General features: G+C 45.3%; 3 protein-coding genes across 3 annotated transcripts; 2 read left to right on the plus strand and 1 right to left on the minus strand.

Annotated features, from left to right (window-relative positions):
- Positions 1 to 3353: 3353 nt before the first annotated feature.
- On the plus strand, positions 3354 to 7968 carry T265_09052 (hypothetical protein; the record flags this gene model as incomplete). The annotated part of the gene is made up of 3 exons (XM_009175021.1): positions 3354 to 3400; positions 4263 to 4374; positions 7849 to 7968. The coding sequence occupies 3 exons, from the start codon at positions 3354 to 3356 to the stop codon at positions 7966 to 7968; spliced, it is 279 nt and encodes a 92-aa protein (XP_009173285.1).
- A 10437-nt stretch (positions 7969 to 18405) lies between these two features.
- On the minus strand, positions 18406 to 60713 carry T265_09054 (hypothetical protein; the record flags this gene model as incomplete). Its single annotated transcript, XM_009175023.1, has 12 exons — positions 18406 to 19127; positions 20217 to 20366; positions 23968 to 24010; positions 28120 to 28187; positions 29532 to 29733; positions 31419 to 31609; positions 31634 to 31715; positions 33026 to 33118; positions 36898 to 37212; positions 39767 to 39909; positions 45889 to 46346; positions 60109 to 60713. The coding sequence occupies 12 exons, from the start codon at positions 60602 to 60604 to the stop codon at positions 18978 to 18980; spliced, it is 2391 nt and encodes a 796-aa protein (XP_009173287.1).
- On the plus strand, positions 35712 to 38188 carry T265_09053 (hypothetical protein; the record flags this gene model as incomplete). Its single annotated transcript, XM_009175022.1, has 4 exons — positions 35712 to 35777; positions 36295 to 36396; positions 37561 to 37678; positions 38079 to 38188. 4 exons carry the CDS (start codon positions 35712 to 35714, stop codon positions 38186 to 38188), a joined length of 396 nt encoding a protein of 131 aa, XP_009173286.1.
- Positions 60714 to 69501: the final 8788 nt, after the last annotated feature.

Consider the following 69501-nt stretch of genomic DNA (forward strand, 5'->3'; position numbering starts at 1 on the left):
TCTGAAGCGGGTGAAAAGCCAGTGCCCTAATTCACCGATCACATGTGGTACAGCTTGTGAGTAACCATCAGATTGAGGTGCAGTGATAGTCCTGTCAAAGCTTGCTTGAAACGAATGAACGCTACTAATGAAGCTGTTGGAAAAACTTCGACAGCCTTCTACCGGTTTCGACATTTTTCGAGCTGAGTTCGAGTGGAATTACATGCACACGTCCAAAGACTTACCGGTCCAGTTGAACTAATATAAAGCAAACAAAAACTGGGACCTTTAAGGTTAATTCACCGTTCAGGCTCCCCTTCAGTTGTCGGTATTTTCGTTAAAATGATACCAATGCACATCCTAGTTATTGGTCTGACGTCTAACAATCAAGCTAATCTAGTACAACGCCATTTCAACCTTAAGGTTTCCACAATCTTCCCTATATTATCGGCCTTCCACACTGTAAAACCCCCAGGTATCAATTTGCGTATGTTTGTCCGTACCGCTCAACGCTAGCAACTCAGATGCCTACGAAGCAACCGTGACTATTGGTTACATGTTAAGTCCTTCGAGTTTGGCCTGGTTTAAACGGAATAATTGGTTCCCTTATTTTTGAACCAGCGATGGATCTATTCTGTTAAACGTCGTAATGTGTAAGCGAAACAGAAGATTGCTCTGCGGTCCACTGGATTACTCAGAATTCGATTTAGTATTAGCAACGATTAACATTTCTTTTTTGGTCTTCCCTGATTATAGAATCCCAACGAAACAACGTTCCAACACCCCTTGAGAGTGACAGGCCTCAGAGCATCGTTTCAGGAAGGCTTTTAGTTACCCCATATACTCTGTCAATAGGGTACAACTAGTCACTTCTGTTGCTGCATTTGAGTACGTTATATTAGAACATTTTTCGGCAGAAACTGACCCTGCTTCTGCTCTCTATGATGGGTATGACACCACTAATAAGTTCAAAAAAGTTTGAGCAACCCGCTAACGCGTTTACCGTTCGTGGACCCCACGAGGTCCAAAGTTCCATCACTCTTATTTAATAAATGAACAGTGTTTCGGACGCGTTTCAGAAAAACAGTCATCATCAAATTGAGCTAGCGTTACCTGGGGAAAGTAGCCAAATCTCGGCCATATCTCTCCTTTCTAACATCCTGCAGCCAAAAGTTCTGCACCAAGACTGCTTCACGCCTCAGTTGGAACAATATTGAAGATAGTTCTGACACCAAATCAATTTGCAAATATGTTTCTTTGTACAAAAGCGATCTAGAACGACCTAATGAAAAAAACATATGTGCATTTTGTTAGGGTGTTTGCAATTTCGGTACACATTATGCTAGAACTGTAGATTTAGTCTCTTCTGGAATATAACAGAGAGATGGATTCGGATGTCGGATTAAAGGCTCGAACTTTGTTCGTATTTTTGAGAATGCTGATTGCACTGAGCACATAAACCTTATGAATGATGTATCCAGGCCATATTCATCAGTTTTTGTGGGAGTTGCGATATGATATTCTTATTTTCAGCGACTGAGGTTTGATCATCATCATCATCATCACAGAACCTATGAGTTGTACACACTTGAATGCGTTTCGGCTATTCGTTTTGTTCACATGCATAATCACCCTTTGGGTCGATTCGTTTGTCTGTATGCTTGCACGGACATGGGAGTTGAGTAACACTCTCTTAGGTATGAGTCACCAAACAGTATTATTTCATCATCAAATTTACATGACAACTTTTGGATTTATTGCACTAGGTGCGAGTCTTAGTCCTCACATTCATTAGTGAACAAATCTATCCGTTAGAATCACTACAAACTGTTCACATTTGCTATTAGATTACGACATGTTGGTGCGGTGATACTCAATTAGTATCCACACAACTTTCACAGCACACACTACATGATGTTGTGCTATTAACAAACTCAAGGTTTAGATAAGTTCAAAAGGTTACTGGAAACTCGGCAACTCGTGCCTGCCTGTTGAGCCCCAAGAAGGGCGAAACCGCTCGTTGGCTGTTGAAGAGCATTCATTAAGGCGTTACATCTAGGCAAAGACTAACGATACATTCACATATGTCCTACAATGTCACAAATGTCACTGTGCACCACTTATCGTTTTTAGATGGAGCTAACCTTCTTCATCATCCTCTAAAGGATTCATTACTTGCCGATGCAGTGTTGTATTGATACCTCGGATGCGTTAATTACTTGTAGATAAGGTGGCTGTCAATCTTGGTAGGGTCCACACAAAGCCTGCCTGTCCCCAAGAAGGGCGAAACCGCTCGTTGGCTGTTGAAGAGCATTCATTAAGGCGTTACATCTAGGCAAAGACTAACGATACATTCACATATGTCCTACAATGTCACAAATGTCACTGTGCACCACTTATCGTTTTTAGATGGAGCTAACCTTCTTCATCATCCTCTAAAGGATTCATTACTTGCCGATGCAGTGTTGTATTGATACCTCGGATGCGTTAATTACTTGTAGATAAGGTGGCTGTCAATCTTGGTAGGGTCCACACAAATTGGGCGAACACCACCAGTGTGCTTCAGAGATTGTTGGCATAAAGTCTAAGATCGGTGAAGAGATCAACGACTACCTCACTTAAAGCCAGGTCCACCGCTTACAATAACTTCAGAAATAAGCGAGAAAGTTCATGGAATTTCGAGCGATCACGACAAAAGCACACAAAAAACCTCTAGCTGCAAGTGAGACCACTTCATAGTTGTACCGTTGACTTTGTGAGAAAGTCAACTAGTGGTAATTGTTTTGCTGTGCGAGCAGGGTGATACTTTCACTTTGTTGCTGTTGTTGGACAGGGCATCTCGGAAAGTGAATTCAGGATGGTTGTAAAGACTGAAGTAACCGACCGGAGATTTTGGTGCATATTTTGCAGTCCTGCTGGATCACGCATGACGCCAGACTTGCTCCTCATGATCGGGTTGCAAGGGAACTCACAAACGTCTCCGTCGACTAGAATGCACCGCCTTCGAGGAATTAAGAGCATCTACTTCGATGTTCTTCATCAAACCTTACCTAATCGCTGTTCGAGAGCACCGACGAACTGTAGTAAACGTCAGCATAGTCTCGGATGGGAGCGTAGTGTCTGTGTGGAATGAGAAGAAGCAGAAGTATGGTGCTGATCAATATTCCCTCACCATAATCTCAGCTCTAAGTGCAATTCTTTGTGATGTCGACTTTTGGTCCACTAACCGACGATCATCTCTTATCGAGGGGTCTGCTTTCCCCAATCCACCAAGGTTGTTATTGGACTGGGACTTCCTAAGGTCGCAGTCAGTGACTTGTGTTTGCTTGCCATTGTGGGCTCTCTACGTACTTACGAAACTTTATGCGTGACGCATGGCGTTGAGTGTACATTTTTGCCATTTAATCTCACACCAGACCCAGTATGACGGACACTTTGTTGCCTGATGCGCGAGTCTTGACTGTGCTAGCGCACACTGCGCCTTGAAGAGCATCCACCATTGCTTGTCCTTTCTTTGGTTGTTGGTCCTTAGACGCGTGTTTCCATACCAAAGTTTTTACATACGTTGGGATTCATCTTATTTAACCGGAGCTGTTGGTGGCATGACTTCGAATGAGACGTTTCTCTCTTTTATCTCATATCCTCCTGTTACCCTTTCACATTCGTCGCTTGCATTCACATTTTATGTTTGTGATCATGCTCTTCAAAAGTAAATGATAACAGTACCAAAAATTATCATACCCAATGTCTTGTGTGATTTTCTATCACACAGCTGTAGGAATACAGGAAACAAGGTTTCCCACTCTAATGAAAATTTCCTGGGATATATCGCAACATAGGTGGAGTGGGTGCTCGACTGCGTGGTCGTTATTTTGGTCTGTACTGTGGTCTATCGCTATAAAAGATGCTAAAAAGATGAACGTTCTTACTCAATGTAGATTGCTGGCAGATCAGTCAATCTGCACACATACATACACGATGCATGCCAATAAGGAGACGCCATGAGCAGATTGGATGATTAGAAAATTGTACCAGCCGTTTGAGTTTTGTAGACATGCTCAAAGTGCGGCGCCAGAAACGCGTGTCTTCGCAGCCGGTCCAGACGTGGCAAGCGCATTGCGTTCGGATACAATAAACCCGAACCACCGACTCATCTGTCTTAAGGCGAACCGTTTTTAGAACCAAGCGTTATCCATCTGTCTTCAGAGATGATCCCCAGGGGCATTTAGTTTTGTGTTCTTACGGACAAACGAATAATCTTTAATCGTTCGTTTTTATTTCAGCTGGGCAACTGGTTGGTTGGCCCTTCGAATGCCATATGTGTATCACTTTCCGATCTCTATTCTATGTGTCAGCTCCGACGATACTAGACAAAACGCTAATTCAGCAGGCAAAGTAGTTCCTAGCGGGGTCTTCTAGTGAAACTACACTCGCCACATGACTAGGTTACGCAGATGAACGTAAGAATACGGGCATTTGGAATCCAATGGTTCTACATAAACAACATTTTCCGGGAAATTACGTAAACGGTCCTTCTGGAACTCAATACTTTCACTCTCAGCCAACGATTATTGCGATAAGAAATCTCGCGACCACAAATTGCTCTTGGCATTGTACTGACAGTGCATATACCACGAAAATTCCTTAGGCATCTTGGGTCATGTGATAGGCAGGTAGTAAAAGTTCATCGGAGTGGTAAATGTCACTTTTTAACATCATTAAGTAATATCCAACTGACAGCTTTGAACGAAGAAGAACGACGCAGTGGGAAGTTTTCAGTTTCCTATTTCGGGCCTGTATTTCATTGACATTTGAAAACATGGTGCACAGCAACTGTTTTGCGTAACTCGGCAGTCAAATGGACAAGGTCCAGCCGAAGTTGGCAGATTAACGCAACTGTATATTTTTGCATGCGGTTACGCGGAGACTCACGGAAGATTGAACGGTAGTAATTTAATTCACGTGACAGAGTGGTGTTGTTAGACACTTCATTATCCGTGATCGATATCCACAGACCACACTATGTGTTTCCTAATAACTATCTGATTAAATTTCAAACTCGAGGTTTGGTAATATTGAACTTTGATGTGAGGAACAATGATTCGCTGTGATAAACACACTGAGCACAGCCCCGAGCCACTCAAATTCGAGAAAGATCTTGCGTCAGGAATAAAAATACGGGTACGAATAACGTTAGAGGGAGAGTAAGAAATGAATGTACAAATAATAGTTGCAACCATGTTTCGGTAAATAACAAAAATAATGCGCTGACCGTCTCACAATCCAAGGGCAGTGAACATACTGGGCGAATCTAATCGATTTTCTTTGAACATCTCAGTTGCTTTTAACGTGATCATCGAGTTTTGAACGTGAATCGCTCCATTTACAGATGGGTTGGTTTGCTTTTCAGTTCTCTCATAGAGCTTGGGTCAGTAGACCAATCTTGTTACGGAGTGGGATGTGTCCCACGTGAAGGCCGGTCTCGTTTGGTGGAGAAAGCGTATTTCAGATGGACAACTATAAAAACATTTAGGATGCGTCCACAAGACTCAGTTATGTCTTTTATCAGATTGTTGGAGATATAACCCTACTGTTTCGACGTTTTATACAGCAAAATTGTCGTCAATGTGCCAAGTTCAGCGAAATGATCAATGACCATCTGATCAACTACTATCGTAGCCGTCATTCTTTCACCAGAGTATGAAAACAGTCTTCAAAGACAACACCCCTGCTGATAGGTTCCTAGACATCATCCATCGGTTAGGAGCGCAAGCTCTGAGCTGAGCCACTGAAAGCTTGTGTATTTGGTGAAAACTGGCTCAGATTGTTGAAGTGACTCTTATCAACTGACTAGCTCTCATTTATGCAGATAAGCGTGCTGACATGTATCGAAGTTGTCCAACACCAAAAAGTGCGATGAAAACTAATACAGAGCCAACCTGAAAGCTACTGTTGTCTTGTTTATCAAAAATTATGCGAGTAGAATATCCGTCCAACTGGATCGTTTAGAATGAACTTTCCATCATTGAATTTGGTAGCTTGCCATTGATTACCAAACAGAATATGATATTCGATCGATCCCATGTGTTGCATGCCTTTGTATGGACAAGAACTGTCGTTTTGAGAAATACTTACAGACCATGATTCCCGAATCGAACTGAGATAACTCGTTCATGTGAGTCCCTGCAACAGAGGATGTTTCGTTATTTTCGGCGGTGTAACCAGGTTATCAGACTGCTAGCTTTTTGCGTATCGGAGTCGGTAAACTTATCCCAATCTGGGATGGAGAACATCACATGTTCTCTTTGGACGTGACTTGAAGTACTCGCTGGAGTTCGAGGTCAGAGGAGTGCTGTTAACCTTACACAGATGATCGTGCGCAAAACGCAGGAAATGGGGCATCATCCATTGTCCGGAATTGCACATCCTCACGCTTTGTGGATGAGTTGCCTGAGTCAAAGGCTTCGGTGGGTGTGACAAAACCTACGTAAATGGAGGCAACCAAAAAGTTTTTTGGTAATATCCATTGGTTTAGAACTGTCTTCCACACAAGCAGGACAGGACAGAGAAGGGGAGTCCGGATATCAAGTATCTCAAATTTCCAAGCACTTAAGTATATCATTTCGTCAAACTCCACACAGAGGTTCCAATACACACATTTTTTATTCGAGAAAGTCTAAAAATTCCTTTTGTTACCCGTGTAAACGTTTCTCTCTTGCTTGCTTCAACGTCTGTACTCAAACTCACATCCGACAGAAAGAAACATTACCGCACTCCCTCCCTGTTCATGTATGTATGCACAGGTTTTAGGTTAGGACCTTAGAGGTTAGGCTCTACAGTCTTGTATCACCTACCTAGTTTTGAGGACACTATCCTGGTCCGGAAACCAGTGTGTCAAGGGTGTGTTTTTTTGGGTGGATATTCGTTACCAACAGTTTACGTGTGCTATCAGGTTGTTGAATTCACAATATCTGAGCCTTAGTAGTGGCAGTTAGTAGTTTCAGCATACGGAACATCCCACCGAGCTTCTGTTAAACTGAGGGCTGAAATTCTACACCCACTTCCACGGACTTCTTCAGAAGATACTTGCGCCTGACATGATTCTAGTTTGAAAGAAAATTGGGTAGCTGTGACACAACGAGGATTAAACTGCTCCTGAGCTTACGCTAGGACCTCTGTCAGTCTTAATTTTCTACACTGTGGGAAAGGCCTTGCAACCCAATAAAAGGCGCTCACAGACAGGAGCAGACCCATATGGATCATTCTCCGGTCAGTCATTGATGGTATGGTTCGGTGTAAGACTGTCGTCCCTACTAGAGCACGGTATGGACACGAAACACGAAACAGGATGAGCAAAAACGGATGTACACTTCTGTAGACACGTCAACTAATTCGATGCTGCTGTGTTTGGTCGTATAGTTACAGAGTTGTGAGGTTAAAGCTAAGAGTAAGACGAATGTAATTTATCTCCCTTATCAGGTCTCGTCCGTGCACATAGCCGACTTTTTTTCCCTATTATCGACCGACTGGATTACGAGGATCTAGACTTGAATAAAAACATCCCATGTGGAATTAACGCGAAATTAGCGCTCTCGAGGTTACGCCCCACAAGGAAACCTTAAAGGGTATGGATGGTTTGACATGGTTTCAGCTGGAGCAACGAGCTTATCGACTCGAACGCCTCCAACTGAGTGCAAACGACTGTGGACAGAGTTCTTATCTCAAACTATTATGGTGGTCTTGAATTTCGGGAGTACCGGCTTCACAAGTAGTATCTTCCGTGATCGGTTAATTAGAGCTTCATCAGTTCGTTTGCCACACAACTATTGCGAACCGAATTCCTTTGTATTAGCTCATGTTAAATTTCAGCTTGCTCCACCCTACTCGGCTGTAGCCGGACCCAATCCCGCTTGTCGATCACGGCGAGCTACCACTGTGGGGCAGTTGCCCACATCCGCCGTCATCGCTCAAACTCATTCGCTATTGTAGTCGACCTGATCAACTCCAGTCATCATTACCACCATCCCGACTGCCCTATGACTGGTAATTCTGCCGATGTGCTCCAATACACACACAAAGTTCTTACGACTGATACAATGTCAAAATCAATATAAACGATTGAGGGGAGAGGGTCGCAGTGGCCAATGGTGAAACAACAAACGAGGGATTCAGATGCGTTCCAGGTGAGTCTCTCGTAAAACCAGATTTGTTTGCAAATGAATGTATTTCGCCCATTTCGTGCAATTTTGTTTCAAGTAGAACATAAGGTTTACGGAAACTGGGGGACTGCGTCTACCCGACGAGCCCTAAGAGGGGCGAAACCGGTCGTGGGCTGTCGAAGAGTTTTCAGCAACCTTAGGAGTAGCGCGTTAAGAAAAGAAGGCAGGGAGTTAACTGAGAGTAGGAGGTGTGTGTGTAGGAGGTTCAAAGTCAAAACACAGCGTAGTGGAATAGGATGTTATAATCTGACGTTTCGGTTGCCGTGGGAAACCTTTTTTAATGATTTCTATATTCCATATTATACACCACATGACGTTCAATCTTTTTAGCACTATCCGAGCCAAAACTGGACCAGAACTCCGGAAAGTAAGAGACATCGAAGTACTCGTTGCAAACCGCAGCTAAAGTAGTCGGCCGCATGGTATCAGGGCGGTGAATGAGGTTACGGGGAAACGATAGAGGTGCATAGAAAGGACAGGATATGACGGAGAGAAATGACTTGAAAGGTAGTAATCCATATTATAACATGACGTTCAATCTTTTTAGCACTATCCGAGCCAAAACTGGACCAGAACTCCGGAAAGTAAGAGACATCGAAGTACTCGTTGCAAACCGCAGCTAAAGTAGTCGGCCGCATGGTATCAGGGCGGTGAATGAGGTTACGGGGAAACGATAGAGGTGCATAGAAAGGACAGGATATGACGGAGAGAAATGACTTGAAAGGTAGTAATATGACGTATGAAATCCCGACACACAACTTTGAGTCACCCTCAGGTTTACCCATCCCAAACATCAAAAAGGAAAAAATTGTGTTCGAAAGTCTACGATAATACTTACGCAGTTTGGCAAAATTAGACGATAAATGTTCATGGCGTCAGCAAGTGCGTGATTTTGTCACTGCCTGGCAGAGTGCAGCGTTGAAGTTTGCACACTAGATAACGACAAGAGGCATAATGGCTCCGTGCTATGAGTTGGTGCCGTCCATTCCGAAATCTCTGTCGAGATTCCAGTTGGCGGTGCAACCTCAAGGGTATCGTGGAACAGGTCCAACAGACTGCACGAACGGATAACTACGTACACTGACACACACGCGAGCCTGTTTGAAAACTTCGGGCGGTAAATTTTGAGATTTCTGTGTAATGGCGGATGTTATTTAAGACGGACCGCCGATTATGGATGATTTTCTGTTTGTTACACGCAGCGAAAACCCATAATTCTGTGAGGATTTGCTTGGTTCTTCAAGAGAATCTCAATTTAGGCACAATATACTTTTTTCTGTTCACCCCTACATTTTACATGCAGTTCAACGAACCGAGTAGAATTTACACAGTTCAACAGAGGCAAGCTTGTCCACAGCGAGTGTGCATTTTTTCCAGCCAGCATTTTTTCACTTGCGCGGAGAACGCACGTGTTTATTTAAGCACATCCTCAAAAGGCGTGCGATCGCTCTAACCGAATCGGTTCTGCATTTCAGCGGTGTGTTTCTCATTAAAATTGGATTTTTTTGTTCTGGCGTTATTAGCACTGCGTGAAACAAGTTCTACAAACATGCACTTATCTCGCTTGAGTCCCTGGTCTAGTCTATAATAACGAAACCAGCGTGGGCATTTTCTATCATTGTTGTTGCCTACAATGGTACCAGAAACCAGCTTCGTCGCTTGCTTGCGTTTCGTATTAGACCGTCGTGCATGTGGACCATGTGTGGTGTACATCTGATAGTGTTTGGCAAACATCTGGCTATTGGGGTGAATGGCATCCAGATCTGGCGAATATCGGAGTGGTAGAGCCCTTGGCACCACCGGTAACAAATGATGCGTACGTTCAGCAACGTCTCCAACTTCACTGATCCATGCCTAACAGGAGAAGGGGTGTAGTTCCCAAGACAGTAATTTACATAGATACCTAAAAGGCTCATCAAGTTCAGATGAACCCAGGTGCATGACTGCCTCGCAAATAGTTAACGATATAATGAGAGAACTACTTAGTTTTATTGACTTACACATTGAGACGACCTTGATCATCACGCTGGTCTCAAACTGAGTTATCGGGGTGCGTGGTAGTGACCACTTACTCGGTTCAGTAAGCGGGAGCTGGGACTGGCTGTAGTTCTCAGCAGTAAACACCATGTGCCGACAGGGTAGACAGACGTTTCGTAAGTTCCCCGAGCTCCAAATTGCTTTTGTCAGCAAAGGTAAGTGACAAGTTAATAGTGTGAACGACCCCAGCGCTTTTCAGGAGGTTCTTCAACATTTCCCGGGCCACCCATACATTCAGTAAATGCATCTGCTATACGACTGGCAGGCTGCCCCCGTCGCTCATTCCCGTTGAGAATGGCTTCTATAGAGGTGAGCAGTGATGAGCAGCTGTTTTGTGTAGTTTCTGGCGGAGTCATCCTTCAGCTGTAGCACCCTTTAAGTGCCTAACTGCCATGTCGCCCGAAGGTTGCATGAGGGCTGGGATACTGCCAGGTTGCCCAAGCCTAGACGGGAGAAGTCGAGAGGCAGAGGTCGGGTTCGAACCACGGACCTTCCGGTCAGTAAATTCGCGCTCTAACCACTTGGGCTATCTCGCCCCCTGGCAGACTCAACCCGCCCGTTTTCCGGCGTGCACAGCTCAAGTACCTGGATGGGGAATCCAGTGTTCGCTGGGATGGTCCACCATTCCAAATCCCGGCTCCTTATACTGGTGGGATAAATGTTGAACTCAGCCATATTCTTGCAGTGCAACATCCGCCTTGATCGGGAGTCATACATGAAATTTGTAAAATAAAACTGCGTTAGCCGGCCGTAAGACTATTCAGCTGAGAATAGTTTTCATCTACAACAATCGTTCGGATAACGCCCACATGATACATCAAACAAAAAGTCTTCTACAGACACATAGCAAACCAGTGGCTTAAGGCGGATAAAAGAGTAAAATACCGCCCAATAGGAGCTTGTAACATCAATGGGATCTATGTTACACTGGTGTGTTGAGTTCAATCGGATCAGATCACCATACTTAGGAAACACTTTACGTGTACAGTTAGACGTGTATGACAGAACTTTTAAACTATTATTTCCACAAATAGACACCCATGGATCCAAACCGATTCAAAAAATCTCGTATGCCATGTAAATCGCACACAGGATGGCCTAAGATGGGTAGCGTATCACGTAACACGTCATCAACAGTCATATCAATCCGGGGTTTAACCCGCTTGCATATGCGCGTACCCGGTGGAGCTTGGGATAGTGACCCCGTTTCGACCAAATGTTTCGCCGCAGACACTCTGATGGCGGACCTAACTCGTCCCTGTTTGATGCTGAAGGTCATCCACTCCAGGCCAGCTACTGGATAAGGTTAACGACCAGGGACGATACCCAAATTCGGTCATCTTGTTTCGCGTTCTGAAGATGCAGCTGTTTCCACAAATACAAAATGCATGATGGAAAGCATGCAACAGTTCTCTTGCACTGCCGGAGTATTCAGAATCGCCTAAAAAAGAAGTATTGTGATTTCTTGGTTTATCCCGTACGTTAAAGTTTACCGGGAAGTTTGACTAATTTGGATACATCGTTTTCTTTTCATTCTTATCGTAGAGAACCTAATAAATGTCAGGTATGTAAGGCTTGGACTTGACGATGTAATTATGAAACGAGATGTGGTTAATCGTGTAAATAAATCCACGAGGTTGACGGAAACTCGGGGACTGCGCCTACCTGATGAGCTCCAAGAAGGGCGAAACCGGTCGTGGACTGTTGAAGAGTTTTCAGCAACCTTGTGAGTAGTTTCCTTTATGAAACGGGCTCTCAGCTGTTTGGCCTCCAAAAAATCGTGTAAATAAAATACTCCAGGTTGACTGAAACTCGGGGAGCCCCGAGAAGGGCAAAACCAGTCGTGGGTTGTTGAGGGATTTTCAGCAGCCTTGTGAATATTTTCCTTTATGAAAATATACTGCGATATCTCGAATATCGTGCTAACTGAAACATGAGGCGGCTCGGGTGCAGTACATTCAGTTGTAGAAGAGCATAAACGAGAGATTCAGTCGAGTTTCTCGTGAAAACCAAATTTATATGCAAACGAGTGTATTTCTCGAAAATAGTCCTATTTGGGTTCAAGTAGAACATAAGGTTGATGAAAACTCGGGGACTACGCCTACCTGATGAGCCCCAAGAAGGGCGAAACCGGTCGTGGACTGTTGAAGAGTTTTCAGCAACCTTGTGAGTAGTTTCCTTTATGAAACGGGCTCTCAGCTGTTTGGCCTCCAAAAAATCGTGTAAATAAAATACTCCAGGTTGACTGAAACTCGGGGAGCCCCGAGAAGGGCAAAACCAGTCGTGGGTTGTTGAGGGATTTTCAGCAGCCTTGTGAATATTTTCCTTTATGAAAATATACTGCGATATCTCGAATATCGTGCTAACTGAAACATGAGGCGGCTCGGGTGCAGTACATTCAGTTGTAGAAGAGCATAAACGAGAGATTCAGTCGAGTTTCTCGTGAAAACCAAATTTATATGCAAACGAGTGTATTTCTCGAAAATAGTCCTATTTGGGTTCAAGTAGAACATAAGGTTGATGAAAACTCGGGGACTACGCCTACCTGATGAGCCCCAAGAAGGGCGAAACCGGTCGTGGGCTGTCGAAGAGTTTTCAGTAACCTTGTGAGTATAGTAGTTTCTGAAAATCCGCCAGGCGTTTTGTTATGAGTTGGACTCATGAGCTGGATGTAGCACATTCAGTCACAAGTTGCTTTTTGTGGAAGTTTTCACCATTGTTGTGCACCGGGTGAATATGAATCAAGGTAATCCTTTGGTTTAGTTGGTACAATCAGATGTGTCAGGAAATGTGACGGGAAATGAGAAGAATCAAGCGTTAATCCTGGGGAACACTTGGCTCTGCAGTAAGAGGCGAGAACTGCAAACCAAAGGGACAGTAAACTGATTCTGCTACATCTACCCGACGAGTCCCAACCGGGACGGAATACGCAGTGCATTGTTTCCTGGGACTAACCACATCCTGTTGTGTGATAACTTAAGTCTTACAAACTTATATAACATATGTTCTCTTAATTGTAATACACTTGGCTAAATGATGTTCGTGAAACTAGGATTTTCCACTTAGTTCCCTCCTGCATTGAAACCACCTAGTTATCTCACCAATTGACTGAGTTATTGTACTAGAGACATTGCAAACCCATCAAAACTTGCAAACCTATTGTTCGTATACACATACGGGCTGTCAAGGCGCTCTTTCCAGAGACATACCCACAATCGACTGGCATATAGGCAACCATGGACGCGCGGAGGCTGCTGAATATTTCGATTTGTCACATTCGTCGTGTCTCATCGATCGGAATTGACTGGGTTCATGCATACGTGCGACTGATTGCAACCGTCGGGCGCCAGTGCAGCTTTGCATCGAAGCACGTACAGTGCGAATGTGTTGCTAACGCAGCTAACACCACAATGTGGGTTAGTTCACATCGAACAGACAGACTGCGTCACTCAAGGTGGTCGTTTGGCAGAGATTCTGCGCGATATTTGACAATCAGCAAAACAATAAAGCAGTCAAGCAACTACACACATGCTAGTCGCACCCCGGATTTTAGCTATGTGATATTAACCTCTGTATGGGTGTACTAAACGACAAAATATGTTCGCATTACGTGACCATATGCGATATACGTACTGAAGGTTAGTGTCCAGGGCGTTTCATAAACAATGGTGTCTAGCTAGAAATTTGACGGAGCTTATATTCCTACAGCAAGCAGCAAGTCTTAGATACACACAGATGTCACGAAATGATTTTTATCCCACGACCGACTGGGGAAGAAAAATGACTGAGACCTTGGTAACCTTACAAAAGTGGGTGCTACTGGGAAACAAAAGGAAATTTGGTTTCAAGTAGAACATAAGGTTGATGGAAACCCGGGGACTGCGCCTACCCGATGAGCCGCAAAAAGGGCGAAACCGGTCGTGGGCTGCCGACGGACTTTCAGCAACCTTATGAGTAGTACATTACAAAAGGACATTTAATTTTAACGCACAAGCTCTGATGGGACACTTCGAATAGGCGGTAAAGACGGAGGTTATTCAGCTCCTCTACTGAACCTTAGGCTTCATAATCGAAATACAACGCTCAAGCATAGGGTTCATTAGATTATTTTTGATAGCTCGGGTGTATCCTCAACCCATGCGATTTGTGACGAAACGTCAGCAAGCGAACTGACAATTTCGGCGAACAAATGAACACCCACTTGATATACAACCAAGTGATTCTGGTTCGGTTATCTCTTGAATGGCGAGATTTCTATGCCGAGCCGACTCTCTCCAAATGCCTTGTCTAGCAGCATTACAGTAGGTACTGATTCAACGAAATGATGAGGCTGGGCTTTGCGCTCACCGCTGGTAACAATGGGTCAAAAGCGTCCCTTTCCGGGCCAAAATAGGAATGGTGCGATCAAGTTTACCGGTTACGTGCCAACCGCGTTCGCCGGTTATGACATCACTAGCAGAAGTTTCTTCCGTCACAGCAACAAGCCTTAGTTCACTCAAGTCATACAGCAATCACCGCTGTGACAACCCAAAAGCGGATACAGCGCTGCGTCACTATTCTGTTGATTACGTCACAGTCGACTGGCGGAAATCGATCAAAGAGAGCTCGCTTCAATCCAGGTTTCTATCAGATTACGGAGCTGTTCGCCAATCTTCGCTTGTTTCATTGGATGTTCAACTGTATTTGCTTATGATTGGTTCACTATTTGTTTGGAGTCATCAATTCTTCGTTTGTTCGAGGTCCCTAGCTGTCTTAACTTGCAATATTGAATATACCAACAGAACGTTATTAATTGGATGATCAAGACTTTCAAGTGTAAATCTCTGGCGAATGGTTGAATGAAGGCTTCACAAGTCTGTATCACTATAGGCAGATCGCGTTGTCAGCTGGTCTCACATTGGGTTCTACGTGACCGCTAATCCTACACAGTTAGTGCAAGTGACACGTTGACCAACATTGTTTAGCGATTTCACAGCCGTTAGAGCACGACTTTGAACTTGTATCCTTTGACGCATTACCAATACGCGGCATCCGAGCGTCCTATTGAGCAGATGCTGCTAACTAGCTCGTGGTATGTTCTCGCAGGGCTTCGAAGGCGTAGTTTCCGCATGGAAAGATTCGTTCTTAGAGCCTGGGTGGCGACGCGACGGTACTTTTATGAAACGAATGAATCAGATCTTGAATATTCTTGCCTGCCCAGGGCTGAGGCGTACTAGTGCAGAATCGCAGACGTGCATGGTGGTCGTCAGCCCCCGAAATTTGTCACCAAGATTGACTTTTATCTTCTAGCTAGGTTTGATTAATAACCACAGAATCAGAATCAACAAAACAGCGAAAACATCACCTAATAGGATCTCGACGTCTAGTTATAAGGCGTCGGATCAACCCATGTTCTAGCTTCAGTACATTCGTAGAACGTGATCGACAGTGCGTTGCAATCCACAGCATACACACAATATTTATTATTGTTGCCTTGCTACAGTCCGCTTCACAACAACTGAAGGAAGCAGACTGTATGCGAACAGATCAGACTGATTTGTAAATGTGCTATTTTTGCACCGCTGTTATGGGCATTGATTTTGAGTGCATCACATGCTGTTCACAAAAAACTTACGATTCCACATTCTAGCAAATTTCTGATCGACATATTACACCTTCAATCTGTATTGCAACTGTGACGTCCAAATGAACGGTGTTGCGCGCAAATAGCACGTCGATTTGTCTACTAAGCCGAGTCCAACCAAAGATAGTTTGCTGAAGTGACGAAAAAATGCATCGGCGGTGATTACAATATTAACTTTTTGAAAAAAAATCCGGCTAGTGAATCTGAATCAACCGCAGCGAACAACTGCATTGTGGTCTCAGAAAATTTATTCTATTCGGTTCTGGAGGAAGGGTCTCCCGAGATAGAAATCGCCATTGGAGGTAACCGCGTCCCACCAAAACGGTTCATGGGAGGAATGCTGAAAATTAAGATTTAATGATATTGGCTTTTGTCTGATAGACAGTTTCACATCGATTTAGACAAGATAAGCAGATGCGTGCTGTCCAGACCTGACTGTATGCGTCTCAGTAATGGATTTCAGGAGTGACAAATATCCAAACTATTTGTTACGATCAATGTGCTAAATCCTGTAAGCCTGACAGAAGAACTCCGCACAGAACTGCCAGCTGAGTGCAGAAGAAGCTACTCTTATCAATCGCGGAAACATCCTAGTCAGGAAGGTGGTCTCCAAACGTCTTCTTGAGGAGTACAGCACAGGGTGTCTGCATCCTATATAACAATGCCTCGATCGGAAGAACGAACAAAGCCGACAGATGAAGATGAGGCATTTGATATTACAGCGATTAATTTTAGTGTTCCAGTAGCCAACCGCCCTTTCTATAAACTAGAGGAGATGTGTCTAATTAGACAATATTGTCACACACTCGCCGCTTACCATGGAAGGAAAACAAAACTCAATTCAAAAGCTCAAGGCCGTCCGCGAACTTGCAGCACTCAATGAACCAGCGCACCCAAATCAAATTAACGGTGAGAAGTGAAGATATGGGTTTATTCAATCTAGATTTCGTCCTCTCAGTGAAGCAGATATGTGCTGAAAACAGTGAAACCCTCTGCAGCTCTTTCATCCTTATTGGGAATAATCAGCAGTACGCATCTTCTGAAAGTCAGAGGTTCGAACCCGGCCAGTGATTGAACGCCTAACCGTTTGCCCACGAGCAGTTGGTCAGCGGTGTGATGAACCTTCACTTAGGTCATGACAAAACGAAATCCTAGTTGGAAATTTACCAAGTCTCCTCATACAACTATCAGAACATGCTTGTGCTACATTACATCTAAAGTAAACTTGCACTTTTGGTTTGAGTGATGTATCCGTCAGATTGGGCTTACTTCACCACCGGGATGTGGGAAAACATCAATGCACTGTAAAATGGTCCCGTTGTCTATACGGAAACAGAAGTGCCGCAAAAACAAAAGTGCATCTGAGGTTGATTTATTCAGATATTTACTTACACTTGCGTTATTTAGCCTAGCTGAAATTACCCAGGAACTCGAGATAGTCCAGTGGTTACTGCGCGAACTTACTGACCGGAAGGTTCTGGTTCGAATCCAACCTCTGCATCATCATCATTGACAGCACGGCATCAGTGTTCAATACCGATGCTTCACTGCTGTACAACCATGACTTATTTGAAAGCCTTATTGTAAAGAAAAGAATAAAGGTGGACGGGGAAGGGACTTAGTGCTAGCTTAACACAATCATTCCGAGGTGACTACTCCTCCAGACATTCACACAGGCAATCTGGAAAGAAACTGACAACAAGAACGCCACTGGCATCGGTTAGCAGCCATATCTTGTAGTGTCTCCAACCAGGCACAGTGAGGATCACGCGGTCCCCACCCTGGAAGGCGAGTAGCACCGACAGCACCTACGCGTTTCGTGATCTCCTTCATACTCCTCTGCCAAGTCAAGGGTTGGCCACCTCTCTGCATCTCGAATGCCCATGTCTAAGCTTGGGCAACGTGAGAGTGTCTAAGCCCAAATGCTTCCTTCGGGTGGCATAACAGCTAGGCCCTGAAAGGGTGCTACAGCTGAGCGATTGTCATTTACTCCGAGAGCTATGCTTAGGCGTCCAACATAGCAAACCAGCCTGATAAGACTAGAAGCTACAGTTGTATACCAGGCAGGAGGTTTTCGTAGCTAACAGAAAGTATGACTCAGTGTAGTGTGCGCTCGGCTTTCCTTTCTCTCCCGGAAGAAAAAGCTAATAAAATGAGTCATACATGACAATGAACCATACTATTCTTCGGAAAAACAGAGAAGGACCAGACAACCTAGCTAGTTAGTGACTGTCGTGCACGTGCGTCCACGCAGTCAAGCTATATGAAATCGTTTTTGTCAAGTACGGATAGTTGTAGGTCAGAAAATCATTCCAAGGTTCACACGACTTGGCAACATTTGCCGTTGTCCGTTTAGTGACTCCATATGGTACACATATTCTGATTAGCACAACTGAAGAATGATTTATCAACTAGTTGGTGTACCTTTGTCCCGTTGCGCACTCCATGAGCATAACACGTTCGTGAGCATCTTCGAAGCAAGAGAATGAGGACACGCAAAAAGTGTGCATTTGAATTCAAAACACCTTATATGTCACTCCGCCCATATTTCTGTCTAGGTGACTGCCAAAAAAACAAGCCACTTTCACTTTGTTTCTTGTACAAAATGCCAACAAATACAAACAGAAATGGGTGGGCCAGTTTGTGGATGGGTTGGGATGCCACAAAATGAAGGCCTGCGCATGTGAAACCGGATGCTCCATAGGGCTACATACAGTTCAGGAGATAAAACAGAATCCCGGACCGGTCGTAAAGCAGGCGGATAGTAAGAGGGGCGTCGCACACAAGAACAAATAGTTTTGTCAGCCAGATTCAGTTTTACGAACTGGGGAGAGGAAAACTAACTGGAAAGCAAAGCATACAGTGTGTGGACTGACGTACTCGCGGTTTTTCGACTGCATCGAAACATGGGAGCGCTATGGATTTTGCCACAGTGAGAAACAATTCACATGGGAGAAGAGAAATAAGAACGGGGACAAGTTGGAAATCATCACTGATGTTCGGAATTATGTACATTCACGGGATCTAAATACGTCACCTGTGAATTTGACAGGAAAATTTGTGGAGGAAGATCTTGGCGCGCTGAACAGTAGAAAACGATGTGGTCGGCCAAAGGAACTTCAGTCGGTTCGTTCCTCAGCGTGGTACCGTTCGTTCAGACGGGCTAGAAGAGTCCGTATGTCCGCGCGTTTTTGGCCTACAGTATCGTCGGAAAACCAACTGGACATCTCATTTTGAAAGTAATCTTTTGTGTAGCTTTGCACTGGTTGCTATATGGGAAGGGAAGGAAACGGTAGAAAGTATAATGTGACAGCAAACCAACAAAAACTGGATAATATGGGACTCGTACGATCCCCGGTCAGCTAATACTGCGCTACGAGATCCCTTCCTTCCTACTGCGATAAATGTCGAGAAGACGTGAGGTCTGAGAAGAGGAGGGTTACATCTGCTAAAAGACTATACAACTAATACGATATGTAAGACGCTCCACAAACTTGAGTGCCGCTTTTTGGATTGTAAGTAGCATGTTCCGTAAGTGCATGCTCAATATGGGCGACCTTGCGCTTTGTGGTTACAAAGTACATGCCGCGGGATGAGACGACACCAATCGGTTCATCCAACAACACTTATGTCTTCTTTACCTCTTCAAAGACCAAAAACAGGTCGATGAGACACTAAGCAACCGGAATCTTCTATGTCAAAGCATGGAGCATTCAAAAAATGAATTCAAAACACTGATTGAGAAAACTTAGGGTTGTGGTTTTTTTAATATCCTTTAGACGTGCGCCTTCCACGCAACTCCACGAAAGACGGGGATTCTGACACTGCGGTCACTCAGGATTAGACAGGGGGAGAATACCTGGAGCACTTTCTGGTTAGTGATTTGCTCACTAGCTCAAGCTCCATTGTGGAAACGGCAGCGATTTCACGTCTTCAGTTTTCTAACACGTAATAAGGCGTTTATTTGAATTTGGTTCGAAAAAATAGCATACAAGTGGCGAGCGGAAAGTCAGACGCAAACACAACTCGAATAGATCCATCAGGGTAAATTAGAGAACTAATTGCCGAAAGCACAGACTGATAGAGGGAATAGGATGGCTACAAATGACATAAAATGGATACAAACAAACAGAACATGGTCTGAAAGGCGTCTGAATCCCATGCTCAAGAAAGATAAATAGGCCTACCTGACACGAGCGGTTCTAGCCGGTATATATTTCATAGCCAACTATTCTAAACAGTTCCGTAGATAACTTACTGTAGGGTACAAAGCAATCTAATGGCCACGGGCAATAGAACACATGAAAAACACATACAAAAAATAAGAAACCAACTGCACCAAAGGGGAATGAACTAACCTTGAAAAACATCTCGACATAATGTAACAAATAGATTCCGCAATCCACGAGATTACTCTGGCTTGGTACTCGCGGACTGAAACCACGAATCGTGTCCTTATCGAAATGCAGGGGTCCGTCTTGTTCCGATCTTCGTGAATCCCATTCAACCTGGAGGTAGCTAGTGGTTTGGACAGATGAACAGGATGAGCACATGAACCAAAGATGGGAAGTTAACTGTTACAGAATCTTCATATTTGTGTCCAGTGACATAGGTTAGCAATGAGAGCCGTTTGACAAAATGCAGCCTACAATGGGGTAAACCTCAGATAGTGTTCTAGAATGTTCTAAAGTAATCAATGGTGTTGGAAGTTATCTAGGCTCTCTTAGTTTGACAACAGCAATGTGCGAACCCGTTGATGGTGTGACAGAGCAACGCTGGTTGAAAGCAAGTGCATTCGCAGTGAACTCAGTAGTTGACAGCCTGAGTACAGAAATAATTCCAATTTAAATCCGTTGTCAGGTGCCTTTTAAAGTATCCAGAAAGACGGTTGCTTGACTACTGTGAATCAGTTGCTGGATCGATCCAGTAAAATGCTGCTCGCATAAGGGTGATTGGAGTTAGCATCCATGAAAGAAGCGATCACAGAAAGTGGACATGCAATCCTGTTTCTAAACGTCCTGTGGGATGTTTGTCTCGGAATAATCCTACAAGGTACATTATTGTGAAGTACCCACTGACAGATCACCCATGGTTCAGTTCAGCTTGCTAACTGACTGTCGTTCGGGTTCCCGCAGCTTATGAATGTGGATAGTGTAGAATTGTGGATGCGAAGAAAAACAATAAAAGAACAAAATGAGGAAGAATAACTGGGTAGTGATCAAGGACAACAGAACGAACATGACACGACCACCGGTTGCGCCAGTCTAGCCAAGACTCATTGTTCATACTCCATATCTAGGTAATGGGCTGACTACCTACCTTAGCAAACAGGACACCGAGAGGCACTCGATCGCCTAACATACAGGGCACACGGCCGAGCCAGCGTAGTCGGTGCATCCCCATCAACTTATCAATTATCCGAGCGGCGGATGTGTTGCCAAAAACCATTCATCGCATTTCAGCGTTGCTAATTCCATGCTCCCGTGATACATGTGCAATGCATCGAAGATAACAACGGTCAAAGAAAAGCAATCTTCCCTTGAATGGAACGCACAGCGTCCAGGTTTCACAACCGTAAGACAACACTGTCGCGTTGTAGTCCTTATCTTTCATTTGGGCATTGATGTCACGTCGACTCCACAGTGCCCAAATTGGAGGAAGACAGAACGAGCTTTAGAGATTCGAGCGATGCTGCTATTCGGTGTGATGTAGCCACTTAGATATGTGAATTTGTCCACTATTTCTAATGGTTCCGATACCATGTCAGGTTTTGGTGGTGTACTTGCCCAATAGCACTTTGCCCCTTGAAGGTGTAAAAGTTCATATCAAAACGCAAGGCAATATTAATCAGATTATTTAGTACATCGCTGTATCTGGATGGAATTTGCCCCGGTTAGTGTAACATCGTGCGCATACTTAGGGTTTTCTTCCCAGGAGGTGGAGGACATCGCGAACAGTCCTTCGGAAATCGATTCGATTGGGAATTATAAGAGGAAAGGTGACAAAGGACAGCCCTGATAGACTACTTTTGGTGATGAACTCAGGATAATTCTCTTCGTGGACTTTCACGCACTCGCAGTAAAGTGAAAGGAGAAAAACTGGGGTTGAACAATATGATTCAGCTCCTGAAGACTGCGCAGATCAGCATCGGCACCTGTCCGCCATGATGGCAGTGCTCTTAACGGTTCGATGGAAACCTTCATATTTCCCATGATCTCTTCGAATGCGTGCACATCAATTGAAATTCCATGGATCACACCATAAGCCTTTTCAATCTGCGGCGTCTACGGTAAACGACGTTCCTTCTACTGGCAGCTAGTTCAGATTAGAACCTCCAAAAATGTGAACGTCTATTTCTGTTAGGCGGCTTGGACACCGAAAGCCAAACAAATACTCCGCACAACCCACATGGTGTCCACGTAGACATTGCCTGTTTGTTTGAAAATAAACGACGCAGTAAAATCAACGGAGTCAACCCATATTCTCGATTGTATCACTCTGGACCGGTCGGCATTGGTATTGGGCCTAACCACATAAGCTCATATATATCAAGGGGGCCTATATATCTGGTGTTTAGGATACCTCGCTCCGTATGATTTCTAGTCAGTCTCTCCTCGACACGACCATCTGACCACACATCCAGGAAATTTGGGACACACCGAAATGAAGTCGCGAACTGGGTATCGAAGCTGGAATCTCTAGATGAACGCAAGTTGGAATACTATGTGACGTTATCGGAGGCTGTGGCCTTGGTCAACACTTTGAAAGTGCCGAAATGTCTGAAAAGCACTTCTTGACAATATGGCCGAATGAGTGAGAACAGTTCGCTAGCTTGAAGACATTCTGGGCTTTCTCAGTAAGGGAGTGGAAATCGTACCGAGGTACAGCCCAAAAAGGCACGCGAGCGGATTATGCACATGCACGCGTAATATTCAGGTTTCAAAACCCCCCATCAGATTTGACATCTGAAGCGTCCTAACATTGTGTTGATAGTATAGGAAGATTTGGAAATCTCAACCGAAGTTTCAAACTGCAAGTGGGTTCAAGCTATGCGGACAGGCCGAGAAGTACCGATAAACGACGCGTTAAATGAATGTCCAACATTCAATTCCAGGCCTACCATAAGCATATGAAGCCTTACTCCGACAGGTAGATGTTCGAGAGCTTGAAATGTGTGTGAGAATCAAGACGATTCAAGCTGGGGTGATCAACCATCAAACTATGCTCATTGATGTTGCTTCGGAATAACGCAGCTCTCTGTGTACCAGTGACTCCACAGACCATATCGGCTTTGAAGCCGTAAAGCAAAATGGACCATCAGACCGCACACGGGCGTTGTCATTCTAGAGGTCAGTTTTAAAATGGCTCACCACAGTCAAACCGGGTGTTGATCGTTTGCGAAATCAGATGGTTTAGAGGATCAGGCGAGAAGTAGGATTAGATTGAAATATGTACAGACCCCACCACTGGCCGCCGCTCGAAAAGCTGTAATTCGCAGAGAATATGGAGACGCATTATCCTACCAAGAGGACCGCTACGAGGAACATAACAAGAACTGAGCTCATGTAAGAAGGGATTGTGAACTACCACACAGCGCTACGTATTTTCGGCGGCCCACTGCCACAGACGAGTGCTCCATACCACTTTAATTTTCTCAGTAAATCTTTCCGATAGAATGTCAGGGATCGTTGACCGATTGTTTGACGGATGGCGCTTAACAGTAAGCAGTTGATCGCTATGTGGTTGCCAAAATACACGATACTCGTGGAATCGAATGCGATGTTACATACAGAACAACTAAGGTTTAGAAGACGAGAAAAGGTGGGCAAACATGTTGACAGTCACAACGCAACATAGGCATCTTGGTGGACGTCAATCAGCACTGAACGCCGCGTCGCCTGTAGACGGTTCGAATGAGAACCCTAGTCACGTAAGAACCACAAAGCCAGGGGAAACGTCATGGATTCGACCTGTTGCTAAAAAAGCGGGTACAAATCAAACAATCAAAATTGTGAAAAAAAATACAAAGTCGATTCATCACTTAAAGATCGATGGAAAACAGACTATGTGGTATAAAACTTACTCGCGTATCACGTGCAGATTGCTCACCCTCGTTTGACAAGGAAGGGAATCAAACAAGAGGATGCAGGGCCTAGATTCAGCAAAAAAACGAAAGAAGGATAGGAATGGATAGTAAATAAAACGGCTGAAGAAATCATAGATAGAAACAAGCTTTGGAAGTAAGTGAAAGTCGAGACTATTGGACTACTAGATATCTCTCCTAAAAGTCCATACAGTGGTCACAGGTGATATGATACAAGAAAAATCTCTGGATATCAGCAGGCCTAGGAATATTGCTAACAACGTATACCACTGGTCATGCTGCAATGGTATATTAGTCTTGTGTGGTTAACGTAGTGACAGTTTTATCTGCTAGCTATGGGTACTTCCATGCGCGACCAATCGGGCTACTACTAAGGCATCTAGTGGTTGAACTGATTCTGCTCATCCGTCCACACTTCAAACAAAACTTTGATGTAAGATTACAGTCAAGATACAAACATACATATTGGATTGGGCAGATACTTGTTTGTGAGCGCTGAAAATCTACCTGACTTGAAAAACCTTAACTATCAACTACCAACTGCGAACGTGTCATACGCTGGCTCCAACCACTGTAGTTTCGTTTACCAATGTAGGAAAGGGTTGAATAACTAATTAACAATCAAACAGTGACAGCCCCTCACTACAAAACTGTCGCTCAACTCAAAGTGAGTGCGAGCGTTGAAGTACATCGATGATGCCAAAGAATACAGATGTGATCAAAAAGTGAGAACTGTGTTCGAGCCAAGGACCTCACAGTGTCTTGGAACACAGTATCTTGTGTGATGGCTACTGAGCTATCTCGGGTGCACTGAGGTAAAAAAAATCGTCAACTTTGAAAGGCGAATTCGGTGGTGGCAATCGGCGCTTCGTTAAAGAGATTGTACTGGAGGCAATTGCTTAGGTGCAGAGACATCAACAGGTGTGAAACTGAATCATGCTTGCCGGTATCTTTATTCACTGATAGATCTTGCTTTCAGTTTCCCATTAAAGCTGACCGCAACTGAGAACACAATTTAAGTTACTGGTATCGGATGCATGCCTAAACACCCTTCATTTCAAGTGGTCAATGATTGAACGAAAGCAATTCCTCAAGGAAGTTGGTCTGCTGACATAAGAGGCACCGCCTGACTATTGAATCATTCAGTATCCTCAAGTGTTGCTCTTAGCTGCTGCATTTTAGGTCAAGATCACCAATTTTCTATGGCCTGCATATCGGACATAATTGAATGGGATAAAACAGGGAGTGGTGTTTCCCGACACAAAGCTAATTATATTAGGTTGTTGGGATGAATTTCTGCATGATTGGTGAGGTGCCTTACCATTGTATTGAGGTGTGATTATGCTGATATCAGTGTCCATCAGATGGCTGGTGTTTACCCATCATTGATGCAACCGGTATATAAAATTGAACCTCAGTGCACAGATAATGTTTATGTCTGTACAGCCCCGTGCTAAGCATGTGAAAAGCCACCTGATAGTCCTTAGCCACATTCAGAAGGGCGATGGCTGAGTCCTTCCGAAGCATTTTAACCTGTTGGGTGGACCAGATCGGGCCAACCATTCATGTTATTCGAGTCGTGTGCCTGGTTGTCTGATGTGGACAGCGGGACAACTTGAAAAACCAACCGCACGCAGTCTGTGCCCTCATCTTTAAGCACATAGTCTTTTTTTCATACTCAGTGTTACTGTAAGGCGTACTACGCTGAACACTGAGCATCTGGCAGCCGTAGAGTACGTAGCGTATGACTTCTGAGACACAGTAGTGGAATAATAGATTTGTAGCTCATTTCATTTCCATGGTTGATAATGATCCAGGCGCTCTTTCGGTGCTTAGCCTCCAAGTCACAAGAAGGATTCACAAGGGATGAGATACTGTCAGTTTGCCCAAGCCTAGACAGCACCAGTCAAGATGCTAAGGTTGAATAGGATCTTAACCACTGATCTATCTCGAGTTCATGGTTACTCATGCCTACATTGTTTGTGTTGATTTTGATGAAGCGATTGGAGTATCAATTGAGGAACTGAATGAGATAAGTCAATTCAATGATACGATCCGCTTTATTTGAGCGCATTCGTCTGAATCGTCCAAAGGGCATTTGATGCAACTGGAGTTACACCACTAACAATTACATATGCAGATTTGGAGGAAGAAGTGTGGAGATATGGAAATACTGGGAAGATCAAGATGGTGGATCTCTGGTGCCATGAGTACGCAGTTATGAGGAGTTTCTGTGTACTTCAAAACAATCTTATCTAGGAGATGTACACTCAACTGCACACTAATTTAGTTTGGAATCTCGGCTAGGCTATAGTCAAATTCAAACGTTAGACCGGTACAGACAGAAAATCGCCAGCCAACTCTCCAGGAATGTCTGTAGGTGGATTACTACAACAACCGGCTAGAACTTTATTGATAAAACCGCGAGATCAATTAGGAGGAAGCGAGTAGCCAATTACACGGTGCCAAGTGAAAGCTCGAACCAGCCAGTTATCCGCTGGGCTAACTGAGTGCGAAAAACCTCACTCATGAGCACAGCGTGAAATCTAGCCATGTACGCCACGTTGGGAATAAATGAATGTGGTCCTGTGCTCGCCTGCAATAGTCAGGCATTGTAGAAATTGATCGAATTATGTCCAACGTAGAAAGCGTCACAGTTGCATCATTTCTCATACATTTCGTGGACAAATGTGCCATTCAGGACACGCTTTTGCACCCTGTTCCTCCAGTCTTCACCTTTAACCCAGTTACCGTCTGACTGTTGTTTTACATTAGGCAGTGTGGTAAACTGTTCCCATTCTTTCCAATCTTTAAACGCCCGAGACATCGTATGTTGTACTTTAGTAGGTATTGATCACAAAGGTCCAGTGGAGCCATTTCACAGATTCCGTTCGGTACGCAACCGAGTCGGGCCCGTACACAGGCTGTTTGCTGCGAAACTAGCCATTTGAGCGTGGGTTGAATTCGTCATGTACTGACTCAGATGATGCGCTAGCAAAGACTAAAAACAATCAGGCTTCCTGTCTGGCCTGCTGTCAGCTCTGGGTTAGCTTGCCGATACCGTACGGCACCCAGCGTATCAGCTGTCCTGAGTGTTTCAACAAGGGACTAACAGTCGTGAGACAGCACAGTCAGTGGATACGGCTTGCATGTTGATTCATGCCATGTCCAGATCACTCCAACTCTAACCTTGAAAGAAGCATTGTGAGCACTGAAGCTGTCTTGCACACAAGTACCCAGACTACGTCCTGCATTCGGGTTCTCACGTTGGCGGGTAGGTCAACCAACCGTAGTGTTTAGCGGCCATTGGCTGAAGCGTGACGGAAATGGTATAGTCGCTGTGAGCTGATGCGCACAATCAAAGTGAGTATTCAAGTCCTACGTGACAGGTGTGACTCAGTCGCTGATCAAATAAAGCATTGTCATGAGAATACGCACATACGCACCATCGATTCTCCGGAGAAAAGATGCGGGACGAGGTAGGAGAATAAAACACCCATGAAGAATTTGCACAAGCGTTATTTGCTTGCCGCTGCTGGGAAGGCGAAGCGACAGACGTGCGCACACACTGCCAGGCGAAGAGTGAAGGTGCGTACACCGATATCCAGGGTGGTTTGGAATTTGAGGCCTCCAAGGAGTTTTGCCGTGCAGCGTTTTAAAAGCAGGATTAGTAGTATAATGACTCGGGAAACATATGGCTTGAATGTTGGGTTCTTGAATACTTCCGACGTAAGATTGCATTTGATATGTGCTGAACTTTAGTCCAAGCGACCGCTGCAAAGTACTTTCCGGTCTATACGTTGACTGTCATGTTAGGTTCACACACGGTTTCAAGGTCAAGTATGCTTTCACTCGGGAACTTACAACGTTGATACGCTACGCTATCGTAACTAAAGACACAAATAAACGGTATAGAGGCCTACTGAAAATAGAGCTAAGGGGTTAACAGTCATTGCCTTATTGCACAGGACACCAGTATGCTGGTACACAGAACTTAGGTGGGTGCAAGAGGAAGACGCTTCACAAAAACAGCTTCGCACGCGGGGACAAATTCCATACAATGGTTGTGATGAAAAAAAACGAAGCTAGAATTCCGGGACAGAGTGGAAGAATGGTATGATAAACATGAACAATCAAACAAGACACAGTGCACTCACATAGCATTGATACCACGCGAACGAAGCCAAGCCAATCGACGTCGCCTCCAGCGATCAAACGCAACACCCTATGAGACAAATCATTTGGAAAGAACAATAAACGTACACTCCGGGAATGTGTCGCATCAAAAGCAAAGTTGAAAATAAATGACAACAGCGCGTTCAAAATAAGTGGCTTTTTTGGAAACCGGCTAGAATGCACTAGGGATAGATATCAATCAGGGAACAAGCACTGTTTGTGACAGGACATTCGATAAAGGCGAGTATATATGATCATAACTCAACAAGAGTGCCTTTACGATCAAAATTTCCTCTTGTAAGTGGAGCCAATCTATGCACGGTCACTCGGAAGATTATTGAGATGGTTCAACAAGGATGAAACAAGTGGGAATTGCTTCTCCACATAAGTGAACTTCATTTATGGGACGAAATCTCAAGCAGGAAATTTCCACAGTTTCCCATGAAATCTTTTTTAACCATACTTACTTTTCATGCAGGTACGAGGCAGGGAACACCAAAAACCAAAATGACTATTGTCTCGTGTAGCTGTGTGAAACAACACTGTACAAGTTCAAAACCGATACAACGACTGTTTCTAAAGTCTTCAAGTCATTATATCCTGGGATTTTTGTGGGGTGTCGCGATGAAAAGCGCTCGAGAAGAATCTCAGGGTGTTGATACAAAGCCAAAGATGGCTCAAAGTTTTGACATGACACCCGAACCGCTGCGCACTTATCATGGCGCCATAAATTAGCATCAAGGCATTTGTGGATTTATATGAACACTGTCAATTTACCGTCAGGTCATGGTAACAATTGTATCGACAAAGGACCTATCTCGTGGAGTAAAAGAATACCTAAAACCGACGAAAACCAAGGTGCCCAAGATAAAATGTGATGCGTTTCCGTACTGTCGTGGCCCAGGAAATTTGAGAACCAGTGGGCGGAATGCCGTCACATGAAAAATTGAAAGAGAAAGAAGTCAGGTAAAAAGCGGGGGGCGACCTTCCGTCGTTCGGGACTGGAAGGGTAAGAGGTGGTCGACCTGAAAGTGCGGCAAATCAAGTGACCTGACTTTTGGGACAACCATCAGCATAGGAGGTGACAAGATCAAAAAGTAATGAGGGGCACAAATTCTCAGTAACCAACTCATATAAACAATGTTCGAACGTTTGGTCAACTGCCCACAACTATGGGACGAAAGAACCAGTATATCCCCATTGTACGCTAAAATTCAGTTTATGTAGACCAACAGATCAAATAATGCTGACGGTGACCGGCTGACTAAGCTGGCGAGGAGCAAAATCTACAAGCAAAAAGTAGCCCAAGTCTAGCATGACATGAAAGAAGCGCATCCAGACCAGCAGAAATTTTTTAAGAAAGTTGCTGTCCGGAGCACCCAAAAGGACTCACCTTAGGATCATCTGACCGCCGTTCAATTGGTTCCTGGCTGATTGTCTTGTCATCAACGTCGTTCGGGAATTTGATGAGATCCACATCGAGAAATTCATTGGTGAGTTGGCACAGATCAAAGGCAGCCGCTCGATACAGCGCTGTGTAACTGACCATTCCGGCCATCCACGGATAACAAACCAAGCCGAGAAACCAGTGGGAACTGTACGGGGTATGTACACAAAGCGTACAAAGCAGGAAGTAAGGCACAAACATTACATGTAAACAACTATGGTAATTAGGCAGCGGCAGACAGACGAGTCCGCGCTCACCCCTAATAAAATTTGCATTGAAAGCACTCAGACAAACGAGGCTGCTACACACCTCACGAAGAAACCATCCATAACATTTATTCGAGAACGCTGACACTCTGAAAGTGACTTAGAACGGCAAAAAGCATCGACGTGCCATATTTGAACTTCTGAAAGTATAAGGAGTATGAACACAAGAAAAATCAGATCGCTGCGACGAAGTCAAGTTACCACATCGAGGTTCTGTTGCAAATTGATGCCGATCAGCCGGCAACAACTATTCGTGTGGGGATTTAACTAAAGGGCGGAATACACTTCAAAAGAGCATGCCCAATTATATATGACCTCCTAGCCGGCCTTTAGGACTACGCAATAGCTCAGTTCAACTGTTACCTTCACGTTACATGAAAGCTACCGACAACACAAAACGCATAAAACGTATTATAGATATTGGTGATAATATACTATTCGGTGCCAAATATAATTAAATGCAAGGGTTAGAGAGAAAGCAGGACACTTTTTCATCACCCCGCACTTTAGCCCATGCAGGACAGAGTTGTTTTCTTGTGCAGAAATATAATCCGAAAATTCTTTAGCGGTCCGCTGCATTGCTTGTTTCCTTGGGTGGGAAGGCATACCAATTAGTGCTTATCATTCCGCTGTCTGGAGCAAACGTTGAACCGAACACATGTTTGTCTGGTCTACTTTTGTCCTGGCCTCATCTCCGTTTTATGAAATGATATCAGAGTGACAGAATCTCCCGCCGTGTAAAACACGAGGGTGGTTCATGGTTCTCATGTGCACCAGCGCTGTAACTGGGACCTGGATGACACTTACTACCACACACAAAGATAGTTTGTAGTCAGAGACCCTCCAGTAGAACAAGCAAAACAAGAGTAGAGCGGCTCTAATGGAGTCTTGTTAAAACAAGCCTTGAGAAGAAGTCGTGAGTACAGCGGAGCATATGAGTTCCAGATTGTAGTTACGGTGGAAAAAGGAAGTAATCGGCTTGACAGCGGGGTAGCACAAATCGATTGAAACGACGGAATCAATAAAGGCGAGTGGAACGACTGGACATTGGGAACGGCAAGCGATCGTTAGAAATCCGAAGGAAGGCAATGGTAAGAAGGATGAGGTGGACTGAAAGCAGTAGCACCATCAGCAAATGCGTCAATTCTTACGGGAACAGCAAAGAACATATGATTTACCGGAAACAAAAAGGGCTACACAGAAGAACGGAGCATTGAGGAACCCCACGGAAACTACCCATAGAGGTGCTCACAAACGTTGGAATCCAGCTGATTAATCCCGAATGTAGACCGTACAACAGTCGTTAAGAGAGAACAGCGTGTCAAACCTGACAGAAAACTCTCAAGGAATTAAGTGACGTTGCTTTCGTTATACCAAACTTGCTCACCACAGACTAGAAGTGTGACACATACGCTTGCAGATACCCTGTGGGACAGCTGTCTCTGAACAAGTATCAGTGAGCATTCATCAGACATGCACTTTAGACCATGCAGCAACTTTTTAGTCGATAAAGATCCCAGGGATTCGGACAAGATGTCGATGAATGTGTGCGCGGGTTGAGCATAACTTCCCCCCCCCCAAAAAAAAAATTAATTTGTTAGCTGTAGCATCCTTTCGGTGCCTAACTGCCATGCTACCAGAAGGTAGCGTGAGAGCTGGGATACTGCCAGGTTTCCCAAGCCTAGGCAGGGGAAGTCGAGGGGCAGAGGTCAGGTTCGAACCACGGACATTCCGGTCAGTAAACTGGCGCTCTAACCCCTAAGCCACTGAACGTAACCCAACCCTAAGTGAGTTTTCCCGTAAAATGGGGGAATCATCGTTCAGACAAACGAACTGAAAAGAGGAAGCATGATGTAGGCCAATTCTGGCTAGACATAACAGATTTTATCTGGACCGGGAGGTTTGAAAACGTCAAATGAGAGAACGATTGGCGGACGCTCCGTGTGGTAGGATAAACGGGTAAAGCAGAGGATGAAGCGTCGGAGTTCTGAACAATATACTGAATATACTGGTTTCCTCTTCGGGGATACCATAAAAATTATGTGAAAGGGGAGGGGAACTGCCTTGGTTACGTTCCAGAGGGAAAAGTCTCTATGAGCGTTTTCGATAGCCGACATTGCGACCGACACATTTGTCGTTCATTCCATCGATAGCATTCTGGCGGAGGCGGTCAGGAAAGTAATCAGAGTGGGGGAAACAGAAAGCATTATTGAGCCAATGTCTATGCACGCTATTAACACGGGCAACAACACGGAGGCAGTCACGGTTAATGCGCGTCTAGAGAAACTGGATATAAACAAGTGTACATCATTTACAAGGAAATTTTTGTCGAATGCGGGGATGGGTTATTCAAGAGACGTTCCCGGAGGTATGAGAAAAAACAGACGCATACTTTCCCAGTGGACTGAAATGTGGTCAGAAATCAGGTCGATAGGGTGGGGGAAGATGGTGTAGGCACTGTAGGTGCAAGCAAGTGTTCATGAAGTGGTCTGAGGATTTTGAGAGGGACAGAAGACATCACGATACAGGGTGTGTGGCCGGGTTTGTGGGAGGTCACCGTCATGGTTCGGGACACGAGTGGGAGAGGTCACAGGGTGGGAAAAGCAATTGGTTTTAGAAAAACACTGCGGCCAATTGCGTCAGTTGAAGTTGGGTTAGTAAGGCATCTGGAGTTATGATTAGTGACGTCGGACCGTAGAATGATGAAACTTGACATTCGGGGGTACTTGATCGGCCCCGCAACAGGACAGGAGCCAAAGAAGCAAATATATCTATTAATTCAGGTGGTCGTAGATCAGATGGCTGTTGATCTGTTCGCCGAACTTGGCACTTTACTCGCAGCCGTTTCGTCGCCGATCGTGGAGAAAACATCAATGTGCCGTGATGGTAATCTTGACCGTGCAATTTATCGCATCACCCTAAGGTTGCAGCTCTCGTGCCTGTCAGTCCATCAATCAGTAACAATGTCGCACAATATCCGAGCCTGATTCCTAGCTTCTGATTTCGTGAGAACGAAATGCAGACTTATGCAATAAGGTAAATAGAATAACTGGAAGTAAACTTAGAAGATTCAGTTCAAACGATTGAGGAATTTCGAGCAAAAAAGGTTGAGTCGCTGATCTGTAGATGATTAGACCAAGAAGTGAAGACCTGAAAGGCACGGTATTAACTTACGCCTCATTTATTGGAATGATAATATAGTCTTTGCAAAATAAATCGACCCGACGCGTCCACTTGGCGACATTCGCATGACGCGCCTTGCTGGATCTAATGGGAAGAGAAAACGAAGGACAGATGCGTATAGCGCATAAAACAACTTCGGAAGCAAAGGCAAACAGATGTAGCGGTGGCACTGTATTTTGACTTCCACGATGCGTAAGTTTTGAAATTTTTTTAAAACGATTTCAGCGTGGACAGCTCCACAGCTCCGGAGTCAAGGTCATTGGAATACCGTGTTCTCATACAAGGAAGACGACATAAAGGAAGAAAAGGCAAAAAAAATCGTTCAGCTGTAGCGCCCTTTCGGTGCCTAGCTGCCATAAAACATAGAAGGAGTCACGAGGGCCGGGATACTGTCAGGTCGCCCAAGCCTAGACAGGGGAAGTCGAGAGACAGGGGTCGGGTTCGAACCACGGACCTTTCGGTTAGTAAATTCGCGCTCTAACCACTTGGTCCACCTCGCAGCGAGATAGTATATGAAAACAATAGGCAAGGGCTGCAAAGTTCAGCACTCAGTGAGCATTCTTGCAAATAAATGTAATCAAAGTGCACGAATTATGACCACAGAGCCCAAGGTAGAGTTAAATGGTTAAATAAAATAACTCAAAATGACTTCACTTGCAGGAATAGTTCTCAAACCGGAATAGTCCTCAAACCTCCAGCTACTATCAACGAACAACAAGTAGTCCAGGAGAGACAAGTGAGGTTTGCTTATAAGAAGTCACCCCTCGAGAAGCCAATTAACACATAATCATGTGATGTGGATTCCGTGATTGAGGGCTGAGTGGTGCGATATCCTAAGTGCGAGTTACCCACAAAACGGTGGCCAGCCGCTCGCGGTCGAACAATTTGGGCTTCAAACATCAGCCGGGTGATTGCGGGCTTCGAGTTACCCTGGAGATTCGTGAGTTGTACATTGCTCCTCCGCTTCAATTGCACCACGAAATATCGATTAAAAGATTCATATTCACTTTGCAAATAACCACGTTTCTGCTAATGATGTTACAAACCTACATACTTACACAGTCCACTTACAAATCTGTGTGCTGCAAGTGATAAAATTGAGTGGTCTAGGCATCGTTGGATCAGTGCAGCACAAAGATAGGACTATTGTTGATATAGGTGAGGCGTATAGTGCATGGCGTGTGCTTCGTTTACAGAAAACTCAGCAACAAACAGAGAAAATTCCGATGACCGGAAAACAACCTGATCCATCGCTGTGTGCTGTGTACTTTTGGCTGAGCACCTGGGAGGCTTGAGTAGGGGGTTTCATAAACGCTCTTTTTACGTACAGGGCGTTGGAAACAATACAAACCCATTTGCAAATCAATTTGGTTTTCGCGAGAGACTCAACTGAATCTCTCGTTTCTGATATTCTACAACTGAATGTGCTGCACACAGGCCGCCTCATGATTCAGTTGGCACGATATTCGAGATATCACAGTATGTTTTCATAAAGAAAACTACTCACAAGGTTACTGAAAACTCTTCGACAACCCATGACCGGTTTCGCCCTTCTTGGGGCTCATCAAATAGGCGCAGTCCCCTAGTTTCCGTCAACTTTATGTTCTACTTGAACCCAAATTGCACTGTTTTCGAGAAATACACTAATTTGCAAATCAATTTGGTTTTCGCGAGAGACCCAACTGAATCTCTCGTTTATGATATTCAACAACCTGATGAACCTCAAGAAGGGTGAAACCGGTCGTGAGCTGCCGAAGAGCTTTCAGCAACCTCGTGAATAGTTTCCTTTATGAGAATACAAACCCACTTTTGTGGCGTATGCTGAGGTTGGGAGATCCATTCAATGGTGTAGTGTATGAACAGTTTGTATTGACTGCATTCCAGGTGGCCTAAAAGACTATCTAGGTGGAAATGTCGGGAGAAAGTAGCGTGGGGTGCAATCACTTTCCGTGAGGCTTGCACTTCCATGTGATGGATCAGCCAAGACCTGTGTTCCCTAACAGCACTGCAAGTTACATAAGAGTCGACGACTCAACCGACCTGACCAATTGTGGATAATAAGTTGGAGCACACTGCTTCTTACAGTGGCGATGGAAATTTTCGACTTGCTGGCTGGCTAAAAGGGAAGAGTCATGCAGCGGAGAATGAATGGAAAGTGGACCGTTCGGGACAGTTAACGTGATGACCGGGTTATGAAGGCGATTGTTTGTCGTTTACACAATGAGTGACGAAATTATATTACGATGCATTTCGCCTGATGAACTTGGCTTGTTTGAAAGTTAGAGTGCTTGGCCCTAACACGGTACGTATTGTGACCATTCGAACTTTGGCCGAATGAATTTTGATTTCCAATGCAGGACGACTATACATGCTGCTCTAACCGTTTACGGTCATCCGTTTTCATAGGGAGAAACAAATCAGAGAAACGAGTACAAGTTTCCTGTGAAAGCGAGATGGACCAAGTGGTTAGAGCGCGAATTTACTGATCGGAAGGTCCGTGGTTCGAACCCGACCTCTGTCTAGGCTCGGGCGACCTGACAGTATCCCAGCCCTCGTGCCTCCTTCGTGCGGCATGGCAGCTAGGCACCGAAAGGGTGCTACAGCTGGACGATCGATTTTTCCTGTGAAAGCCAGTAGAGCTGGCCACAGAGATGAATATATGGTCTAATTGGTCGGTATGCGTTTCCACAATACAGTAGGATCACCGAATACGAAAGAATACCAAACGGTCGAACAAACAAGAGTGTGCTAGGCAGGACGATGATGAATTTTTCATCTTTGTGAGCTAACCAACAGAAAATAAGCGAGAGAACGGTAACAGACTGTGCTGAAGTTAGACATGGTGTAAAACTTAGCATCGACGAAATAAGCACGAATGAATGGTGAGAAATAGGATACCAATGGAGTAAATGCATACATATAAACGAAAGGCCTTCCCACCATCCTACAAAGGTCAGGGGTGATGTACTGAAAAAAGTACAAACGGTGCTTGCCTTGTCCCTGAAGGATAACAAGTTTAATGTAGCCCAAAGACGACCAATTGTGTCGGAGCCTTTGAATCATGCGACCACGCATTGTAAAGCCTGTTGGATTCTGGTGAAATTCACGTTTGCCTGAAGTTAACCAAGCTCTAGAAACTAGAGACTAAATGCACCCTGGCAAGTTGAATGCTGTTCTCAAGAAACGCTTTCCACCTCCATGCGACGTTTCCGAATTCAATTCTGATGCACTGAAATCGTCCAGCTGTAGCGCCCTTTCAGTGCCTAACTGCCATGCACGAGGTCTGGCATACTGCTAGGTTGCCTAAGCCTAGACAGGGGAAGTCGACAGGCAGAGGTCGGGTTGGAACCACGGACCTTCCGGTTAGTAAATTCGCCCCCGTGATGCACTGACATCTTTGTATTGTGGTATTCACAGGCCACCATGGCAAAACACACAGAACCACTTTCAAAACAATCATGTGGAAGGTTACCGTTTTATCGAAAGAGTCTGGGGATTAATGATCCATTGAACAGGGTAGACAAAAAACAAGTGTTCCGAGGACGAAAAGATTCGCTCCGGCGTTTTGCGCACGACCGCTTGTAGGTGTCCACTGATAGGTCAAGGATCCAAGTGTTTTTGATAAACCGATTACATGTAGTGCAATAGTCTTGTTTGCTGATATCGCACGTTACTTTGAACACTAAAAATCTATGCAGGAGATGCTGAAATATGCTAATCTCGTGGCGCCCTCAGTTCAAAGTAGTTCAGTCGAAGAAAGGCATTTGTGGTTGGTAGCTGGAACTATTTCCAAATGATGCAGAGGTAATGAAATTGGACGCAGATGGACGAGGAATGCAGTAGGAAAATAACACCAGACTTACTCGGGTATATGCCCAACAAAACCAGAAGCGTTATTCTGCCCGGTAGTCACATTCGCCGTGGGTGGATTTGCAGTAGGGGGTCGGCAATTATTGACCACCGGTGTAGGTGACACTCCAGCAAGCCTGCTATAGAAAAAGCAGTTGAACAAATAGGTGGCCTGGCGTTGCACATCCGTCAGCTGTTCGAAATACAAGTACTTCAAATAGAAATTGATGATAGCATCATTCAGCAAGCCTCCCGGAGCGAGACAGTCGAAATCCGCCTGTGTTAGTGTAACACTGTCCGTAGATCCGGGCGGTTTATAGTCAAATTTACTACAGGACGGGAGAGGTGGAATAAATTAGGTAAGAATACTCAGTCAAACCGAAGTCTAACGAGTCAGCTACACGCATTCGCACACACATACACACACATACACATGGGTGAGTCAGGATATTTCAGTAAGAATCATGGCGAACTCGTGTTTTCCCTGGGCGTAGCAAGTTGAGTGAGGAGCCAACTGAAAAATGCAGGCACATTCATGATCGTATTTTACGCAGTTTACGAGTAAGGCACACAAACAAAAGTACTTCCTGTGACTAGCATATGAGTTCGATTCATACGTAGTGTTTCTGACGTGTTTTGCCGCAGGTAACGTCATAACTTTATTTGATTTTTGCCAGATCAATTGTCAGAACCTACGAGGAGTGTTCCACCCTCAACGGGTTTCATCAATCACAGGAAATGTGATGTATCAAGGTCATGATCCTCGGGAAAGCATTCAGAACTTTACAGTCGCGGGTGTGTAGCCTTATATGATCGCCTCCGCGTCACGTATCACCCTCAGCCACCGCTAAAGTCGATGCATAACACAGTGGCGGAAATAGTAGGATTGATTGCGCGAAATATGTGACCAACAGATACATCGGCCAACAAGTCTGAGAGATTGAATACTTCCGTGCTGACACACAAACTTGGTGAACGGACCATGACGACTCCGGGACTCCAAATGAGTTGGACGCGCATGCTGTGAAAGTACACACCAGGATTACAGGATTAAATGTGGGGACATGAGTGAGTCATAAGGGAACGAGGCCCGTTTGGCCGACCACAACCCCTTTCAGGTTGTTGTCCACACACCTGCTACTCAGGTAAGTAGCAAAGTTCTGTCCATTGCTGCTTTTGGAACTTCTACTAAAAGGAAATCGTTCAGCTTTAGCACCCTTTCGGTGCCTAACTGCCATGCCACCTGAAGAAAGCACGAGGGCCGGGATACTGTCAGGTCGCCCGAGCCTAAGCGGAGGAAGTTGAGAGCCAGAGGTCGGATTCGAACCACGGACCTTCGGGTCAGTAAATTCGCGCTCTAACCACTGAGCCATCTCGCCTCCTTAACTCCTACTAAGGCCAAGGGCAAATAAAAGCGTCCCAGGTGGTTTGTTTAGGTAGGACCGGATAAAATTATGTACGGCCACGCGCAGTGGTTCTCAGTAGACACCTGGTTTGATCACTTTATGGTCCTCATAAAACGGACCGGTGGAGGGCCCCATGGACCTGCTGGGTAGATGGCTTCAATCGAAAGCGAGCACAGTCTAGAAGGATAGCCCTACCTCTTCAAAAATTAAAGATCACAAACTACGTCCAGCTACACCATAGGTGAATACTAGGTGTTCCATTGGGAAACAAAACCCAGCGGTCGAGAGAGCAGTTCGGAACAAGTCCGACCAGGAAAATGCCTCTAACTGACATACAAAGTAACTAAGTAAAGCCTAGTCGATCCTGAAAACTAGTTTCTTCTTTGCAATCAATATCTTCAAATTCGCGTATCATAGGCTTGATAATTACGAGATTCCCAATGAGAATGATAAAGCAGTCGAATTTGTGGACCAATTTCAACGAGCAGGCTAAATCACAAATCACACAGGGCAGGCATAGAACGACTGTCGAAGTGAGCCAGTGAATTAATAAAAGTGCTACACCCATTACACTTATAAAACAAGGACAACTTTTGACCCGAAAAGACAGACTATAATAAATCATGCGGACTAACTCCGGTGCGATTTTTGTGTGATGCTGGTAGCTCGTAGTGGAAATGGAAACAATGTATGTCCCGAAAATAGGGCAACTGCTATGCACCCGAGAAGTGGACTTTGAAGTTATCGTGTACTGACGTGTTTGTCAGACCTGAGAGTTTGAGCGACAATAGTCAGAGGCTGGGTGACGCACTTGTTGGTCAACAAGCATGGGTTTGTTAGCCAGCGCTTCGTCACAAAAAAAACGGAATGACAAAGAACGATAACGAACGTCCACATCTTCATTACAATGCTCTCCGATTTGAAGACCTAATCCAAGAGTTCTTCTGCTGTAAGTCGTACAAATATAGTGGTTCGGGTGAGTTAGACCGCTTCACTACTTGATTAGTAGTCGCCAAAAAAGAATTATGGCCAAAGGCGAGCACACTGGTATAATCTGATTCGTCCAACGAGTGTTGGAGTAGGACGTGCATTGAAGTTTGGAAAGCCGGGAATTCTCGTTGTTAGTACCTGAATCCAATTTTTAAACAAAAAAAAATTACTTACATCTGATTCCTGCCACTTTTGGTATATGTAACTAAGCTTCAACATTTGATGCCAAGCTCGTCCCCTGACCGTCTAACTGATCGAAATAAACCTTCGTTAGCGATGAGAAATAACAAAAAACAAAAATGCGGGGGTACATGGACGAAATGAACAGCTTACAATGACTCCACTTTTGGTATATGTAACTAAGCTTCAACATTTGATGCCAAGCTCGTCCCCTGACCGTCTAACTGATCGAAATAAACCTTCGTTAGCGATGAGAAGTAACAAAAAACAAAAATGCGGGGGTACATGGACGAAATGAACAGCTTACAATGACTGCGTCTGGGGCGCTGTTGAGGAATTGGGTTTGGGTCCAGCGGCTGAACTGAGGATGGGTGGAGAAGAGGTTCGGCTGCAGTCAGCACTCTCTTCGGAAAGGATGATCAAATCATCATTATCCTCATCCACGGCGTTCTGTAAACAGTGTCAAACGAATGAACAAGAGCTGAGTTAGGATGTGAATACTATCCAGGTATGATACAGGGAACGTTAATAGCCTGGGTATATTTGATGTTTTAGTTCGTGGAACTTGGCGATTGTGGCAAATGTTCTGTCACCAATGGAGGTGGCATCATCAGTGCGTATTTGGGTAGCGGTGAGCCGTGCAAGGATACACGATGACCCACCGCTATTCTGCCTGGTACCGGTGACGTAACCCCGATTGGTAACACAATCGCAAGGCCTAGCGTACAACTCAACTAGCAGCTATACAAGCATATCGCTCGTTTATTCGTCTGGTGAGTACACGGTGTCAAATAATAAAGATATAAAATGTAGTAGGTCAGAGGTCGACAGAAAGTAGAAGAAACAGGAGAGCGAACTATTCTTAGTGAACAGACAGAGCTAACTAGGAAACGTTCTGGCAATAAGCCCTAAATGTGTGGCTGACGTTGCCACTGGATTCAGTCAGTTCGGCTATCCGGCGACACACCATGTCACCAGGGGGCAATTCTCACCCCTCTGATCACTAAACTTCGTATATTCTTCAAATGTCTCAGGCTTGGATCGAAGCACACAGGTGCGATTCTTTCTTACTCTGTTATACGCATAAGTGTCCGGTCCCTACGCCTCCCAAGAGAGATGGCTCAAGTGGTTAGAGCGCGAAGTTAACGACCAGAAAGTCCGTAGTTCGAACCCGACCTCTGCCTCTCGACTTCCCCTGTCTAAACTTGGGCAACCAGCCCTCGTGTTCCCTTCGGGTGGCACGGTAGCTAGGCACCTAAAAGGTGTTACAGCTGAACAATTCAAGCACCTACATGTATGTTTTATTACTTTTGAAACTACCATGCTGGATTCTCTCTCCCCCAACCCGCTTAGTGAGCGACAGGGTGCTGGGGGCTACACATTCGTTCACTAATAATAGCGGGAACAAGGAAGAGGAACGATCCGAGTTCGGACGGTTATAGTTGTTCGAGAGATTAAGCGTGAATGTTATTATTCACTGGTATGTCGTGCCTCGAAATTTCCGTTCCAATACCACAGAGTTAAGCGAAGAGAACTTTGATACTCAACACAAAATCGTGCGAAAAAGCCCATCGCACGTGAGGCACGTGTACCAATTTGCGTGACTGTTTCCTTAATGTATTCAAGTCCCCGTCTATAAAAAAACACTTGGCATAGCGCAGTATTACTATGGATGCTCCTATAGGAACAGGGCAGTGGTTTGGTGGCACTGAGTGGCAAAAATGCAGAGTGATCTGGCGCTCTTTACACGGAAGACAGGTGGAAGGTTTTGAGTTTCAAAGACGGGCACGTTTGGTAGGTTTAACAGAAAAACTTGATACCGAACAAACTCTGCCTCAACCCATCGGTTATTGCGGAGGGTTGTGCTGTGAAAATGGGCTGGGTCCTATGTATAACACAAAGATAATCATTCACTCTAAATATTGTCCCTTCACTGCTCCAGAGGCCTCTCCAACAGAGAAGGATTAATTTACTTTCAATCATACATCCTTCCGAAGAAAGTGTGCGGCAGTTTTCAGGGCACTTATTTTCAATGGTACTTCATCAGTACTACACTCCCGAATGTTACCCATTATACCGTCGGGTAACTCGTAATTCTGTCGTTTTGTCCCAAGACCTAGAGGGTGCATGCTTTTATCAGCAGGACCCAAAAATCACCATTTCCTGTAAGTTACCGTGAGAAGGAGAATAACAGATTGCCTTCTGCACAGTGGGTAACTCAACTGAGAATTCTATTCAGCACCATAATCTCCAGGGTCTTGTTCACATGCCAAGCATCATGATCATCACTGATAGCATGAAAGCATTAGTGCATGACTCCATAGCGTGCTCAGTTATTTAGAAGAATGGAGCGGAGCTGTTTCCAGATTCCAGAACATGCAACCAAAAAATTAATAATATACGTGAGAGCGAAGAGAAGTATATGATGCCATTCATCTTTCGCACATGATCTCAGAGTTGACTAAGGACAACAGAAGGCTGACATCAGGCGCTTTTCATGTGACAGATGTGACTACCTATCACTAGTCATGGCAGACTAATACAGCCCCCCTCCCACCAGTGTTTCTCTCTCTCTCTCTTGAGTGTCGTAAAACGAAGAACCTACAAAGGAAGAACACCGAAAAACGTTTATTAGATCTCTCCTAGAATGTACGGTTTCTCTTTGGGTGGGATGTCACGACTGATGAGGAATGCCACTGTGGCTTTCACTCAGGACAAGTACTTGGGAAGGGTCACTGTAGTTGTATGGTAGAGAATCAACACTCGTGTTGCCACTAGTGAAGAGGCCGGCTCTAACAACATGGTCGCATCTATAACTTGTGGGTTCTCTCAACATTAGCTCCGGTTCAAAAGCGAATCCCGAATCTTGGCAACATCGTATGAGAATCATGTGATGTGCGACAGCGCCCACATATTTCGCCTTTAAACGTTGTTACTAAAAGCGTAGCTAGTAGGCTAACATCAGCAGTAAAATATTCGGCGGTTAGGAGAGGGATGTCGCCCACCGGACCTATGGCAGGATGTCTCATGGTTGGCTCCCTAGAAATCAGTTGTACAATTCATAAACCATCTTGTTTTGTTCACAATATTTTGTCGAGATTGGGTAGAGGTAGGATCACATTGATCAAGAACTGGTGTTACCGGAAGGTAATCACATTGCCCGATCGATCGCAGTTGACGCATGTCTTCAAGAAAATAGGATGGTGGACCTTGTTCATAATGGAAACTACTCGCAAGACTGCTGAGAACTCATAAACGAGGGATTCAGGTGAGTCTCCTGTAATAACTAAATTGACATGCAAACGAAGGTAGTTGTCAAATTTCGTGCAGTTTGGGTTCGGGTAGAACATAAGGTCAACGGAAACTCGGGGCTGCACCTACCTCGTGAACCACAAGAAGGGCGAGGCCGGTTGTGGGCTGTCAAGGTCAAATTTCTGCAGTTTGGGTTCGGGTAGAACATAAGGTCAACGGAAACTCGGTGCTGCACCTACCTCGTGAACCACAAGAAGGGCGAGGCCGGTTGTGGGCTGTCAAGAGTTCCCAGAAACCTTGTGAGTAGTTTAATTCATGAATATTGTATCAAATGAAACATGGGGCGCTCACTGAGCAGCACATTCAGTTGAAGAGATTTAGGTGGGTCACGTGAAAACTAAATTGATATGCAAATGAGTGTGCTTGTCGAGGGATGGTGAGCCCTCCATAAATCGATCACTGACGAAGGCGGATGAAGAGGGTCATTGCAAAGGGTTGAACGGTGTAGGGAATTTATTCAGGGTAGCTTGCTTCATTCGCAGATCAGTTATTATCTGCAGTTACATTTGATAAACTGGTTGGCCAAGAACGGCTGAGTGCAAATACTCACACGAATTAAATGACAGGGCCAGGCAAGTTCACCCCTCGAAAATGCTAGTTGCGGACAGCAAGTTCATTGTCGTATCACTATGTCTGATGTGGTTTCGACGATACGATAAAATATAGCAAAACCCGTACGACATAAGGGGCATAATTAGGCAGGTGCATACGAAACCATGTGGATTCGTGCTGTTGCACACTGCATTACAAACTTGTACTTGACCTTTGTTAGTTAACCAAAAGATGGAGTAGGCAGAGTCAAAACACCCATTACATCAAGGCAGATTGGAAAAGGACTGACAGGGTACAGTATTTCAACCCTGTCCATTGTGAATCAGCTCACCCCTACCGAAACGAAGATCAGCCGGGCAACGTGAGAATACACGACGAAACAGGAAAGACTGTACAATCGCACCCGCAATTCTGATAGGTCAACTATGCTCGAATGGTGCCGGATCGGCGTTTGACAGTTTTCTACAGCTCAGTGTATCTGTGGATTATAGGAACCCAAACCAGAGGAAATCGGTGCTGGTTTTCGGCAGTTGTGAATGAGGAAAGTCAAAAAGTCAGTCTTATGAAGAGATTCCCCCATAAATACCAAAGCTGCGTTTGTTCGTGGCCAGACAATCATCAGAGGCTCGATTGGGTCATCCGTCCTGCCTCAGTTGACTGCAGTTGAGTCTTTAAACAGTTTCGGTAACCAGATTACAATGATAGATTAGCGTTCGTCATATACGGTCACGCCAGGTTTTACGTAATATCCATTTAGCCACAGTTTCAGAAACGGTATTCACAAAATCACACGCACTCACTGTAACCGTTCGGTTGTAGCACCCTTTTGGTACTAGCTGCCATGCTACACGAAGGAGGCACGAGGGCTGGGATACTGCCAGGTTGCCCAAGCCCAGACAGGGGAATTCGAGAGGCAAATGTCGGGATGAACCACGGACCTTCCGGTCAGTAAAGTCACGCTTTAACCACTTGGGTCATCTAGCTTACTGTAATCACCACCGTTTCGGTCACCATGACCTTTACGATTACTCTAATGCCATCATTTTCAGGAACATTCCTAATCTTAATTTTGATCCGGGACGAAAAAAAATCATAAATTTCGATAGGGAACATGGAACAGAGCCTGCAAAAGCCAAAAGTGTCCAAATGAGCTCCGCACTACTGCGACTACAGGATGGTGCGCGTCATCCTAATGCACTAACTAAACTTATATCTAATTGGATCTTTAAGCTTGACGGTGGTATCGGTCAAGGTTATTGCAATAATGGTGAAAAGGTCCTACACTTTGGAGCCAATTGGAGAAAAACAATTGGGAAATTCTGACAAACCCGATTACGGATACTTGACCCGGTAAAAACGTCGCAATAAGGTATGAAAGGTCAGACGTTCAGGCGTTGCATAGAAACCAGAACATAGACAACTTATTCGTTCGAACCATAATCTACCATTGGCGAATGTCCCAACACCAGTAAACCTATGGAGCTGTTTCACCAGTGGGCGCATCTGTAGGAACTGTTGAATATCAGCACTCCCATGCTGTAATGGGTGTAAGCTCCAATGGGTGTAAGCCTGTTCTAATTTCTAGCAGTAAAAATATGCTCCCAATACACCTGTACCACTTGTTTATCCACTATAGGCGAAATGATTCATCCTGGACGGTCTCCAGCGGATATCCTTTTATGATACAGTCAAATTAAGCGTGACATTGCACCAACACGTGAAAGACACCAACCTCTTATTGTTCGATTTGTTGCTAGTACTGATTGCAGTGTCATCACGCTAAAGTCGGCTAATGATTCGCGATTCTTATCTGGTCGGACTTACACCGGATTCACATCCGGCTCCGTTCAAACCGGTTGTGTTATCACAATTATGCACAGGAATCCAGTGGTAAGATTAATCTATATCACATGTCAGCTATCATTGTTATGCATATATATATATATATATATATATATATATATAAAGAAAATATAGTAGTTGCTGGTGCAACCTAGGCGAATGATGCGGTGACCCTTATGGGAGTACCTGACTCGCGGAATGACTTTCGTCATCTTGTAAGAATCAGCTTCGCGCCACACACGAGGGGGGGACGCCAATCCAAGCTCAAGAGACACATAAAAGAGAAGGAGCTTATGCACTTATAGTCTGGATTGTCAGACAGATACAGAATTTTGTGTAGCCATCGCGCGGGATATAACTAGTTGTATGGAGGCCTGGGCGGTGTCGATGACTAACGTTCGAACAACGCTGTGAAGGTTAGAGTTCACGACAATGCCTCCGCAATCAATGTGGTCGATTTAACGGCTGTTCAAATGGTAATCAGACAACACTCTTGCCCTGATGGATACGTTGAGAACTTCAAACAACAAAGCAGGAGACGGTAATAAAAAAGATACCCCATGCTTAGTATTCAGTTTTTGAATTAAAAATGAGCATGCTAACATAACCGACTTACGTGAACTATATATTGTTAAGATTGTGGTAGTAATGACTGTAAAACACGGACCATCAGTACAAAGAAGAAGGTCCGATGAGTGTCCATGCTGCAAATACATGACTGACCTGAGTAGATTGGAGTCCGTCCGCAACGTTATTGGAGGGGCATGAAGGCTGACCCAAAAGGTACATCCCGGTTGAAGAAAGTGTGTTGAGTACATTCGTTAGGAGACCACCTTCTGTTCTAGATGGCAGGTTTGAAGTGGACTGCGACTGCGAGCTGGTCACTTGTGTCAAGACGTCTCCGATGGTGGATTGAGGCGGAGTGTCGGAGTACAACTGTTCCCGAGAAATATTACCCGCAGCGCACGTGTTTCGTTGCATGCGTGCTTCGGCACGAGGAAGCCGTAAACCACAATCTAATAGAAGCTTCCTAGCCTCCAAAAGGCTGCAGTCCATTTTACAAAATCCATCATTTTCGCGAATGGTAGAGGCGAATAGTTCCATTTGTTGCACCGATACATTATCACATGGAGAATTGGTCATGTGTTGTCCCAGGACAAGAATGACCCATTTCATGAAGTCTGGTTGAATGGGAAGAGAATGAGTTCACTGAAAGCGGTGAAACGGGCGTAGAAGGGTGATAAGTAGCAGAGACAAAGCCTCTAGAGGCTCCATAGTCAGTAGTGCGATAGGTCTTTCCAGAGTTGGACGTTTTGCTAACAACGTGTTCACTTCTCACAGCTTCGACAAATCGGGTGCTGTGTATGAAAAATCATGCTAACCAGCCAACCATCGACAGCAGATTCAGTCTCCAACAGTCTATTTCTGGTGTTTTCTAGCCCAGCTGCTTTTCCACTAGCTGATGCAGTGCTAGGTCGCCATGAAGTATGTAATCAGTACAGTTCATTTGCCCGGCATATTTAAAAAAGTAATGATAAAAGTGGACTAATAATACTCCCGAATTTCCTCTCCAACAGTATAACGTGCTAAATGAAATAAGGAATACCCCAAATTAAGGAAGGCATCAACAATAACTGTGCTCTCAGATCAACTGGGATGAAACAGACAAAAGGTCATAGTCAGGTACTGCTACAATCCACTTTAAGGTGAATTTGTGTTCCCTCGGAGTACTCATCTTTGAACTTTAATAGGCAGAAAGATAAGCGCACTGGGGATGGCCGCCAGAAAAGTGGTGAAACGTTTGAGGGCGAATCGTTAAGCAAGATGAACAGATCAACAATCATCCAGGCTATCTGCATTCCGATACACAGATGAGTTTTATAGCGTTATCATGCAAGGCGCTGTACAAGTGCATCCTGGTTCACTGCAATGAATCTGTAGATGGCATTCCGTAAGTGATGTAACCTACCCCGCGTGGGTGCCCACCAGCGTATATCGGTGTGACAGGCCGATTCGGGACGAATTTCAACCCATCACACCAGCAAAGACCTAGGTCATGTTGTACATAATATGGAGAACCAAACGAAAGATTGTCAAATAACTTTTTTGTCTTTTGGCGGTAAAGGATATCATTTTTGTTTGGTTCTTAATCAGGACATTCGCAACGCCATTGTTGAACTCTTGCCATGGGTACCGATTTCGAACCATGCCTTTGCACGCTACCAGCGGCAATGAGTACCTTTCGATCCCCAAAAAGGATACCGCCAGACTTCATTCGTACAAGCCATTTCATGTTATGCTCACATAGTTCTATCTTCTATCTACTCTCACTATACACAGACAAGGCATGATTGAGGAAAGGCGGTGACAGCATATTCAAGTCATCGCAACTGGGATGATGGTATTACGTCTAAGGGAGCTGGCTGGGCTCTGATGAGTGGAAAATGACGCAGTAGCTTACTGCCCAGCAATGTAACAACCGATTGCGAGGGATACGGTTTGCTGGGGCGCTGGCGTTTTGCGATTGTACGGCGAAGCGTCAGTGCTTGAGCATTGATTTTGTGTTGCCGATGATGATGATGATAGCGCGCCAGTAAATATCCAATGGATTTCCTATAAAAATGCTGAAATCACACATTTGGATTTACATTCCGAGCTACTTGAAACCTATGAGTAGCACTTGCCGAATTGAGCTTACCATACACAATGGAACCATGTGATATGCTTATACGAGGTGTATGCAAGGTGAACAATTTGGTAGCAGAATATTGTTCGTTGAAGTTTGTTAGCTGATGCATAAGCTATCAACACATGGTACATTTTCTTTTTATTTGGATTTCATCCAGAACATGCTAGGAGCACCTGTGAGGAGAAACAAGGACCGTAATCACCATCCCGATTTTAATATACGCTACTCCGTCTTAGGTAGTAGTATAAAACAAGAGCTAAAAAGGGATGCGGAGTCTGCACCACCCGTGACGAGTAGCGGAAACACTGTTGCAACCAAATGGTGCACTTTTCACGAATAGAAGTTATCGTACACGCTTCGCATAATCTAAACGAGGGAACAAGGTCAGCATCCTTGAAGCCGGACAATGCGCACTAGGATTCAAGACTTCAGAGAGGCGAATGTTGTTGTTGGTAGTGTGAGGAGATTTGGGGTTTTTGTGGAATTTCGTCCTGTAAGTGAATGTTGTATCACCACCGTAACAAACACCTATAGCTTCTCTGACCTCTGAAATTTGTTGGGGTCTCGTCTCCCGCGTTCTCGCCAATGGTCATACAACCTTTCAGATAAAAGAAGACCTCGACTAGTCCCAACATGTTTCCAATTGGGGTTGGAGCGAACATGGGCTTGCGCTAACCCTGGAACGGGACCATGCATTTCGTGGGAGCAAGACACACACTAACGTATCACCATGGTTAGCAGATGAGTTAAAATGACCCTCACATTCCGGACGGTTGGAGCAGTCATCAAAATATTATCCGAGAATCCTAGATTGATAAGATTACCTACCAAAACTCGTTCTACACCAATTCTGGCATTCTAGTCCAGTGTGGAAGGTATTATGGGACAAGGGGGTAACCTTGACGTGCTAAGATGGAGACAATAAAACATGGCGAAGGTCACTGAATACCCTGACTATGTGAGGTCTGCTGGTACAAAACGTTGACCCCTAGAATGTATTTCTCGTGGATCCCACGTATTAAAAAGCATGCCTAGAGAACTTCTGAGTCGAGAGAGCCAAAGGACGATATGTTATACAATAAGGCATCGACTTGGTTTACGATGTGTGGCGCTGTGCTAGTACTAGGCAAAGGACGAAGGTGCGATCTATTTAACTACGGTCAGAGCGAAAACTACTCTGGTCTTGCTGACTCTGTTCTAGCTGCTTGAGCAGGAACAATGAGACAACAACTGAGATACAACCGAAATCAGTTCCAGCAGACGAAAGTTGCTGCGAATGTATTTTAATTATAAGAGCCACAGAAGACTAAGAACGTTGGGAAAAAGTTCNNNAGTTTATGGGTACGTACCATGTGCCAAAGGTAAACTGGCTCCGTCTGATACACCTAGGGTAGTTCAGGAATGGAAAAGCAGGAGAGATATAGCCAAGTATTGAAGGTGGCGGCCCAATCAATTAATGCAGAATTATTCTGCTGCATGGTAGCCGAAAATTGAGTAGCTAAACGGTAAAGCTAGCTCCACACAGTGATAGCTCTTTCACAAGAGCGCTACTGATCGCGGGATTGAACAGAGTTTACTAGTTTCATTAACTGAGTCAAGCCTCAAGGCTCCCAGGGAGGTAAACATCGTTAATGCGAATAAGTTTACTGGTTAGGATCGATGCCAGGTCATAGACTGTCTGCCTCTTTGCAGTTTTTCACTCGATGCAGTGCTGGACAAAAGTAGCTCGGTGAGGTACACGTCCAAAGTAAACGTCCGAGCCATTGTAAACTATGAAGCGTGATTGGATCGTCCACCGTATGAGATTCTTCCCCGTACAGCCCCAAAAGCGCTGATCAAATCAGAGAACAGGGGATTGTTGACTTGTACCAAATTATAGAAGGGAGGCTATTGGCACGACACACGAGATATCACATCGTATTTTCTTGACAGAAAACGTCACTCATACAGTTGCTGAGGTCTCCCTGACATACCTCGACCAAAATCACCCCCCTGGGGGCTCATCACAGGGGTGCAATTACCGTCAAGTTTGCACTTTCCTGGGAAAACAGACGGTGCACCGTTGGTGAAACATATTCATTTGCAAATAAAGTTGGTGTTAATTGGAAACTTAACTGAATCACACCAGAGTCCGTGGTTTTTGATATTCTTCAGCTGAATGTGTTGCCGTCCTATGTTTCAGCTGGTACGATGTTCGAGATATCGCAGTATATTTTTCTGACGGAACATACAAATCGTACAATTTGGTGTTCAAGTAGAACATGGGGTTGTAGGAAACTTGGACACTGCACCTACGTGATGAGCCTTAAGAAAGCTGAAGCCGCTCATGGGTTATTGGATGGTTTTCAACAGCCTTATGAAGTCTGCTCCGTTTAGAAAGTGCTAAATTAGTCCACTAGAGCCGTATATTAATCATTTCCAAAGACAACTGTTGCTAAATTTGTTCAGCTGTAGCACCCTTTCGGGGCCTAACAGCCATGCTGCCAGAAGGAAGCATAAGGGCTGGGATATCGCCAGCTTGCCCAAGCCTAGACGGAGTGTTGCTAAATTACCTGAGCCCGATGGTCTGTGGTACTTGGACGACTGAAATTCTTCGTGAACAGCAAGACTACTAGTTGGCATTAAAAAGTCTATTTTAAGATGCCCACTTAAACTGTGCCTGAAAGCATATACTCATCGTTAAATTCGCCACCTGTCGTTCAGATTACTTGACTGACAGTCCTTTTCTGCCTATGCAACGAATGAGATGGGATAAATTTTCAGAGTTCCAAGGGGCAGTGGAGAATCTCATTTATGAAATGTGTTATTGCTGCCAAGTTTCACGATCCTACCGCGCTTTTCAGAAGTAAGCCAATCACGGTGCGCCGTGTCCCCGTATCTTGACTACCAGATAGTAGCGAGCGGTAGAGAACTTGGTACACAGTTTACAGCTGGATAACCCAAGTGAACTGACTGTCGCTGCCAATTCGTTCAAGGCCACTTGGCTATCGCCGTAGCGAGGTATCACTAATGCTTTCCTTCAGAGAAATTTCACGATCCAGCTCGGGAATAGACAGGAATCTGTATCAACTTCCAACTTGGTTTGTGATTGACAAAACTCATTGAAATCTTTGCGCACTTTAGTTTGGTGGTGAGACCTAACAAAAAGGAGCAAAGGTCAGAGATTTCTAAACCCGAACTTCAACGAAGGTAACGCGGCACGTAACTTTCTTCGAAGGGTATGGTCTATACGGCTACAAATACGCTGTTATGATACAGGAAACCAAAACGTGGTCTCTTCGTGCACAAGACGCCAGTCAGCCGATGGTTGTTTACAAAGCATTGCATACATTTGGTGGCAAAAACGTATAGGCAATGACGCAAATTTTTATAGAGTTGGAACCTTTGAAGGTGGTTGGGACCGAATTAGCTGAGACGGCTCAGGCACGCTATAAGCATCCCTTTCCGACACTTGTCCGATCATAGATTCCGCGTTCTTTCTTGCAGTAGGAATGGAAGATAATGTGAACAGACAGCACAGTGTAGCATTTAAGGAGGGAAATTACTTCGCTGCGGCTGTTTCCCATGGAAGCACAAAAGAGGATTATACCAAGAAATTCTTAGTCAATGTTTATGCGTCAGCAGAATATACCTCCGCCTTTGAATTGCCAACCCTTTGTACCTACCTAAAACCTGGGTGTCGGCGGGATTACGCACGCTGAGGACTATATAAGCTGTGAAGGGGACGCAGGAGCTTGCAAACTTGCCTCATTTATGGAGAAACGGTTATGTACACAAAACAATGGTGGAAGTAAGTGGTGAAACATACTCATTTCCTAATTCTTTATCACCATCACTGACAGCAATACCGGATGAGAACAACTGCGGTTTACGGCAGTACAACCATGTCAACGTATTTTAATAAGGCCCTATAATGGAAAGAAAATTGGACCAGAGGAAGGGACCTCGGGCTAGTCTGCCACAAACATCCGAAGTGCCTAACCTCCAACACTCAACTAGACAATCTAGATAGAAACTGAGAACACGAATGCCCTGACGTCGGGTCATCATCATCATAATCATTTCCAGCTGTAAGAACCGCATACTTGTTGTACAGTGGTGGGAAGGTGGGATAGGTAGCTGTGCATTGGAGGCGGGAAGTGATTTATTCGTGAACTGTTAAGTGGGGGGACCGGTAACGGAGGTATGCATCGAAGGTAATAGCTTGGATTCACGAGGGACATTGAGGGCGCGACTGGGTCACGTCTGACAATTTCTTTAGCCACTGTCAGACTGGGGGGCCGTCCCGGGGTCCCCATCTAGGAAGACGGCAATGACCAGCGGATGGAAATATCAGGTTTCGAGAAACCACCGGGACTCATACAGCTGCCCAGGTAAACAAATTCGTCTACTACCTGAATCGGTTCATCCGCAAGCATGAGGCTACGGTTCGAGTCCACCCAGTCTTGCAGTAGCACTTTACACTTTGCACGTGTGGAGCGCATGTCAAACAGTGAATTATTACTATTATTTATTTATTTAGATTTATTGTTTAGATTAGGTATTATTGTTTGCATTACCACGGAGTTAGATCCAAGGAGATCTATGTCGTCTGCGTACTCGATATCTGTGAGCGGACATCTAGGGAGAACTTCGACCTCACAGGCATTAGAGGCTGGTAGTGAGTCTTCCATGATGGCATCAATGACGAAGTCGAAGAGGAAAGGTGAAAGAGGACAGCCCTGTCTGACACCAATGGATGTGATGAACTCAGGGCAGAGCTTCCCGTAGACCTTCACACGGCCACGGGAGATGGCGTACAGCGCCTTAAGGCGGGTCAAGAATTTATGGGAGACACCTTTGCTACATAGGCACTGCCATAGTGCCTGACGGTCCACAGATTCAAACACAGCTTCCAGACAGAGAAACACAACCATTGTTGGTTGCTGGAAGCAGTGTCGCTGTTTCAGAATCTGTCGGAGGGTGAAGATATGACGGATGCATCCTCTTGCAGGAACGAAACCAGTTTGGTTTTCATGGATCTGCCTCTCCTTGTGTTCAGTCAACCTAGGAAGAATAAGGCCAGAGAACACCTTCGATGTCACAGCTAACAGGACGATGCTACGGGGGTTTTCACACAGTGTCCGCGTACCCTTTTTGAAGACAAAGATGACTGCCGACGTGCCCCATTCTGCAGGCACCTTCTCTTCGCTCCATATAGCACCAGTAAGCTTTATCAAATGGGTCACCAGGGATTTTCAGCCTTCTTTGGAGTGGGATGGATACAGACGGTGCGGTCTTGGTGCCTTTTAACGTTTCAGTACGGATATTTCGTACCTTATTTCTTCTTCCGGTGAGCGATCATGGTTTACATTCCACTCATCTGTATGAACTATCTCCACAGGCTGTGTAACAGGGAGCCAGCTGAATTGGTCTTCGAAGTGTTCGGCCTATTTTTCCAGTCCACGTTTTTGCGGTTGAATTAACTAGCCATCTTTTTCGCTGACCGTTGATTTCCTACGAACAGTCTATCGCATCAATTGATATGGGACACGGGTGTTTCTCGTAACAAAAACCCTCTCCATCTCTTGAGCTTTCGATGTCCACCAGAGATGACTCAAGCGGTTAGAGCGCGAATTTACTGATCAGAAGGTACGTGGTTCGAAGCCGACCTCTGCTTTTCGACTTCCCCCGACAAGGCTTGGGCAACCTGACGCTATCCCAGCCCTCGTGCTTCCTTATGGTGGCATGGCACCTAGGCATCAAAAGGGTGTTACGGATGGATGATTATTATTTTTTCATAAGAGCTCTCAGTCTTTCTCTAGACTCTTCACCATTTGGCGTTTGAGAGATTTGTGTGTGCCGTCATACTCGTTGTCTGTTGGTATGGATTTCCAAGCATCATTCATGGATAGCGATCTCGATGATATCCAGTGGTCTTAGGGTCGAATTGGAGAAGTAAGACAGACAGCACTGAACGCCGCTAGCATAGCTCCTTTCACATTTTGCGATGTTTCATCCACATGCTCACTGCCACCACAATATTGGTTTACTGTGCAGAGTTGTTGGGCTATCTCAGATCGATACTGTTAAGCTATGGAAGTTCTTTGAAGAAAGGGAATTGCAGGAGCCTGAAGAGAAACGAACTGTCAGGCGTGCACATACCATGTCGTGGTCGGAATCAGGTGGTGTGCCCCAGAAGGAACGGCAGTCTTGAATTGTGGCTCTCCACCGGTGGCTGATGCCACGTGTTCCAACTGGGTTCCCGGTTGATTTGCAGTTGGTAGCCATCAGGCTACGCGATGCGAACGTTTATGTTGAAAGGTCGCACTTGCCACACACACAACTGAAGGAGCATATCTTCGTTGTCTGTGCGGCGAGCATCGACTCCGAATCAACCGCCAAAATGTGATTCTAAGAAGCTCAGACGACCGAATTGAGCATTCATTGGCCGGGCCGCGAGCATCGACTCCGAATCAACCGCCAAAATGTGATTCTAAGGAGTTGAGACGATTCACTTAAGCAATCAAATCGCCTGCGAGGACCAGCGTCAGTGCTTTGCTTGATGAATGAGTCAGGGTACCTCTCGACAAAGTATCCCTCTATGCATCTGAATTGCAGTCCATTGGGACATCAGCCGATACTAAAAACAGGCACCACTTTTTACGCCGACAGGCGTTAAGCTTGATTGAACTGGATAACCAGACGGCGCAAAGACGACTGTTCACTGGGATCCAATCCAGCAAAGCGCGTTCAGCTCTGGGGCTGAGTGCAACTTCGACGCCACATATTACACGAGTCATCGCTTCTGGGTCACCGGACACGCGGAAGGGAAATGTGAGGGAGCTGAGTTCATCCTTCGCGTTCTGAGATGCACAACCACGCTTGAGTCTTGTATGCGTGTTTCGAAGCACATCATATACCAATTTTAAGGGAGTATAATATCTCAGCAAGCATTGCGCGTTTGCCAACTTGACATAGAGTACGGACGTTAAGAACTCCTATGAAGAAAGGATCTTGTGGATTTAAAAAGGTGTTATTTTGTTTATTGTCAATAGGCAGCGAGGAGCATAAAGCCCTTCGGTCAGATAACTGGCAGTCAAGTGACCCAGCGACGTTTGCTTGTGTCGTGGGAAGGAGTTTGGGAGGGACGTCGGTGGACACCGAGCTGCACGAACATGTGATACTTTTCGGTTGCCCAGGTCGATTAAAAGGGCTTGGTTGACTTGGGCCGACACACAAGGCGGTGGGGTTTTGTTCGGGGACCCTCCGCTAGCCTCTAACTCGAAAGTCTGACCTGCTCAGCTGCAGGGGACAAGGAATAAGGCATTACTGTCTCATTCCTGATGTGGCGGCGCACAGCAGGTGCCTTTTGAGCAGAACCGGACTCTGGTTTTAAAAGTATTTCAACAGTATTGAATAATGCACCGGCGGTCACGGTTAACCATTGGGCAATCGGTGTGCGGTTTTTCGGGCAGATCTTTCCTAACCAGTCCTCCCTCAGAGGAAGGCAGCATCACATTCACACTTCTGCCGTGGGGGATAGTACGAATTTACCCGCAGACGACTCGTAGCACGGTTACCCGTAGTACGGGATCTCGCTGCTCTTGGTCTGACTGCTTTCCTTTGGCCTTCCTTGCATGGTTGCACCTTGTGGGACGAAGTTCCAGCCAATGTAGCTCGCGGAATCATTGCAGCACTCAAGCCCGACCACTACATCAAGCTGGCAGCTTTAGGTCGGGTAGCCGCCATATCGTTCACTGTCGCCGGCCAAGCATAGAAAATATCATGCAGACCCCGTCCTGGAAGGCGAACGGTACCGACAACTTTTCGTAGCACCCTTCATCTCTTTCTGCTGTGTCAGCTTCCGTCTATCTCTGTGTTTCCAACACTCCGAATCAAGCAAGGAAAACAACCCTTATCTCGGAAGGCAGGAACTCGGCATGCATACCACACGATCCATCCATCTTGGCGTGCAGCGCTGGATGCACTCCTTCAGCGAAGTGTCAGCTGTTTCACTAAAGACCGGTTTTCAGATCGCCTCATTGTGAATTGGATGGTTACAGCCAACCCCAGCTATAGCTCTGAGACATCGGTGGTAAAATAATCTGAAAATTTCCTAGATCCTTCAATTGAAGTGGTCAATTCTCGCAGCAGTACAAAAATACACCCCGCAGCGTAGTCTATTACACGTGTCTTTCAAGACCCAGCGACGTGCTTTTTTGACACCATAAGCAGCGAAAACTGGCGAAAGCAATTTTAGACTTTGCGATTCGCGAGTTGACTTCGTCTGGCACACTATCATAAGAGCTAATGTAATCTCCGAGATACCTCTAGCGTTCCACAACTTCACTCCTTGAATTCTCAGACAAACGTAATAAGACGACGTCCCACAACATGAATTTACACTTCGCGAACACGAGTTACATGCCGAAGAACTGGGTAACCTTGTTCGCTTAAACTGCCCTTTTTCAGCGCTTGCTGTGGTCTCTCAAAAATGAGAAAAATATCGCCTCAAAATTTCAGGTAGACATTCTAGCTCAGAAAGACCTGAACATCGGAGTTTTAGACCTTCCAGTGCTCGTCTCGTTATGTCAACAACCAAGAAAGCGAATAAAAATGGAGTGTGTATCTTTGTCGGACATCTTTGCTTGTGGCAAAATTTTGAAGAGCTCCTCAGACACCCACGTTCCCACAAGTGAGTGGATCAAAAAAGCACATGATTACCAAAACCTAAAGCTGTCACCTTTTCGTGGTAGTTGCGCTTCAGTGCTGTGATGATCCTGTGGGATATATTGACTGGAAATCAGTTCAATCATGTCATAAAGGCCAAAGGGGAGTAGACCGACGGAGAAAAGCGAGTCCTCGTATTGCGAATAATCGTACTACGAGGCGGTCTAGAGGTAAAGTCGTACTGACCTCTGCGACAGGAGCGTGAAGACAGTAAGGTGTTTCCCCCAGGCTACCAGCATGTCCTTAGTTATGGAGACGCCAATGCTGCCTTCCTCCGAGGAAGGATGGGTTAGCAAAGGTCGGCTCTAAGTATCGCACACAGGTTGCCCAATGGTTGGCCGAGAGCACTACCGCATTATTCTATAGGGCCGAAGTACTTTTAAAACCAATGACTCCGGTGTTGCTCAAGTCACATGCTGTGCGCAACTGAATTACGAGTGAGACAATAATATCTTACTCGCTGCGTCCTCGGGCTAGGCCGACATCCTGCAACCAAGTGGGTCAGACTATCGAGTCGGCTCCCGGGGAGGGAGCGATGCCATCTCATAGTCGAAATTTCTGGGCTGGTTGGTAGCAAGGTTTCCAAAGAAAACCCGACAGTGTCCGGCTGCGTTGTGGGCCTGACATTTGAGTCAAAGGCTCAAGGTGGGTTACCTAAACCAAACCTCCTTCTTCTACTTGGGTAACCGGGAAGTATCATTCGCCCTTACAGCTGTTCGCTCACCGGCGTTCCTCACGCCCCCACAGAGAAGTCCTGAGAGACGGAATAACTTGGGGGAGAACTAGAATGTGAAAAATGAAGAGAGCAGGCGTCATCAGTAGCATGTCTTTACATACCCACCTTACTGTATACAGCAAGTAAGGCGAACCAGATGGCACCACGCGACCGCCGAGGTGGCATCAGATTACTTGTAAATGTGCAATTCATAATCGTACATCGACTGGTATACTGCCACAGCGCACAGACCTAGATGGGAGGACGACCAGGACGACCAGCCAGAGCGAGGCAACAAGTTTTGGCTGGAAATGTCAGTACATTGAAGAACGAGTCGCCATACATGTTCCAACCCTTAACTTGAAGGACCAACAGACTGTGGTGATCAGACCTTTAACCAATGACCAACCTGGCATGAAGGACTGAGTGTCGCACGGACACTCCCTAGCATGGCGCAAAAGGTCAAGGAGGTACACACACTACACCACGAAAAGGTCCACTCACATAGTGACGGTGACGGAGATCCAATGAGAAATTTCACTCTTTATGAAAAAGTAACTGATCCAGGTGGCTGGAATTCTGCACTCTTTAAAGAAGGTTAAGAGTCCTCAGGATTTCACACCAAACTATCGGTAGCACGCGAAGAATGGAGGTCCGGGATGGTGATCCCTACAGTAAAAAAAGGGCAAGAACATCGTGCGAAAACTACTGAGGCATCAAACTAGTGACCATAGCTTCGAAGGTGCTTTCTGGCATTATCCTTCGCAGGTTGACCCATTATCGAGTCAAGCTGGATTTCGCGCTGACCTGGGCTGCATCGATCACATATTCACTTTGCCACAAGTGCTGGAACTGGGCCATCCCCTTCGTCTTCCTTGTTTTCAGATCTGCCTTCGGCAGTGTCTGGCGACGAAGAGTGCCCCTTACAAACTCTTGTCTTCTGTAAAGGCTGCATACGGCCCTTCCCGTGGATGCGTACGTGTCTACAGCAAATACTCTCCTGAGTTCACCACATTCAGCGGTATCAGATGTGTCGCCTGCAGCCCCTTTTCTTTAACTTCGTAATGAATGTACTGCTTGCATCTTCTTCACCTGTCTCTAACGCTTCTGGGATCAAAACACTGCCAGGACTTTCGGTCACGGACATTAAGCACGCCAACAATATTGCTATCCTTGAACCAGAAGCATGATATGCCAACAAATTTGAATAACCTAAAAAATTCGGCCGCACGTTCTGGTATGCGCTTCGCGCCTGTAAGGTGTAAAGTGCTGCTGAAAGGTTGGATGGTGAATCTATCGACGTGATAGATAAGTTTCTCTACCTTGGCAGCTGAATAAGTCCCAAAGAACTGGTGAAAGAAATCACTCCTCGAACTGAGAAGAACAAGGCAGTGTCTATTAACATTTTCGGCGTCGTGACGAAATTGTGACTGCGAAAAGTAGTGTACAATGCCGCGGTACGATCTAATTTATGGATCAGCGACTTCGTCGATGTGTGCGGAAGACCATCTGTGTTGGAGCATCAGTGTCTCCGAAGTGTTGTGCGGGTCTGGTGGGAGCATCAGGCCAGTAATGCTGAGGTACATCAGATAGTTTTCTGGTTGGCTTACTCTCTAGCTCACCACGCTCCACAGGTTACGCAAGTTGGTCATTGTAGCTCGTATGCCAGAATATTGCTAGACTCGTGGGGTCCTATTTGCTAACCTCGTATCGGAGACAACCGCGATCAGTCCACGATTTAGCAACAAGGCACGAAAGCCCTCCGTCAATTCAACACGTTGGCAGCTGCTGTCACCACGATGAATAACCCGGAACAACACTAATCAATGGTTGGTGACCATGACAGATATGGCTGTGCCACGCAGCCAATGGTGGTCCTACTATTGCTTTCACCGCAAAGCTTTCACTCCTGTCACACTGACCATTCGACGCTAGTGAAGTAACTAGGCTATCGCGCCCAAGGTGTGGCTCTCATTTCCTTGTTCTCCTTATCCACGATGAACCAAGTCGTAGCATCTGGAACCACCGCACTTCAGTACAGGGTGTGCACGATTGAAAATTGAGAACACTTGAATTGAGTACCACCTGTGGTGTAATCCGGCCAGCTTCATTCAGGCATGGAACTTCTAATAAGACTATGGCTTTGCTGGAAGCCCAGAGGCAGACGTCCTTCAGTAGCAAATACAATGTAGGTTGATGGATCACTAGGCTTTAGGTAAAACTTAGCGTGCGTGCCAATCCCGGGGCGAGGTGAGCCGAGAAGGCCGAAAAATGGAGCGAAAAGACCTCAGAATTGATTAAAGTCTGACACGGACACACTACTTGCTACCTGGACAGCGGGTGGGTAAAGGAGGCCTGAACTGAACTTCAAAGGGTACTCTCGCAATGCTTTGGGCAAGCGTCATCCAACTTCTGGTTCCAAAGCGAGAGTTGTTTTCAGTGCCCGCACAGCTGAATCGCACCTCGAAGGAAGACTGCTAAACTATGGGAGTGAACTGTGTGCAAATCCACATAATGAATGAGGATTTTATATTTATTCACAAACCACCACGTGGTGCTTCACCTAAAACATCCGTTACTTAACACTCTATGTCAGTCGTTTTCGTCATTCATTGTACACACGATACGATCGGGAACTGTTTGACGATTAAATCTGTGAAAGCATATGATACCTGACTGGATTTGATAAGTTTGCACTAGTCAACGTGCACACAAAAGCAGTGTCCTGTGAACTAAGAGACAGGTTGTTGAGACGACAGAGGGAGTAAGAATAGTCGTATGGTCGAAGGGAATTTGGGAGGCTGTTGCACGGGTAATGAAAGCTTACTCTGATCCGGAATCCGAGAACTGTCCAACTTGAGTGTCTCGACGAGCGAAAGCTTCAGATTGTCGCGGGGCTTCAAGAAAACGACCTGTAGCTCCTCGCAGAAAACCATAACTTGCACTTCGGAAGGGCGAACGTTGACAGGGCACCAAGTTCCTAAAGACTGAATACAGAACAGTTTCGACAAACCTTCAACTTTTACACTACACGAGAGATGGGACGCAGTAATCACACACGGGGTATGCCGAGCATCAAAAATCCCCGATTTCCCCACGCTCAAAATCAGAACTGGGGACTTGACATGAGATGACGAGAGCTTAGGAAGTTTGGACGGAGGGGGCCCGACACAACTCTCTGTATCTATTAAACATCGACACAGGGTGCATTGCATGAGCGGTGGAAAGGCAAATCCGCTGCAAGCGGCACGAGGACACTTGTACACAGCTGATCCCGTGATTGCACACTGAGGTTCTCTAAAAGCGGAACGAATTAGATCCATTTTCAACTGATCACATACGACGCTTTTTTTCCAATTGCATCAGCAACTTCTTGAAGCATTTTCCATCACGAAAAGCAACGCTGGCGTCAGCGTAAACCACAACTGCACAGCCACACGAAAGGCGGCAAATATTGAACGCTCATTGGTCTGAAGGCAAGGGTGGCCAGATCATGACCTTTAATAGGTCAGGCTAGGCCATGCCATGTCAGAAGAGCGCAGAATCCGACTGGACGGTGTTGTAGGAATATGCAAGCTGCACAAACGCGTTACAGTACTTTTGGTTGTCAATTACTTAATTTGCCTTCTTCATGCCATTTCCAGCACTTATTTGAATGTAGACCATCGAAACCAATCATAAGCCAATTACGTATACTTTTACATTCAAGCATGATTGCTATTCACCACGCGAGATACGTCATCTTGACATTATTTCCAAATTCGCAATACCAACAGTCAGTACACTCTGGGATCAGACAATGTCGTCACAGACGCCCTGTGCCACCCTGACGTCAGCACTCCCCATCCTTGCAGGCATTTGGACCTTTCCAAGCTGGCGAAACTTCAGCACTTTGATCCTTATTTTACTTCCATACTATACTTCCCTTCATTTCAATTTCCTTCAATTGTCTTACCCCTCAGGTCTGGAAATATTCTTTGTGGTATGTCTACCGGCTCAGCTCGCCCAGTCGTCCCCGAAACTTTCCGACGGGTTGCTTTTGGCCACTTTAATGGACTTTCCCATCCAGGAATCAGAGCAACAAGAAAGCTGATTAGTTCACGCTTTGTATGTCCCTACGTGAATAAGGAGATAACAGCCTTGGCCAAACGGTAAATTGCCTGTCAACGCAGTCAAATATCTCGGCACACGAACTCACTACTCGGCTCATTTGCAGCCCATGATGTTCAATTCACACACTTCATCTTGATACCGTTGATCCAATTTCACCGTCGAACGGGGATTGACAGTTTCACCCGTTGGCCAGTAGCTGTACCATTTTGGATACTTCAGCTTAAATGGTGTTCTTTCCGTTTTTGCAGCATTGGGTGAGTAACTTTTGCATTCTTTCCACCGTTACTGCCGATCAGAGTTCACAATTTCAATGTAATATCTCTCGTGAGTTTTCTGCACTACTTGGTTTCCATCACATTTCGACGCCCGCGTTTCAGTCTTGTTCGAACAGCCCGGTTGAACGTTTTGTGCGGCGCCGACAAGACGATCAACGCGAATAGAAGACATCTCACCCGATCTCCTGACACGACGCGACGAGGAAACCTGTTCAACCGTGTTATGACGGTCCCTTTAAGTTCATCGAACGTCATTCCAAGTACCTCGTTTAGGAAAGAGGCGGAAAGCATGATACAGTCTCCATTGATTGTCTGATGCTTGCCTTCATTGAAGCACCCACGACCACACCGAGCAATCCTGCCATCCCACTATTACCCGCACCTGCTCAGGAAACCCATACCGTCAAACTAACTCCTTCAATTAGTCGTTCTGGATGGTGCGTCCATCTCCCTCCGCACTTGGCTGATTAGGAAACCCGAAGTGAGCAAATTTCTTACTATTTTTTTCATTTTTCGACCGTTTTTCCTCTTTCACTATCAACGCCCTAGTGGGGGAATAATGTGATGTTATTATTTTTCTTCCATTATAACATAACGTATTTTGTCAGTTGCACAGCCATTTTTTGTTTGCATACGAAAAACTACAAAATTATGCACTTGTGTAATTTCGCGCAATACAATCGTGGTCACGTGCCTCGACTCTCTCTTCTGATTTCGCTCGCGCTTACAGCGGTCATTCGCGAGTCTCATGTGCTAACTCGGGTATCACAACATTTCAGACTATCGCTTCGGAACCTATAGGTGAGAACTGTTCAGAACAACGCCCCTGAACAAACGATCGGATTATTGTTTATTCGCTGACCTGAGGACAATCCTCAGTGAGTCTGTTCCCTCTGGCCTCTTTATTATTGTACATTGGTACTAGCATTTTCATTATTTTTTTCGCCGCGCGGCAAAGTAGCTTTCCGGCTGAACAGACCATTACAAGGTCAATTCGCAAGCTGCTTTTTATTTTGGCTGGCTGTTGTAACTGCTGTCCTCGTACTTGTGCACACCGCTGAGTATAAATCCTTGGCTATGTACAGCGAATGTGGAACCGGTCCGGGCAATGTATATGTAAAGACCTAACTCACTGTGCTGGAACATGGGAAGTTATGGTGCACAAGGTGGCCATCTGGAAAGATGTTACATTCATCTGCAGGCTCTAACCGAGTTGCTAGGTGTTTGAGAACCGTTTTGTGAGCGCCAAAAACTAATGACCACTATCGACGCGGTCTCTTTAGTGCAGTGATCAACCCGACGGTACCTCCTATATCATCCGCATGTGTCAGTGTGCCTGAGATCCTGATTAGCGGCATGTGTCGTCGTGGAGTAGTGATCGCGGAGGAGGGAGCTGTCACCTCGAAAACTTCCAGCTGGTCGCAATAGTATGTTGTGGACATCTGATTCTTGCAAAGGAGCCAGTCGCTGAGCTGGAAGGCCTTCTTAATAGCAGTTTTTCGGCCATCTCCCTGGTGCACGCTCTGTTCTGAACATCCGTTTGTCTTTTAAAGAGATATTATTCGAATTATAAGGTGCAACAACCACCCAAGTGTGTGAACCGCCAACGTGCGAGCAATCGACAGCCGGTGGGCACTCATGTACGAGGCAGTTCATGGGTGGATGATCCGCAAGGCTTTCAAAAGCACCGTAAAGTTTAAGTGAATTTCACCCACTGAATATTTACCCACTCTGTCGCATTTTCAAAGTGGGTCATTAAGAGGAGATGTTTGTCTGCTGTGTTTCCAAATGATGTTTAAAAAACTTTTGACACGTTTTTGAATCGTGCACGCCTGTTAGTGCCTTGGCCCGAGCAAGAGTGCCACAATGTCAAAACATAGCTACATCCGGCAAATCATTTCATCAATCGCAGGAGCCCTACGTACGTTGGTTTTAACCAGTATTTCCTTGACCAAGCCGAAAGTTTCACGCATAGGCGAATCTTCCGACAAAGTCACACACGATAACCCCCGACGTCCTTGAAATACACCGCAAAGAAGGCGTATAGCTTGAATTTACAAAACAAAACGCAGATGCATCTGAAACAATTACCCGGAAAGATTCATGCTACCCGTGACAGAGGAGTCTACGATGTCTAAGGGAAGTCGAACGAAAGCTGTTGTTTGCGTGCGGGTAAACACATGTGACCAATAACATGGTCCTATTTCGTCCCGGGTACATGGTCACGTTCCCAAAGTTTTGCAAGTAACGACAAAGTGTCATCTAATTTTGAAAGTAAACTTGACATACTAAACAAAGGATGTTGGCACCCGACGCAGTGGTTGTAGATATCATGGGTGGTCAAAACGTCCCCAGGTTTATCTGTAACGCATCGCTGCACTCAAGGCAATAGACTCCCATATTGCAGCCCTTACTGCACTCTTATTTTACCGTGCCCGGACGTCAGTTGATCAGCACTCAACATAAAATCCCTGCCATGTGTGTGGCTGCGCCTAATGTTGTAGGATGTCACACTCAAGGTGTCACATACCAAACGCCCGGTACAGGGTGTCCACTGCACTCATATTTCACCGTGCCCCGGACGTCAATTGATCAACACTACACATAAAATCCCTGCCATGTGGGTGGCTGCGCCCAATCTTGTAGGATATCACACTCAAGGCATCACATACCAAACGCCCGGTACAGGGTGTCCTGTGTCATAAAAATCCAACGCATTTACCACGTTGAGTGAATCCCCGGCTTGGCCTCGTATGACAGAATGACTGCTGCAAAAACGCTCCATTATCATTCATCAACGTCATCGATAGCATAACATATACACCAATGCTTCACTGCCGTAAAACGGATGATTAATTTGAAAGTCCTATTGTGAAGAAAAGGAAAAGATGGACAGAAACGGCACTTGCTATGAGCTCACTCCAATAATTTCGAGGCGCATACACCTTCAAACATTCGTTCAAGAAATCTGGACAGAAACCGAAAACAAGATCGCCACTGCCATCGCACAGCAGCCAAATCCAGCAGCGTCTCCAACCAGGCGTAGTGAGAATCATGCGGTCCGTATCCTGGAAGGCGAGCAACACCGACAGAACCCGAACGTTTCGTGATTTCTTTTTTCTAGTTTACCTAGCCACCTCTTGTCAACTTCTCTGCTTCTACCACTCTGAATTGGGAATGGCATTCAGCACTCTTCGGAAAACGATAGTTCGGCATACGCAACACGTCCCAACCAACGCAGCTTCTGGTGCTGGACATATCCTTCAGTGGAAGTACCCCATTACACAATCGAAAACTCACTTTCCAATTGCCCAGTTACAGACACGCCAACACCAACCCACACGAGCTATGGTTCCGGGGCAACGATTGTTGAACACCTAAAGACGTCTCATTACGCTGCTCGAACTGGCTAGGTCTCAGCTACACAAGAAAACAGCCCTCATTGTAGCTTGGTACACACGTGCCTTGAGATTCAGGGACACACCACTTTGACGTCGTAGGTGCCTCAGATTAGCAAACGCGACCCGAACCTTGCAGATTAGTTGACATTATCTGTCACACTAGAATCAGAAACAACACAACTTTTTAAATACGTAAAACGTGTCCCAACTTCCATAGCCTCACCCCGGATTGTTAGTGGCGTGTTCAGTGACTGCATGTCCAGGAGCATGACCCTTACTATGTGGGTGTCAATTGCATTCCAAAGGATGGGATGACTTTGGAAGGTTCATCCGAAAACACTTGCGCCTTCTCCTCTTCTTCGAAGATAAGTACGACGTCATATGCATATTCCGGAGCGACAAGGTTTTCGTCACAGGCTGTTTAGACACTGGGGTTTTAGGGACTCCCCAGCGTTCGATCGAAGTTAAACAGGAATGGGGGAAAGTGGGCATTCCTGACGGGTACCACTTTGTGGTCATTGCCAAAAATTTGACAACCAAAATAAGTTCAAACCAGCAGTTGCATGCAGACAACCGTTCACTATTATGGATCCCCTAAATTTAAGGCGAACCGCAGAGTCATCGCCAATAGGGTATGCATAGGAACGACAGAAAGTGGAGAATATGTAAACAAACCGTCATGCAACACCAAAGGTTTATCTATTTTGAATGTCGTACTCGTCAACACCACAGGGCTTTTATCTCTCCTAGATACGTCCTGGTAGGGAACCACTAAGTACCACCGATTGTATCTTGTGCAATGAAAGGAACTCCAGTTGTTGGATCCGCCATCCGGTCGAGGGGAAAAAGGCCAGTAAATTAGCTTAGTCCTTGTGAACGATCTAGTAGTACACACAAGCTGGAGCACCAGGCATTGTAGGGGGTAAATAAAATGGTGTTGCCACTCCAGTGGTAAAATGTAGGATAGAATGAAAATCTTCTATGCGTTCGTTGACGATGAAGCCATAGCGTGAAAAGTCATGTCAAGCAGGGATGCAAAAGGCAACATGCTTTCTTGTTACTGAAAAGGCCACAGAACCGAGTGAGAATTGCATCGACTGCGTGTCCTTAGAGAGCTTTTTCATGTGTTCTATGCATCATAATTAGAGTATGTCTCCCAAAGAGTAGGAAATGATGACTTGGATTTGGTTGAAAGGTTTGAAAGGCACAGCGCAAGATGGGTGGAAACTGAGTAAAGGTTGAGATCGGGAGCACTCAAAGAAACGAGAGGCATGGGTGGACCAGGCACAAGCTTTAGGACTGAAAGTGAAGAAAAACCGTGGGTGCTGAAAGTTGGATACTTACGGTAAAAGAGCCGCAGTTCAAGTGAAATTGCGAGAATTTATCAGACGTAGAGATGATATGGGAGACAATGAAAACAATGAACAAAGCACAGCGGAGATGGAAGCCGTTCAGAAAGTGGGTCAGCGCTATAAAGTCGGCGCAGTTGAATGCACACATCATTCACAAGTCCGGTTGGTGAGGTCGTCTCTTCCGGTGTTTCCACAACTTCTCTGTTCCACTAATTAAAAGTTCCAGACAAATGTTTTAATAGAACAGAATTAGGCAACCCGTGTGCCCCTTCTTGCTTGTGGGCCCGTGTTCACAATGTTTGCCCAGGCAACTAATCAAGAGAATCATTTTTGACACACCGTACCATGGCACACACATACCATAGCATAGAATTAGTACTGTTGCAGGCTGCCGGCTGTAATGAGCAGGCCTTCCAGATAATAATGAACCAAAGACAAATAAAATAAACTTAATGCCGATGGGCAATCCTGTTTTGGAGCTGTATAATATCCATCAACTACAATACTTGATTTTTCGTGATGGACTTTCATAGCATTTTCTAGAAACATCTATCCTCCATGATGACCGTTAAGCTTGCTGGGGTGGTTGTCGCATCTGAGGGCTCATCCACCAATTTGCGTTTGGTCTGAGTTAACCTGAGTCCTGGGTGCTATTGTTACGCCATTCGAGTTTGTACGTACTGTCAGCTCTGCGCCAAATAGGTAGACGTTTGCTAGTTTTTGCGAGGAGGTATTCTTCGTAGAAGACTTTATCTAGAAATATTTCTTTACGGGCGCTCCAAAATTTTGTCTTTTCCGCTGTACTTTAACTACGGTTAAGAATATTTCCAGTTAACTGTGAGACTTCATGTCGCCTGTCGATAGTCGTCAGGAGCCTCCTTTTAATTTATGCTGTTGCTGCATAACTATATTGAAGCATCCAAGCGACCACATTAGTCTCATACCTTCGAATTGGCACAAGGACTTGCTGATGGGCCAGGGCATACGGCCGAGATATAACGTAGAATTCAGGTTGACAGATCAGTATGCTAGGTTTGAATTTGCTTGTGTATAAAGATTTATCATTCCAGGGCAAAATCAACATCAACTTGAAGTTTCATTTATAACCAGACGAAATTTTTTAAAACGTACAGGAATGCACATCCATATTGCAAGTACTCATATTACTTCTTAACCAAACAAGCGATTGAAGCCTGATATATAAAGGATCACGTTGAAAAGAACAGTAATGGATGGGTTTTCCTTTAGGCGGTGCCCTTAAATCAACACCAAGAACTAGAAAATGGCGGTTCATCTTCCAGCTGCCTTGAGGGCATCTGTTAATAATTGGTATCGTTCAATAGAAGCATCCTGCAGTGCCGAATGGATTCCAAAAGTCTGTTGACGAAAGACAGACCGGTTGTCTTGCAGTGATCGTAAGGTTCATGGAGTCAAGGATTCACTTATCGCCAGGGCTTCTTGATGGTGCTTGTTCTTGTCACTCAGCTGGTTGTGAGCACCTGAAAGGTGAAAAAAGGTTCCCCACATAATGCTCCATTCGACCGTTAGCTACTATTCTCACCAAAAGATACTGCTTTCCAATAGCCTGTTTTTTATCATGAGCTTCAACCCTTCCGCCTTAATGACACCCGGATTATCCCTGATGGCTTGAATAATTTCAAGTGTTGCGGGTAAATTCTGGGTACAGAATGAGAAGCGGCAAAATCATTTGTTTCCACTATGACTAGGTAACTAATTGGCACTTACTAAACACTGAAATCCAGCAAGCGGTGGTAGAACAAAATAATCCAAAGGAGAATCCGGTTGTTTTGTTTCAAGCAACGGCTCAGTGCTCTGCGTATTAGTCTTTCAGTTGATCCAAAATGGAGAAGAGAAAACTTGGCATTGGAAACAACGTCACGGAATGGCACGGAGTTTTTGTTGTTATGTTAAGAACATTGAAGATACAGATGATAGTAAACGGAGCTACACAGGCAGCACCAAGCGGACGATGCTTAAAATTTCTTGTCCAAGTAGCACACAACGCATTAAACGACTCCACTCAAAATGACTGCTTCCATTATTTGTTTACCGGAGTTGTCAGGCAGATCCCTGAGCCACAAATGCAACCATGAGCAAGCGCTCGTCAATAGATCACTGGCTGCACCTTATTACGGTCAGCAGGCACACTCTAAACTGCAGCGAAAATTGATGGGTTTATTGGGGCCAATCGGTTTAATGTATTAATCCGTGGCTCTAAAAATCGTTGAGTAATCCGGGCCTCAAACTGTTTTGCAACGGGGGTGGTGGTGGGGCTCGAGACAGTGTCGACGGCCTGCCTGCATGTCATGTACCCAGGTCTGTTGTTCGGCATGTTGGCCAAGTCCGTATGACTAGTACACTTTTTGGATGAGGAGAAAGGTGACAAATGAGGGTAAGTACAGAGAAGGATGAAAAAGAAAGGGCGCAACTGTCAGAGCATCTAAAGTAAAGCAAATACACGTTATCTTTAATTATAAAGCTAGTAAAAGGGGCTGGTCTATGGTATCGCTTGAAGTTTCTTACATTGTGCGGTGTCAAGAGAATGTCACGAGTAGGCCTCTGAGATGGCAGTACTGTTCCGGTTCGGTGCGATCGTACCTTGATTAGTATGCTTTCTACAATTGTAATTAAACCCATTAGTAAGACTCCAAATCGCGAAGCGGGTAGCAAGATAGTTGATTCCGGCACGCGTAAGACAGCTAGCTGAACCCGAAGAAGGTAGCTTCCAGCGGGGTTTTCTAAACACTGTCAACCCGCGCTTCGAGGCTGATGTGCCAGTACCGTGGTAGGCTAATGCATAGCGACCTAAGGCAAGCATTTGCTTGAACAAGCCGCTTCAGTTTTACATGCACGCTGGTTGTTGGGATATGGTGGAATAATATAGGATCCTCTAGGACCATACGTTACACAAGTATGAAAGTGTCGATTAACCCAGCCGCAGTAGCGTAAGAGATAGGGCGGACTAGTTGCTTGCTAGTGGCTCTACTTTAAATGGTACGGAAGGGTGCCTCTCTTAAGGCAGGATTCATGAATAGATTGACCGTGCGCAACGATATTC

The sequence above is a fragment of the Opisthorchis viverrini genome (genome assembly GCF_000715545.1).
Source record: "Opisthorchis viverrini unplaced genomic scaffold opera_v5_253, whole genome shotgun sequence".
Lineage (NCBI taxonomy): Eukaryota > Metazoa > Platyhelminthes > Trematoda > Opisthorchiida > Opisthorchiidae > Opisthorchis > Opisthorchis viverrini.